The sequence below is a fragment of the Adiantum capillus-veneris genome, chromosome 19, assembly GCF_014529385.1.
Source record: "Adiantum capillus-veneris isolate H3 chromosome 19, ASM1452938v2, whole genome shotgun sequence".
Classification (NCBI taxonomy): domain Eukaryota; kingdom Viridiplantae; phylum Streptophyta; class Polypodiopsida; order Polypodiales; family Pteridaceae; genus Adiantum; species Adiantum capillus-veneris.
The window spans coordinates 99,053,614-99,125,702 of NC_140949.1; the positions used below are offsets into that span (position 1 = coordinate 99,053,614).

The 72,089-nt window shown below is 41.3% G+C and overlaps 1 protein-coding gene and 1 pseudogene across 1 annotated transcript; one reads left to right on the top strand and one right to left on the bottom strand.

The window, feature by feature from the left end:
- Positions 1–14,186: 14,186 nt before the first annotated feature.
- Positions 14,187–18,050, top strand: LOC147434540 (uncharacterized). Its single transcript, XM_086489971.1, has 4 exons — positions 14,187–14,879; positions 16,055–16,423; positions 16,633–16,799; positions 16,977–18,050. The coding sequence occupies exons 1-4, from the start codon at positions 14,721–14,723 to the stop codon at positions 17,620–17,622; spliced, it is 1,341 nt and encodes a 446-aa protein (XP_086346097.1). The 5' UTR covers positions 14,187–14,720; the 3' UTR covers positions 17,623–18,050.
- Positions 18,051–20,372: 2,322 nt separating this feature from the next.
- Positions 20,373–35,681, bottom strand: LOC147434541 (uncharacterized; annotated as a pseudogene).
- Between the last annotated feature and the right edge of the window lie 36,408 nt (positions 35,682–72,089).

A 72,089-nucleotide genomic window follows, 5' to 3' on the forward strand; every position in this document is an offset into this window, starting at 1 on the left:
CTCACGTAGTGAGTTAGTAACGCATAGTCTATTGTCATAGAGAAGATAACCATCTTGTAAAGTAAATGGTTCTTCTTTCTTCCCTAATGCAAGGGCTGAAATCACATCTCTAAAATCAAGATCAATAGCGTACTCCTCTATCATTGAAGATAGATCATTGTGAGTTGCTATGGAAACCGCATTCACTCTCGGCCGTCTTGAGAGTGCATCAGCTACTTGATTATGCTTGCCAGCAATGTGAGCAATATGAAAATGAAATCGCGAAAGGAAATTTTCCCACCTCATTTGTTTGTCGGAGAGCTTGGTCTGCGTCATGAAGTACTTAAGAGTTTGGTGATCTGTTCCGCAGAATGAAAGGAGTCCCCAATAAATAGTGCTTCCATGAGTCTAAGGCATGCAGAACTGCAAGGAGTTCCTTTTCATATATGCCTAGAGCTTGCTCAACAGGGTCGAGCCTTCGACTCTCATAGCCTATGGCGTGCCCTTCTTGGAGCAAAACAGCTCCAAGGCAATCACCACAAGCATCACATTGGACCTCAAATGGTTTTGAGAGATCCGGTAGTGTAAGCATAGGTTGAGAGATAAGATTTTCTTTAAGCTTTTCGAAAGCATTGTTCTCCTTAGCAGACCATGTATACCTAATGCTTTTCTTTGTTAGGTCATGTAATGGTCCCGCAATTTGTGAGAACTTTTCTATGAAGCGTCTATAGTATGCACACATACCTATAAAGCTTCTTAGTTCATGAAGATTCCTTGGTTTAGGCCATCCTTTTATTACCTCTAACTTTGATGGATCCATTTGGATGCCATCTTGAGAGATAATGTGACCTAAAGACTGAATCTCTTGCAAGAAAAATTCACTTTTCTTTCGATTAACATAATGTTTATTCTCTCTCAAAACTTGAAATATTACCTGGAGGTGTTGCTTGTGTTCGTCTAATGAATTAGAGTAGATGATAATATCATCAAAGAACACTCCAGTGAAGGTTTGATGAGGCCTGAACAGCTTCTCCATCAAGCGGTTGAATGTGGCTGGTGCATTGGTCAAGCCAAAAGGCATGACAATGTATTTGTAAAGACCAAAGGTGGTGCGAAATGCGGTCTTTACAATGTCTTTACAATATCACGTTCTGCAAATGGACAGATAGAGCACCTGCAAGCACTTCCAAGCACTTTTAAACACCTACAAATGCCTGCAAGTACTAAAAAGTTCCTAACGTTTATGCACTTGCAAGCACTTTGAACCACCTATAGGCACATTAAAGCACTTTGAAGCACTTTCAACCACTTGCAAAGTCCTGCAAGTGCTTGAAGGTGCTTCAAAGTGGTTAAAATTGCTTCAAAATGCTTTCAAAGTGCTTAAAAGTTTATTATGCAATCACTTCTAAGCACTTTTAACCACTTTTAAGACCCTACAAGCATTTGCAAGAGTTTGCAGGTGGTTGAAAGTGCTTCAAAGTGCTAAATAGAGCTTCCAAGTGGTAGCAAGTACCTTTCAAAGTGCTGCAAGTGGACAGATAGAGCACTTGCAGGCACTTGCAAGTGTCTATAAGTACTTGAATGTTCCAGAAAGTGCTCCAAGGTGCTTGCAAGTGCCTGCTGCTAGGGCCTGCATGTCCCTTATCATGGTTGGTTGTACAATAATCTTCCTTTGTTTTTCATTTTGTACAAAAAATAGTTCGGAAAATGGACATGGAGCTTGGTGAGTTTAGAAGTCATGCCTCCTTCATGAAGGGGTCCAACAAGTTCATGAAAAGAGAGGGCAAGGCCCTTCTAGTGGTCACTCCACCTTCCAAGTCTAAATTTAGTGTGGATATTGTTTTATTGTGTGGCCCGTGGTCAAGAATTGTCGGGCAAATATGCGGCCGATGTCTTTCAATTGCCGTGTGCCCACATATACCATCTGTTTTGCTTTTCAATGGCCAGCGTGACTAATCCCAAGTGTGTTGTACCAGACTGTAAATGGGAGATACCCCATATAGCAAGATGCTGGGCACTTGGGAATTCTTATGAGGAGCTTCAAGGTAGGTTGGTCATTTTATATTGGACAAGTTCTTTGGCCTTGACGCCATGCTCCTGAAGTACAAGAACTTTGAGGGTGGGAAAACTATTGAGGATGGTGACAGAGACATTCTAAAGGAGACAACTCATCCACAAGAAACCAAGGTAATGTCAGTTTTTTATATCTATCTCCTCCCATGTCTGAATCATGGTCACCATGTATGTTGCCCAGGTATTGATGCCTGTAAGAAGGACAGTGTAGCTGAGGCAGAGGATCCTGAAATGGAATCAACCTTGCAATTTGTAGCGTTGGAGATGTAGAAGAAGGGAAAGAAGAAGGTGGATGACGAGCTGTCCCAAGACCCCAAGAAGAGTATTGGCATACTCCCCCCAAAAACCAGAGCATGCAAGAAGCTTTAGCTTCTTGCAACTTTGTATCTTTTTTGTTCATGCTATCTTTTTTACATTGTAGCTTTGTATCTTTTTTCCCGGAAATATAAACATAAGTATTCTCTCTTAGTTTCTGTCCATTTGTGCTTTGTAGCTAAGATTTGTGTGGTTGGCTCAAAACCCCTACCGCCCACTGATGAGGTAGAACACATTGATCGCCAGCTTCCTTGCTACGAACCAATGTCTCGCTTCCAATCCATAGAGATTTGGCAATAATTGTAGACTTCAACAATATGCTTGCTTGTGTTCATGATAAATGCAAAGCACCAGGAAGGATGAACTTGCACAATTGGACTGGGATCTGGCACATGGAAAAGTACGGGCACATTAAAAAGTCCCTGCACCGAGACTGCCACCTCCAACAACCAAGTATAAGCGGCTACCTCGGCAAGAATGGCCAGAGCAGTCTTCTACCTAACTGACTTTACTCCTTGGAAAAGCTAACTCCCTGTAAAGCTAATTGTTCTTGTATTTAAACCTGAATTTACTATGAAGAATTTTGCAAGTCAACTATTTTTGTTGCTGTCAACTGGATTGGGTGTTATCTATTGGTTAATTGGTCAAGTGGTTCAAAGTGTTGTCCAAGTGGTACAAAGTGCTTAAAAGTGCTGGTCAGGTGGTCCAAAGTGGTCCAAAGAGCTGGTCAAGTGGTTCAAGTGGTGGTCAAGTAGTACAAAGTGCTATCCAAGTGGTTCAGGGGGTTGGTCAAGTGGTTCAAAGTGCTGGTCAAGTGGTTTAGAGTGCTTGTCAAGTGGTATAAAGTGTTGGCCAAGTGGTTCAAGGGGGTGGTCAAGTGGTTCAAGGGGCTTGTCAAGTGATATAAAGTACTTAAAAGTGTTGGTCAGGTGGTCCTAAGTGGTCCAAACAGCTTGTCAAGTGGTTCACGGGGCTAGTAAATGGTGGTCAAGTGGAACAAAGTGCTATCCAAGTGGTTCAGGGGTTTGGTCAAGTGGTTAAAAGTGTTGGTCAAGTGGTATAAAGTGCTGGCCAAGTGGTTCAAGGGGTGGTCAAATGGTTCATAGTGCTTGTTAAGTAGTATAAAGTGCTTAAAAGTGTTGGTCAGGTGGTCCAAAGTGTTGGTCAGGTGGTCCTAAGTGGTGCAAAGAGCTGGCCAAGTGGTTCAGGGGGGTGGTAAAGTGCTCTGAAGTATTTTTTAAGTGTTTCAGGGGACTAGTAAAGTGGTTCAGGGGACTAGTAAAGTGTTGGTCAACTAGTCAAGTTCTCAGAAGTGCTTTCAAGTGTTTTAAAAGACGTATTTATCACTCTACTATGAAAAGTGCTAGCTATTCAGCAGGGGGTGATTAACTATAATTTTAGAGGGAAGTAGTCAGGTGATCCCCCCCCAGCTTTGATGTAATCCTTTCTGACTCTCTTCAATATAGTTCACTGCTTCCTTTTTATTTTATTTTTAAAAAAGTGCTAGCTACTATTAAAAGTGTTGGCCAAGTCCTCAAGTCAAATTTATAGAGATAAATCTCACAAGTTCTCCTCTCGGGGCATGCTATTATAGATTTTTTCGAATATGTCATTTGACATATCATATACATTATGCTCACCTTCCCTTGGGGACATGGAAAACCTAATGCATCGCACCAGATGGGAGTAGATTAGAGCAGTGGGCTTGTTGTCCAAAAGGACATAAGTATCATCTTGACCATTTACCTTGTCGTAGAATAGGCCCTCAACCACATACGAATATTTCTTAATGATGTTGTGCCATTGATCCTTTTCCTCTATTTTGGCTAGGCACTTTGTGTTGGTGCATTTTAGGATGTAGAAGTCTGCACCTACCTCCTCTGCAATCACTGCAAATTTCTGGCCAACCATCAAGGCATCACTCAGGTCATCGTGGTGGCCATCATACATGGGGGTGTATTCATCCTCATCCTCGCTCGACGCTTCTCCATTGGTTTCATCCGTAAATATGGGTTGTATTTGCGAGTATACCCACCCTTGTACATGATCTTTGTTGGCACATCTCCTCCATTGACCTTTGATGCACGCACCACAAAAGCAAGAGAGCAGTCTGTACCTTAGTCCGTGCATATCCATGTGACTGTAGCCATTGACACAGTGCCAAGATCAAGACCTTGTCATGCGCTTGCAATCCCCTGCTATAAATCTATCGACATCACCGAGCTTGACCTCCCAGAAATCACGATTGACTTTCTTGCCTGTCTGTGGGCTTTGATTTCTAAGAGTTGCATTGAGGAATGCAACAACGCTTGAAGCATTATGAATCACCCACCCGTTAAATTTCAACTACTCGTGTGTGAGTGAGGGATCTTTTGACCACTACACCAGCCCCCTCATGTTTACCCTTTCCATGGCTTGAAGCAAAGAAATTGTGCATCATTTTGATACATGTCATATTGAAGAATCGTGCAACAAAATAGAATGGCCGCCCTACTTTGAATTGTGACACATCACCATCCGACCACACCCAATGTCGCTTGGCACTATAGCCATGTCTTTTCAGCCATTCATTGTGCAAAAGAAAATAGTGTTGCACAAACAAAGTGTCATGTGTTGTAGTGAGAGATGTAGAAGTGAGTCATCTTTTGTATAGCACCAAGCGCATCACGTAAGTATGAAATGTGAACAAAGATTGTGACTTGAGATGAATACCAATGCATTGACTGGATCTCATTCTACACCTTGAAGGAGTAATTCTCTGCAAAATCCACTATAGACACCACTACATTGTGAAGAAAATTGGCCAAACACTCCTTGAACTATTGAGCTTGCCACCTGTACAAGTAGTTGTGTTTGATGAACTTCCCTAGTTTTCCTTGGGGCACAAAAATAAAAATCATCGGACTGAGCTGCTGAACCATGAGGTCTTTTTGACATTTAGCTAGACCTTCTTCATCCTTTTCCTGTGTAGAAACCTTGTCAAAAATCTTGACAGTCATTCTAGAGATACCATCACTCTCTTCGACGGGACACAACAAGAGCCTTTTAATCCCGCAATCAGTGCATGTTTCCAAAAGACATTTGCTATGATGAAAAGCACTATCAATTGGCTTTGGACACAATACAGACTCCCATAGTTCTGTCAAGGATGAGAAAGTGGCTTTTGATGTTGTGCTTTGTGCTATTCCACCACTCGGACTGCACACAAGACACCTACAAAAGCATGATGTTCCATGTAGCCCCTATCTTCCATGGCGCATCTAATTTAAGCCTTCCTTCAAGTAAACAAGCCGAACATGGTATTCACAACAACAGGTGTTGCAACTTGCGTACGAAGTATGGCTTTAGACCCTCAAATCATTTAAGAGACATCCTAATGTTAGGATGAGCCTCCTGGAACCACGTGTACAAATCCCTCTGCCACACAAAAGAAATTTAAAAATACTATAAAGTACTGAAATCTAATTGCAACACTTACCTACTACCACCTCGCGCTGTATTTTCACAAAAGTAGGTATGACTTCACCTTTTGTCCACAAAACAAGTAGGTATGTCATTTCTCCACCTTTTCAACCAAAGTGAGCCTGTGGGGTTGGTTGAGCAGTGAGAGTTGGTGGGGAGTTGGTGTCTATTTCTGGAAATTCACAGTTGCTACTTCAATTTTTTGTATTGTTGAACTTTTGTCCACTAGTGAAGCACTTCAGTGCACTTGGAGAACACCCTGAAGAACTTTGGGGCACTTTGGGACACTTTGGTGTCCTTTTAAGAACTCTGCAGCACTGTAAAGAATTTTGGGGCACTTGAAAGCACTTTGTGGCACTTTCAAGCACTACAGGGAACTTTCAAGCAACCTGTCATGCACTTTGGTGCCCTTTGAAGCACTCTGCATCACTGTAAAGCACTTTGGGGCACTTGAAAGCACTTTGAAGAACTTCAGTGCACTTTGAGAGAACTCTGAGGCACTTTGTGGCACTTTATAGCACTCTGAAGCACTCTACCAGCACTTTGGTACACTGTGAACTACTTTGGTGCACTTTAGAAGCACTCTAAACTACTTGGTGGCACTTTAAAAGAACTTCCAAGCACTTTGTGGAACTTCAAAGCACTATGAGGCACTTTCAAGCACTATGCAGCACTCTGTGGCACTTTCAAACACTATGAAGTACTTTATGGAAGCTTCAAGCACTATGAAGCACTTTGGGGCACTTCGGTGCACTAAATATAACTGTGTGGCACTTTGAAGCACGTTGAAGCACTGTAAAGCACTTTTTGACGCTTTCAAGCCCTCTGAAGCACTGTACAACACTTTAAAGCACTTTTGGGCACTTGAAAGCACTCTGAAGTGCACTTTAAGGGCTTTTTGAAAGCACTTCAGTGCTATTTAAGAGCACTTTGAAGCACTTTGTGGCACTCTGCAACACTCCAAAGCACTTTAGAGTTTAGAAAGCACTTGAAGCACTCTAAAGTACATTGTGGCACTTTCAAGCACCATGAGGCACTTTAGTGCACTTTGGAAGCGCTCTGAAATACTTTGAAGCACTTTTTGGTGCTTTCAAGCACACTGAGATGCACTTTTTTGGCGCTTTCAAGGATTTGCAGGATAAGTGATGTACTTTGAGACACTTATAAAGCACTTCAAAGCTTTTGCAAACACCCAAAATTACTAAGTAAAGCATTGTGACACACTTTGAAGATGTTTCGGTTGGTATACTTGAGGTAAATCGAGGAGATGCACCGGATGCACCACATGTGCCCTCTTGCCGATTCTCTTTCGAACGACATCTTCTTGTTTGGGGAGATGCGGGTTTCCATGGACTAGAATTGAAACACGATTTCTCCGATTTTGATTGTTAATTAATTAAGGTACTGGTCCTATGTTGTTGATGTTGACACATGTCTAAGGGAAGTGACCCCTCCTCCATATCAGTTTCCAGCCGAAAACTGGCTCCCGTGACATTTCTTCGATGAACTCCTAATGCCTTTGCAACATCATTATTGCTCATGTTACATTGTCAGCCCCATTGACTCCATTGAGGCATGCCATGACAATAGCCCGTTTCGAAAATAGCTCATTGTTTGAACGATGAGTCTTCACCTCAAACAATGTATGACAAATGTTAGAGAAAATGAGCCTCCCAATTGTCTTCGATGTGGGTTGCAACACTGAGAACGTTGGATGACTGCGAAGTTGTTGTAGTATGCTCCATTGAAGACCCTTGGCAAGCCCGTTTGTTTGATTATGCCAACACTTACCAACTACCCTACATATTTTCTTTGCCCCCTGCTCATCAATGTCACCATCCTCTCACATTCGTGCCATCCTTTTTTGCATGTTTCTTTGTTCCCTCTTCTTTGCAGCCCAGTAGTTTCGTAGACTCGACAGAAGATCCCTTGGGATATGCTATGTAGCAGATAATGGAGGAAGGTAAAGGGGGTTTGTACTGCCATTATAAGTATTATGTGATTCCATGTTGAACGTGCAAGGATGCTAATGACACAACAATGAAGGAAGTCAAAACAGTGTCATAGTACTCATAGAGAGAGAGAGAGAGAGAGAGAGAGAGAGAGAGAGAGAGAGAGAGAGAGAGAGGCGGAGGGACCCATTGAGATAGCGCTGCAAAGAGCCCAGAGGAGTGGCGGCAAGAGGGAATTTAAACGCGCAGGCAGTTTGTTACTTTAAGTTTTAATATTAAAGTGAAATGGAATTTTCAGCCCGTAGGCACATAGACTTGTATGGCACTCAATGTGTAAACAATCTTAGTCTTCCACAAGGGGACCTATGAATTCCTCATAGCAAATTGTGATGTTTTTACTTATGACGAGGGTGGATGCCCTCGTGAGGAGTTGGAAACCAGCCTTATTGTATGGATAGCAAGGTGGAGTCATGAGAAAACACAAAAAAATTTGAACCAATTCTTACAATAATTGCCACATTGTGACTTACCTCAACATCATGAGCTTCTGTGAGGGAGGCACCGCATACCTAGCTAGGTACGATTGGGGGCAGGGGACCGTTGGCCCAGTGGGGGGGCCGGTGGTCCTGTTCCCCCAATTGTAGCTCGCTAGGTATGCGGTGCCTCTTGAGCAGAAGCTCATGATGTTATGCATTGTGTGAAAAACATTGAAAAGACTCAGTTTTCCTACATGGGAAAATTTCTAGATCTTCTTGTGAAAGGAGGTGTGACCGTGTGAACCTCCAATAACAAGAATGGGGCCGAATGCAGATGAGCATTGAGGGATCCACCTGTGGCAGCCAGTAATGACAAAAGGAGGTGACGTGGGCGGCCGGTAGGCTGTAGGTGGACAAAAAGCTGAAGGCTCGGCCTCGTTTCCATCATAGGAGTCAAGGAGGGAATGGAAAATACTAATAAATATAACGTAGAAAATGGAAAAAGTCGTTATCTTTTAGAAATTTGAAAAGAGCCGGGGCCCCACTGTACGTACGTGCAGATGGATCCGACGAGTCCGGCAACTACCGTACTGCAGCCGTGGTCCGGCACATATTCTAAATCGAGTTCAAGTCAAGCTCCCAGGCTCCAGCTTCCACTCAAAATTCTCTCTCTCATTTTTGGAATATCCTGATTAGCTCCACATCCTTCAGTCTAAATCTAACTTTCAAAAAATAGTTGTCTTAATGATATTTGACTTAGGCAAAAAGTTGACAAATTCCACCGCAGAGTCAAAAGCATTGACATGTCGTCCTTCTATTTTCCTTGTTTTTTTTTGGGTCTCTCCAAGTCTGAACTTGTGTTGGAAAAAAAACCGGGTCCAATGTATTTCAACGGGCTGAAATTATAAAATCTCGGTTAGATCTTGAGCTTGCCTTTGAGAAAATCGGGAAATTTACACAACTTTTAGTGTAATTGCCGGCAAAAAAGCTTCAAATTTTGACCTAAAAACTAGGAGAATTTCAAGTTTGCCCCTATTTTCATCGGTTAGGGGAAAATGTATTTTTCTAGCCCTTGTCCGACTCTGAAGTCTCCATTTTCTGAATTATTTTCTCGATTTTCCTTTGTATGATTTCCTTTACTATATATCCGGTACAGAAATAAAATTTAATTTTACCCCAATGCCTAAGTTCCCTTTGACAGAGAGCTTCTCTATAGATTTTTGACGAGTGAATTCTAGTGAATTTTCTCTCCCACGAAGGCATGGATGCAGGCTACCAAGGCTACGCAGAGGTGCTTCTCCAATTGCAATAGGAAGGTAAAACAAATCCGCAAAGACATCAAGCTTCAGAGATCAAGCTCATCACTAAACTCCGTCAAAGCCCTAGCTATAGCTAAAAGCCATGATCTCAATAGGAAAAAAACCTTCTAAAAAAAATGTTTCAAAAATTTAGACATCCATCAAGGCTCTCAAAAAGGGAGAAGTATGGTCTTCTTTCACACTTACATTGTACAACGATATGCTAGCCCCTAAAACCTTGCTCCTTTGGAACGAGTCGTTGCTTTAATATGAGGCACTACCACGGTTCATCAACACAAGAGTAATCAAATTAATTCACAAAAAAGGTGATCGAGACATCATCAACAACTAGAGGCCCATTGCTCTCCTCTACGAGACGCCTATAAGATTATGGCTGAAGTCATAGCTCTTAGGCTACAATATCACCAAGTATTTCTCTTCTAGGCTAAACATTCGTAGAATACAAACATGAGTTGCCTTATCTGGTTGAATTCCCCTTTGTTGCATTTTTTCAAAGAACTTGATAGAAGAAAGTCCATTTCCATACTAAACATGCCTTGCAATCATTGCATTTCAGGACAATATGTTGAACCAGCATGTACAAAACTAAAAACCTTACAAAACTAAAAACCTTCTGTGCTTCAATCAAGTACTTTGGAAAACATGCCGATAAGGCTCTTTACCATGACAACGCTTGAATCAAAACTATTCCTAACAATCATATCATAAATTTGCATGCCATCTTTTAATGAATGATTCCTGCTACATGCCTTAATTACACACAAAAGACCACTTTATCTGGTTTTATCAAAGGAAGATTCATCCTAGATGCCATAATCCCTCTTTGGCACGGCATCGGACATGCAAAAGATACCAATTAGGACTTTCTCTTTGTCAAAGCTCATTTCGACAAGGCCTATGATCGAGTTGAATGTGATTTCATCATCCAATCCCTGAGAGATATGGGCCTCAGCCAAAGAATGATATGAGCCATCCTAACTCTCCTTAGAAATGCTAACTTCCAAATATGTGTAAATGGAGAGCTTTCTACAACAATCAACCTTGTCTGCTCTATTAGGCAAGGATGCCCACTAGCTCCACTTCTATTTGCAATATTCACTGTAGGTCTCACTAGCTTGGTTCAAGGCAGAATTTGCCAATGTAAAATTAAAGAAATCAATTACTCTATCGGATAAAGAGTAGTTATCCTTCCAACTTTTTATTGATGATACCATAGGTCTCCAACACAACAATGACCAATCCATATCGAAATTCTAGAGGTGTCTAGAGATTTTCTACACGGCATCATGATCAGTCATCAATCACACTAAAAAAAGTATCTACTCGTCCACAAAGTTATACTCCACAGAGCTTAAGTCACATGGATGCCAAATTATTGAGGAAGGGGTAGCCTTCCAGCTGTTGGGTCCCTATGGGCTTCTATATCAGTCAAAAGAAAAGATGGGATTGGGTCCTTAATAGATTCTTGTCCAATCTCAAAAGATGCATGGAATGGATCTTTGTCCAATATACCAAGTTGAATTCTAAACACCATATTAATGAATTTGAAAATATCCCAATCCCCACTTTTAACAAGAGCTTAAGATTTGATCACATAGTCAAATCTTAACCAAGATTTTAAGAGCATGGCTTGGAAGATCTTTTTAAGTACTACCTTGTGGAAGGCTCTGGTCTTAAGAAACAATTTGAGATGTCCATATGGCCAAATCTTCAAGACATTGGTGATTCCCAAATTGGCTCTAAAGTCTCAAGCTCAATAATGTGGTGTTGCTAGTGATTGCCTCCTTACTCTTCTATCTTCTATGTTTCTTGCTAGTGGCCCCCAAAATTTAGCTCTGCAAAAAATCCTTAAGATCTGCAGAAACATCCTTTGGAAAAAAGAGATCCCTCAAAAAAAGGTATAGCTAAGGTCAGTTGGAAATTCTGCATTCAACCTAAAGACAAAGGAGGCTTCGACATCATTGATATCTTCACAGCTACAGATAAGCTGATGGCTAAATGGATTATGAAGTCCCTTTTCAACCCTCACAACGATTGGGCATAGTTAATCCATCGACAAATTGATCGCTTCTCTTTGAAGCAATCTGCATCATGGTGCCACCTCCCTACCTTAACCATTTTTTCTTAAGCCTTTCGAATCAAAAGCAAGGCTTTCGAATTGGTCAAAGGCATGTGGGAAGCATGGAATAGGCACAAACCACATCTCATCCTCGATATCCATAGGAAGGTAAATAAGGATAATATTAAATTTGACTGCCCATGCTGGTAAGCTCTAAACATTCCTCCCCTTGCCCCTGTGAGTTTCAAAAAGCTCACAAATTGTATAAAAAGGGCTTGATCCTGGCAGGAATTATGGGATAAAGACAAAGGCAGCTGCCATTCTTATTTGGCATCTCAAATTATAATGAAGCTTCCTTCCGAAGCCAACGCTCCTCACAATTTGCGAAAGGGCATAGATGGAAGATAGGATGCGGGGGCCCTCTGGAGTTGGGGAAATTATTACAGTGGTCAGGCTAGCACCCTCTTCATAAAATCCCTTGCCTTCACCAACCTACTTTGACACCTATACACACCAAACTCAACAAACGGTGGGCCATCTTCAAAGATGCTCGCTAATGGAGCTTGAACTTCTACAAACTTTGGGTTTAACCCCTCAATCCAAAAAAATCAGCATTGTTATGGCTAATCCTTCATAAAAGCGTGTGGACCTCCAATTAGGCTCATAAACGCGGACTCGGTAGCGGGATTTGTCCCACATGCATATCAGAGCTAGAGGATAACGTCCACTTGTTCATTACCTGCAAAGAAAACAAAAAGGATTTTTTTATACTAACTGATTTCTACAGCCTTAAATGCTCTTACTTGTCCTTGCAACATATGTTATTAGGAGATTTCATGAGCTATTATTTGAAATGCCATTCAAGCACAATATCTTTGGCATATTTGGATTAAAAGATCTAGTAAAATTATTTTCCACTGAGAGCCAATTGGTAATGATTGGATTGCTAATGCTATTTCGTAGGCCTATGAAACAAAAAGCTAGACGTGTAGCCAGATTCTTGTGTGTCTGCGCCACCTCGAATGGTATGTACTATGTAGCAGTAGAAGAAAAGAAGTGTGAGGAAACAACAACTAAGTATGTGGAAGCTTTTCTCAAGCCAATCCACGAATGGGAAGGAGAATTGGCAGACACAACGAAGGCTCTTTTTATTGGTACCTCTATCATCATAAGAACACATGAACAAAGTCTCTGCTGTGTATGCTCACCCTTGTTAATAAAGCACACGGGGTAAACTCGAGGGATCAACGGTCCAAGTTACTCCCACCGTTGATCTGAGCTAGGTGGGGTAAAAAATTTAGGTGCCCTTCGTCCCGCTCTCTGCTCAAGCCCACGACCTCCTCCCACACACTCCCGCACCTTATCCAACCCGCCTATCACACATCCGTGCATGGATTACGAGCACGCGCATATAAAACCCTCCCCCCTCTGGTTGCGTGGATCTAAAGCCCCACCACCCTGTTGAAAAGGTTCCGCGTCGTGGATCCCACGAATAACACCTCGTGTTATTTATAAACGAGGGTATGCTATTCTCAGCACTAAAGGGCACGGGGCATTAAATGAAGCCCCAGAGGTGGGATCTACGGCTGAGAAGCTCGGGCACAAAAGCAGAGGCGCGCAGGGCTGTAGGATGCACCAGAAGTAAACTAGGACGCGCAGGGTTGTAGGATGCACTAGAAGTAAACTAGGACGCCGAAAAGTAAACTTGGACATGGGCACACCTGTCCACGTTGACTTATCATGCGTTTGTTGCCCACCATGGTCAACATATGCGCATGGGGGGTTGGATAAGCCATGCGCCATGCCCGACGCCCACCCGGGTTCGAATCGTGCGAGCAGCACCCCACGCCCCATTTTTTTGAGCCCTCAAATCTCCTTGAGATTCATGCGCGCACCCTCAGCCGTAGATCCCATGTCTTTGCTCCCGTGCCCTTTAGTGCTGTCCTAATGCTACCTCTTTGAAAGTACAAAAGCCTACTAGTAAAGGTCCCTATGACTCTTGTCTTTTGATCCTCCTTTCACTGACCTCCGTACTCTTACGAAAAATCTAAAGTTGACACATTTCTACCATAACTCGCATATTAATTCCCAAAACAAAAAATTATGATTTTTCTTAATTCCAAAGTCTCTTTTTTTCTAAAAGGAATTTGGGAATTTTTATACTAATAGCAACATTTGTTTTTTGACAAGTATCTATTTTATGGAGATTTCATTTGCCAGAAACTCAGGTGGAGCTTCCAATATTTGCCAGAAGACAGAAGGGGGAAGAGAGAGAGAGAGTCCTACCATTTTCTTTATTGCATTTTGATGGAAATGAGAAAAACCAATTTCTAGATCTCGAAATAAATGTGCATTGCTTTTGTCGTTTTTAAAAAGGAGTCGTTGAAAAATGCAGAGGTGAACTTGGCAAGTGGGCCATTAAAAAAATGAGATTATTATTTGAAAATTAAAAATGCTATATTCTCTCTCCCTCACACACACACACAACCCACACACAAAACACACACACATTGCCACTTTGCCACAAAGTCCATCTTTAACTAGATAATCCTCCTGCTAATAATTGTATAGCTACCTTGTGCACGCATTAATTATGGCCCGTACAGGGCCTCTAATAATAATCATGTCAACTAGCTTTGCTTTACCCACAGTCTACAGATGCAGGTTTCTCATCTAATAAGATTCCCTGTGAATTTATACAGGCCTAAGACCAAACAGATTAAACTATTGCTCATGTTATAATCTTCATCTGCATTGAATCCATGCCTCTCCTCTTTGTTTCTTCAATATAATTATAGAGCCTCCTCTCTCATTATGTATTTCCCTACCTGTAATTATTCCAATAGATTAATAGAGAGATTAGATACACAGTACATGCATTTATTCTTTAATTTTAATCAATATTCTGTGTATAAATGGTGTCCCCTTCACCTCGACCTCAATAAGTCAGCTTTGTCATCTGCCTCCACATCCTGATTGTTGGCAATATTCTCTTTCTTGTCACCTTCTCTGCTCTCTTCTGTGGGCTACTTGCTCACTTGATTTTGCTCCCTACAATATCCAAGCCGGCCCTCGCAACACCACCATGAAGGAGGCAGCATCTCCGGCCGATCCACGCGCTTTCTTGCAGGCCCTGGGCGCCAGGCCCGACCCCTCGGCTGTCCAAACCGCCCAGCTTATGCTCTTGCACCTCGAATCGGACCTCTCCTCAAAGTTGGCATCCCTCTCTAACTCTCCAGACCAGGTAATCCAATATTCACCATATTGCTATCAACTGGCTTTCTTTTCTAGGCCTCTCTTTGTTCACCTTGCATTTGGTCATTTTAATCCTTCCCATTTGATTTTCATTCAGAGTTTCTACAGGTTTATACCATTCTCTCTGTAGATATCTGACAGATTAGCTAATTATTCAAGAGCTTCATGTATTGATGATATTTCGTATACTTCATGACTTCGTGCCTCGTCCGTCTGAACCCAGATACAGGCGCCCATGTCCATTATACAAGCATATTGCAGCTGTATATTGCGTGAACATGCAGAAGCACATGTAATTTGTGCAATCGTGGAAAGACATGAGGGCTAATTTCAAAGACATTTGGGCAGAGTATTGCTGTGAAATAATATAATGAAGATTATGGCTGAACTTTGCCTATTACAATCTGCAATATCTTGTATCACAAGAAGTTTTAGACAGCTTCCCTTTTGGGAAGGAGGTCCTCTTTCCCCGTTTTTTCCCATAGTGTTCAATAGCTTCCCACAATTATTTTCACATTGAGGATTACGACAACATCATGAGGTTCTGCGGGTGAGGACCGCACACCTAGATAGGTGCGGTTGGGGGCAGGGGGCTGCCGGCCCAGGGCCCTACCGGGCCCGGCAACCCCCTGCCCCCAACCGCACCTATCTAGGTGTGCGGTCCTCACCCGCAGAACCTCATGATGTTGTCGTAATCCTCAATGTGAAAATAATTGTGGGAAGCTATTGAAAGCTTCCTGTGTATGAAAAATGATCAAGAATAACGATTACAGGTATGCGGATATCGCCGCATGTGCCTTCTCTTGATAACAATATATTGCTGCCAATAAAGCGCACACTTAATACACCATGTTGCTGTCATATGAAGGTCCAGCATCTTCCCATGAATTCTTAGCCAAGCTTAGATACTTATATGCATGCTAATAAAATAAGGTGCAGGGTTGTACACAAGAAGTTTTGGACAAATTCTCACAATAATTCCCACATTGTGACTTACCTCAACATCAGGAGCATCAGGAGCTTCTGTGAGGGAGGCTCCTGATGTTATGCATTGTATGAAAAACACTGCAAAAGACTCCGTTTTCCTACATGAGAAAATTTCTAAATCTTCTTGTGGTACTAGCCAACATATGCTGAATCTGAGCAGGTCTATGGATGTTGCAGGCTGAAGAGGTGGCCAAGTTACGGGAAGAGGCTGAAAAGGCAAAGCTACCATACAAATCAATAGTGTCTCTCTTTGAGCTACATCAGATCTATGAGGGGTTAACACGGAATGTCGACGAGAGGACACGGAAAACACTTGAGGAGCTCAACTCCTTCACAGAGAGAAGAGACATATTCAATAGAGAGCAAGAGCCGGATGCTCGTATGCTGATCGGTACCATCGACTTAAGCATGCTCGAAGCATGGGCTGCCAAGGATAGTCCTGCCAAAATGGATCTCAGTGGCCGCCTCATTCAAACGTTGCCCACCTCTTTCGGCGATGAGTTTGTAAACCTTGTGTCATTGGACCTATCAAGGAATCAGCTTAAGGTTAGATTCCATTGCATGCATATTTAAAATTGTAGGTTTAGCAAACAAATACCTGTCTAGAAAGTCTATGATTCAGAGATAAATATCTATAATCTTGGGTAATTAGCAAAAAATTGGTGCTTTATATGCTCAAAGAAAAGGGTTTGGACAGCTAATTTGCATTTATGGCCTCCTTCTCACTTACCTTTTCTAACTGGTATTTTCTGTAGAACTTGCCTGGCTCTATTGGAGAGTTGGAGAATCTCGAAGTTCTTGACTTGCAGTCGAACCAGTTATCGATGTTACCGGATGCGATTGGATTATTAATGAACTTGAAAGTACTGAATGTGTCGGGGAATATGCTGGTGGCTCTTCCAGAGAGTCTAGGCGGTTGCAGGTAAGCTCCGAATCGGGGCCGTATACGACTACTGCAATAAAGCATTCAATACTGGTAGCATTAACTGCATTCCTCAGTCGATAATCCCATACATCTATCCTTTGATCCCAAATATGGAGTTAAATATGGGCTCATTAATGCATTATATCAATTTATATCCTAATGTGTGATTGGCAGGAAATTGGTAGAATTAAATGCTGGTTTCAATCAATTGGCACATATTTCCCCGCGATTCGGCTACGACTTTAGCTACTTGGAAAACTTGTGCTTACACTCAAACAAGCTCACATTTCTTCCTCCATCAGTTGGCAAGCTAAAGCGCCTGAAGGTCCTCGATCTCCACTTCAACAACATCAAGTCTCTGCCATCCTCATTGGGCAACTTGCTCTCATTGGAGAAGCTAAATCTAAGCAACAACTTCAGCGATTTCGGAGGCATGCTGCCTGAATCGATTGGGGACTTGATTTTCTTGACTGAGCTAGACTTGAGCTTCAATCAAATAAGAGTACTACCGGACTCGGTCGGAGCTCTAGAGAATTTGAAGGTTCTCAAGGTTGAAAATAACCCGCTGGTCGTCCCTCCTCTTGATGTAGTTGAGCATAGCATGGAGGCTCTGCTTGAGTACATGTCAGTGAGATGGAAAACATCAGAAACATATAGTGAAGACGAGGTGTGCGCGTCTCCGAGAGCGATGAGTCTCAAGGGCGGGATGCGCTCTCCATTCGCAGGCATATCTTTAGCTCATTGGGTCAGTGGCAGATCATGTAGTGGAAGAAATTCTGTGTCACTACGGTTATATCATAAGCAGTTAAAGCCAGTATAAGCAATATTGAATTACAAGCGATCGAGGACGCCAGCAGCATGATTAGAAATCCTTGATTCACAATTTTTTTTCTTCTACTCACTGCATACATATTCAATCAAGTGTTTTTTTTTCTAGTAATTAAGCAATGCTGCATTTGAAGGCTATTATGATGATGATCAATTAATTGCAGTGGATTGATCATCTCTGATTTGTAATTAGGCAAAGATGTGCTCGCCCGCGATCTGCGATCCGTGGATAGCAGCACACATTTGACATTTATCTGATTTGTATAAATGTTGCTATAGTTTTGTATCCAATAACATATAAATCAAGTGATGATCAGTTGTTGCTTTTGTGAGTTTTGCTGAAAGCAAAAGGCATGTCACAAGTAACATGCTTCCTTGAAAGCAAAAGGCATGTCACAAGTAACATGCTTCCTGTTTGGATGTAATTTTCCCTTTCTATTGAAATGAGGTCCATCTAATATATTTTCTCTTTCTAATATTAGGTCTCCCCAATCTCAGAAAAATAAATATTCTTTCAAAACATACTAAGTGCATAAGTGAAGGATGAGTTTAGAGACACATGAAGGTGGAAAGTAGAAAGACCTTTTGTGCCCATATAAAAAGGTATTTTTCTTCTCATTCATTTTTTCTTTAGTGTTTTCTTCTCTTTAGCGTTTTCTGATATATTCACGCATAATTTACAAAAAAAAGAAAAGAAACATGCTTCCCTCCAACTTTAATTTAAAAAATAAGTAGACACCTTTATCTTGTGGCTTGTTATTCAGATATTAATGAATTTTGAGAACTTCGATCGATCTTGTTCTTTTGGCCAATCGCACAACTCCAGTGCGACGTGACAAAGAACATGCATGAGCGCAACGGGTCGCTTGGCTGCATTCGAACCGATGACCTTTGGTCACCAAGGATGAATGCTCACACAACCAAGCTAGCTCCTTTGGATTGTTCTAGTGAAAATGTTGCATACTACACATAAAGCCAATGCAGGTTCAAAGCTTTTCTTGATGTGATACGTCATTGATCATCTGGCTATAGAGTACATGTGCATACACTTATCAAAAGCACCATATATCATGTGCATTCAAGCGACTATTAACAATACCTCTATTTACATGTGCTACATTTACAATATGGGTGTTTTTTAAATTCTGTCATCCCCATTTAATTAAACGCATACAAGAAGTATACTTTTTTTGGAGTATATGGGCGCATCTGCACGCCAAGCTGGAGAGGAGGGTAAAGCATGCGTCAATTGCTTTGGACATTTTCATCTGCAAAAGATCTATTACAACCTGCCATGGTGTTGTGTAGCTCCCAAACGAGGACTCCTTGGGCTAACTCTGCCAAAACCGGCAGAGTTGGTATTGCCAAAGCTTCGTTGGGCAAGTGGTGACAAAATAGCGGATCAGTGCAACTTTACCCATGCTCTCCCTGCTATGCGAATGCACCCTATAATCTTGATTTCTAGTTGACCTACGTGATATGGTAGATGTTGTGAAAGGTGATAGTCCCTTCGGAGGGTTACACATAAATATGTTCATATAGCAAGTGAGTTCAATGTAAAGGGGTTTTTTAATTTACCCTTATTTAAAATACAAAAAGGGTATGAAGCAAAGGAGGTCTACACAGACTGATCGAATAGAAAAAGGATGTGTTTATTCATGGAAAATTTACATGTAAGGGGGTTTTAAATAGATCTTGAACACATATGATATGGGCTTTTTTTAAAAGACCTTGAGCGCATGTGATATGGAGGATTTACATATATAGTTGCCCCCCCCCCCCCCCCCCCCCCCCCCCCCCCTCCTTCTCTTGTGCCCTTCATTCTCTCCACGTGCTTAAGATATTCCCTGAATAAGTATTGCTCTTAGTGAATAAGTATTGCTCTTAGTGAGAGTAATGATTCATCAATGATTAAACCATATATCAAGCCGATTAAGAATCAATGTGTACTGTTGACATAGCCACTAGCATAAGTTATCACATGTGTATCTTGTCAAATAATGATGGAGTTAAATCCAAGAGGCATGCAGTGGAGTGAATCAAAGTGTTAAGTGTTAACAACTGATGCTCAATGTGTATTTGTCATAATGTATACCCTTGTTTTCCAGTTTGAAAGCATTAATGATTATTATGGTATTTAGAGCATATGCACTTCCTTGCAAATGGAGCAACTAATTCATCTTTCCCACTAGAAAGAGATATCGAAGACTAATCATACATGTACACTATAAGAGAAAAAAGCTAGAACCACCAACATTGCCGCGGATTAACGAACGTAAATGGAGAGAGAAAACTTTGTGTATGCGGTAATAAAAGCGGCAATTGCTGCGACAATGGTTTGCCAGCAATAAATGCAGTAATTCTTGTGGATATATATCTACTATGAGTATTACCGTGTTTATTGTTGTGCTTATTGTCACGTTTATTACCGCTACACGACTTCTAAAAAATAAAGGTATTCATTTGGGTCACTCAATTTTGGGTGGCCCAAATGAGCACCTTTATTTTTGACCTGCATAAAACATATGAAACATAAATTGCATTTTAAAAAGGGTACATGAAAATCAAAACTAACTTTGAAATTGCAAGTTACACCTTACCTTGATATTTGAAAGTACAAAAGAGTAATAATTAAAAAAAATCACAAATAAAATAAAATTTTTAAATGAGTTTTATATACATATGATCATAGAAATTTTTGTGCCACATTTACATTTGAAAAAGAGGACTACAAAAAATTATCTATCTGTCTAAGTCCTCGTCCTCCTCCTCATCCTCGTCTTCATCCACAGGTACACACATTTGATCGCCCTGACTCTATAATAACCAAACCAAATTAAACAAATTAATAACTCAAAATAATTAATACAATATCATTTGTCCACACTTATCACCTGAAAGATCCAACTGCTGAGTCGAATTACTCGCGAGAAATGTGTATGGTTCTCTAATAACCATCGCCAAGTATCGAATTCTGTGTGCCACTCTCAATACTTGACCATCTCTCTGGTTGAGCGACTCATAGTGATATTTTCCTAAGTTAACAATAACAAAAAAAATTCATAAACTGAAATATTTCCGAACTGGTTGAGGGTCCAATTTTAAGAAAAACTTATATATTTGTGCTTCCAAATTGCTTTGCCTCTTGAACCATAGTGTGTGGAAGTTTGTCTGGCCCGAGCATCGTACTGTTGACTGTAGGAGGAGCCCGTTGTAGCTTGTTTGTCCTTTTTCTGCATTGCCCACTCCCAACTCCACATCTGTCATGTGTTAGGATAAGGCAAACTTGAGATACCATGTGGGAAAGCCCTTGGTAGCTTGTTCGCCTTTTTTCTGCATTGCCTACTCCCAACTCCACATCTGTCATGTGTTAGGATAAGCCCAACATGAGACACCATGTGGAAATGCCCTCTAGTCACCTAGAAAAGGGAAAATGATGACTCTACTCTCATGGGAAATTCCTCTAGTCACCTAGAAAAGGTAAAATGACGACTCTACTCTCTACTCTCCCCATATCTCTCTTTCCCTCCCTCTCTACTCTTCTCTCTCTCTCTCTCCCTCTCTCTCTCTCTCTCTCTCTCTCTCTCTCTACTCTATCCATCTCTCTCCATTAGGAAGGGAATGGGATATAGAAGGGCCTCTTTATTTGGCAGTTTAAGGAAATGCTTAAAGATTAAGCCAAGTTTGACCAAGCCTAAAAGAGTGGGCAAAAAGGCCTATGGTGAGATTTTTAAAAATACCATTTGTATATTTTGTATTTTGATAAATGGCTATTCTAACACAAAAGAGAGGTGGGTAACTGGATTTTAAAAATGTCTTTTTCCCATCTCTCTCCTCTCTCTCTAACATATAAAACACTCTCTCTCACTTGATCTCATTAAAAGAAGCACTTTTTAGCTTATCCCTGCCATAAAGCAGATTTTACATATTCTCTCACTGCATTCTCTCTCTAAAACGTGAGCCAACTCTTTCTCTTTTCCCCCCCTTTTCTCTCTTGTCACTTCCACCTCCCAATCATCAAGAGGACATTCTATGTTGCCTACATCTGACATAAAGTGCAAATCTCTCTCTCTCTCTCTCTCTCTCTCTCTCTCTCTCATGCTTCTCCCACTCCAGCTTCAGGTGAAAGCAATGGAGAACTCCATTACCTCTATGTGCAGCTGCATTTCCCTCTCTAAAGCTCTCATGATGAACATTTTGAATACAAAGGAGATTGAGCTACACTCCCTCTCTTTCTTCCCTCCACAACATAATCCTTTTCTACTATCTCTGAATACCTTCCACTTTTTAGCTCCATAGCCAGCTTTCCCTGCTTGCAACTGTCACCATTACACTCTCTCTCTCTCTCTCTCTCTCTCTCTCTCTCTCTCTCTCTCTCTCTCTCTCTATTTTGCTTGATTAGCTAACAAACATGTCATTCAATCTCCCTCAAGACATTACTAATAGGCCAAAAAGATATCAATTAAACGCTGATTTGGAGCAGGAGTACGCTACTATGCAGATTGGCACATCAAATTCGAATGCTACAGATCAGCTACGAAGCATTGGGTGCAAGGCAATCAACTTATGGGTTGATGGCCAGATTTACCCAGGTGATCCAATGACTAATGCACCACTACCCTTTCGTAATGTCACTGAGCTTCTGCGTTTTATTGGAGATGGAAGAGACAGACTGTTTGGCTATTGTTGAAGATTGTATTCAACTTTTGTCAATTAAAACAAAGCAAGTAAACATCTCTTGGCTGCCTATTCATCACTGCAAGAGAAGTTTGCGAAAGATCTACAACAAGTTAGAGAGGAAGCCAACAAGAAGATGAAGCAACTGAATGATGAGATGATGGATCTCAATGAAAAAGTACAAAAAAAAAGAGCAGGAGCGTTAACGAGACAATTATGTTCAACTACAACACGCTTCACGGAATATGCGTCGGTGAATTGATCATCTCACGCACATTTCCCTCAGCTACCACATTCGTAAGCGCAAGAGACAAGCAATGTCCTTGCTATCCTCAAGTGGTGGAGCTTGAAAGAAACGTGTCGTCAAACTCGGTAATAAGAATATTGATGCAAGATTTTGATTTCCTACATGTTCTGTCATAATAACTAATATCTAACTTTTCTACATGATTTTCTCATGTTAAACTGATCATTAATATGGGGAAGTGCCACGGGAGAAAAAGCTAGAATATTGATTAAGCTGGCAGACCGGTCACAGTAGGGATCCAAAGGAGGAAAAATAGGGATCCAAAGGGGGGGCCAACTGCAAAAGAGCTATGTGCAACAATGGGCTACAAAGACCTTAGGGTTCAGCCCATTAAGACCTTAGGGTTCAGCCCATTAAGACTTCCAAAATGATAAGGTTCCAAAATTCAAAGGTTGTGTCCGAAGGTCAAAGATTAGGAAATTTGGATGCTTTGTGTGTGTGTACAAAAGTCTTCACAAGTCCCTACATAGGAGGGGGTGAGCCCAAGAAGTAGGGGATGAGAGAGAAACACCCACACACACTCACAAGATTCCTTTGTACACAAGGGAAAGAAGGACACATGCCAGCTCCCTAGGCCAGATGCCCACAAGGTGTACTCAAATCCTATTGGATGGCCTTGGAGGTGGACCAATGAGAATTAGGCTAGAGTAAATCTAGTTTAATTAATTTAAAAACACTTAATAAGATAACCAATAGGAATTAAGCTCTCTAGAAGACTATTGGACAGTCTCCCAAGGGGTCCAATGAGCATTCAACAGCCCAATGGCTTGCCTGATTCCTATTGGCCAGGAGGCAAAGGGGTCCAATGAGAGTTTAGTTGAATTAATTAATTACCTAAAGCTCTCACAAAAGGGGAAAGGGGGATACATGTTATATGCTCTTGAAATCCTATTGGCTAAGCCTGGGGAGGTCCAATGAGATGCTAGCAAGAGCAAATAGCAAGAGGAGTCAACCAAGAGAGAGAGGGGGCTGATTTTTCAAGGGGAATTATCAACACACACTCACACAAGCTCATGTGTAGAGTAAGAAGACTCTCTCTCTCTCTCTCTCTCTCTCTCTCTCTCTCTCTCTCTCTCTCTCTCTCTCTCTCTCTCTCTCTTCTCAAGCTTTAATGGGAAGCTGATCACCTACTCCAAGCTTGTGAGAAGGGAGGCCGACACCAACAACTCTTGGCTTTGTGATGCAAATCCAACCAAGAGCCAAGCCATGATCATGTCCTCTACCATGCTAATTACTAAGCTAAGATATTCTAATATGAGTGATTATGTGAGGAGATGTACATCTTTATCGTAAGACTACTCCTTCTTCCTCTCAATCTACTCTCATACCCCGCTAGCTCTCACCATCTTCGAAGGTGTGTGAGGTCTTGGGTTTGAGACCGTGAGGGAATTGATGTTGTGTTTTGCTTAGTGATTGAAGTTTCCATCTTCATTGCACTAGCTAGTATTGAAGGAACACAAAGAATTGTGTTGTAAAATGTCTCTCTTGATGGGAGAAACCATAATACAAAGACTTTTGGAGGGGGGACCGGCTCCATGCAAATCCGGTCCTCAACTATTGTCAATTGCTTAATTTCTCTCTCTTTTGAAGTATTGTTCATGCTATCTAACTAGGTGTTATAGTTTTTGTAACTCGCTCCACCCAAGCACTCATGTTATTCTCATTAGAAATATTTTCTAATGAAATGCTCACTATGTTCATGCTATTTTCCGCTACACACAAGTTACTAGGCCATTAAATGCTACATTGGTATGAGAGCACAAGGTTTCTCTTTTCTTGCTCAAGAAGGGAGGTCCTCAAGCTAGCTATAAATGGTTGATCTTATTAATTGCATGTGAGTAAGTAGAACAGGGATTTTTCAGCCTTGCAGTGCACTTGTCTTTGTGCAGTTAACGGGACATCACCGTTGAGAGCTATAATCTTAATAGTGGAGTCCTACGGGGATTGCCTATGGCTTAATCACTATTGAGCTATTAGAAGCTTGACAGGAGCCGGTGTTGTTTTGGTGTTGAACGATCCTCTCTTCTATTCCTTGCAATTAATGGTATTCGGGCCACGGGTACAGTAGCTTGAGTGCTTTTTATAAGGGGGTAAAGAGGAGTAGCAACTAGGGCTTGAAGTGCCAAAGTACACCTAAAAAGTTTACACCTAAAAGTTGTTAGAATGGCTGACAATAGTAAAGAGAGTGAAATTAATATTGATAACTTTGATTTTGCTAATGAGCAGGCTACTAATGATGCCCTGATGCTTGTTAACTATCTTGGTTTTAGGCTTCAACAAGCCATGGGCAATCCATCCCTCCAAAGTGAAGTGCAACGGCAGCTTCGTGCTCATGGGATTCTCCAAGCTCTCCACCATGATGAGAGAGCACCTAGGAAGCCTCCTTGCGAGACTTCCAAAAGAGGCCTCTCTCCGATTCGGGAAGAAGAAGAGGATCCATATGAAGGATTCATAAATTTTCTCCTTGATGACACATCTCCTTCTCAAAGGAGAATTCAAGAGCCCCCACCGAAGGAACGAGAAAGAAGAGAGTCTCCTGCCACCTCGATGGAGATGGCTCCACGAAGACGGCGGGCTAAATGCTCTCCATCACCTCCAAAACAGAGAAGACCATCGCATGCTTCTCCACACCATAATTCAAAGAGGGATGACAAAAAGCAAGAGAAGAAAAATGCGAAAAGAGGACACCCTCTTCTCCATCTTCTTCATCCTCTTCCTCTTATGAAAGTGATGGTGAAGACAAAGAAGATCAAGGCAAGAAAAATGAGAGAAAGAGGTCACCCTTTTCTCCATCATCCTCAAATTCTTCACCTTCTGAAGAAAGTGATGGTGCAACCTTTGAGCCATAAAAAAGAAGTGTCCATAGGAAATCCTATGCCGTGTGGAAGAGGTCATCCAAGCTCAAGAAGTTCAAAGAGGGAGGGAAGAGAATTTATTTCTTTACCTACGATGGCACCTTTGGTGCTACTAACAAAGTCTTGGCCTTTATCCATCAGTTCAATGCGGCGTTTGGAGATGAGGGCTTCACGGAGTCCTCTAAGCTACGCAATGTAGCTATGGACTTTCAAAAGTCCACCAGACAATGGTGGTCTAGCCTACAGGCCAACGGTGAAGCTCCACGAACATTGAAAGCAATAAGAGATTCCATTATGAAGCAGTTTTTGGCCACCGATGCCAAAGACAAAGTACTCACCGAATGGCGAAGCTTGAAGCTCTCTCCCTACGAATCCATTCACAAATATGTAGACAAGTTTTGGGACTTACAACTCAAAATCAATGTCTTCAAGAATTTGGATTTTGGAGAGCAAAAGCAACAATTTTGTGCGGGCTTAACTGAAGAAATGGCGGAGTATGTCAACTCCCAAAGGCCACGCACCATATCAGCGGTTATACACCATACTATGGTGGCTTCTTGAATCAATTTCCAAACGGGGGCTAAAAGAAATTCTAAGCCCACGGAAAACAAGGGTTCCAATTAGCCTAAGAGGAAGGACAATGTCCAAAAGTCTCCTAAGGTAAACTCCAACAAAGCTAAACTTGAAGGAAGTTTACAAAGGCAAAAATAAACTCTCTCCTGAAGAGCTTGAGTGCTATCGCAAGGATACCGCTGTTTCAAGTGCAGCGAGCAAGGGCATGCATACCGCGCTTGTCCCCAAAAGAACACCCGCCATGAACCTCCTAGAGCTACCTTGGTTGAAATCCAAGAGGAGGAAACTCACCACAAAGGATCTCCTCTATGCCATGCTTGGGGAAAGGTAAGAGAACATGATGCTTTTATTCTCTTTGACTTCGATTCTCCTCATAATTTCATATCCATAGAGTTGGCCACCAAGCTAGGAATACAAGCTTACGAGATGGGAGATGTCCTATCCAGGCAGACGGTTCTTTCAAGGGCCAAGAAGCTTCAACCACTCCCTTAATCGAGAAACTGAGGCTCCATGTCCAAAGCTATGTGGACAAAGAGAACTTCTTTATCTCTCCTATCAAGCATGAGAATGTAATCCTAGGGGCACCATGGTTTGATAGCATGGCCACCAATGTTAAATTCCCTGAAAGGAGGATCTCGTTTAGATTTAAGGAAAAAGATACGCCAAGCAAGCAGCAATAAAGGCTACACAAGAAAAAATGGAGAGCGGGGGGGGGAAGGGGGGAGTGGTGAAGCATTCTCAAAAACCAACATGTCAATTCCATCATACGTGTACACCAATTCCATCTTGTTCAATCTTTCACTAGATGATATAAAATGAGATTGATTTACAATTCAAAGGGCATGCTATTGTATATTGCCTCATGGTTTTCATTGGAAAGTTCTAACACTTCTCGTATGCCATCGAGCACTACAGGATTCATAGGGAACTTTATTGCCCTTATCAAGTGGGAATATATGAAAACTACTGGCTTGTTATCCCACAACTCATACAAGTTTGCTTGTAGGGATTTATACCAATGGCCCGTGACCATATAAGTATGCTTCTCTATCTTGTTGCCCCATGCATCAATTTTCTCATTAGTTGTTAGGCCCTTAGCTACTACACACTTCAAAATGTAGAAGTCAACAGCCTCCTCATTATTCTCTTCAAAAGTGACAGCAAAATTGTCTCCGAGTGTGAGAGCATCGCTTAAGGAGTCATAATGACCTGCATAAGTGGCACCATGGAACTCCTCATCGTCTGAGTCTCCATATGACTGGGAATCATTAGCAAGTGGCTCTAAAGTGTGATATTGCCATGTCTCCACATGTGATATGTTCATACACTTTCTCCAATGTCCAAGCCTGCAAGGAAAACGAAAGCATGACAACAATTTTGATCGCAATGCACAAGTGTTGTTCTCAGAATACCCATTCACACAATGCATTGCTCTTGAGCCCTTCAATGGTTTGCAGCTGGAATTGATGAACATCGCCTAGCTTGACCTCCCAGAACACCCTAATGACCTCCCTCTTTTGCTTGTCACTTTTCATACATAGCAGTTGCTAATGACAACCCCAGCTCATCATGTTCCCCCTTTCCATGTCCTGAGCAAAAAAAAATCCAATTCATTTCCATGCCAATAAGGCTCCAATATCTAGCAACAAAGAAATGGCCGCTTTGCTTTAAATTGTGAAGCTGCGCCATCTGACCAAACCCAATGTTTTTTAAAGCTTGACCCTTGATCCCTCAACCATTGAGCATGTAAGAGAAAATCATGCTACACAAATAAGGTGTCATGTTGTTTATCATCTGAGACAAAAAAGTGCATGGTCTTCTTTATTGCACCTGATGCAATGCGGAAATAAGTAATCAGGAAAAAGATAGTGACCTGCTTAGTGTACCAATGCATTGACTGGATCTCATTTTTCTCCTTGAAGGAGTAGTTCTCTGCAAAGTCAACGACAGAGACAACCACATCATCTGGAAACAAAGAAATGCATTCCTTGAACTGTTGTGCTTGCCACCTAAATATAAAATTGTGAGTGACATATTTCTTCAAGTGGTCTCGGTACACTCGCAAAAGTTCTCTAGGCAGCATTTTCTTGTGGACAATGTCTTTCACAGTGCTCTTTATAGCTTCATTGTTTAATCCAGTAGCACCCACTATATTTTCAAAAAACTTCACAGATACTTGCTTACTTTGCTCAGCTTCTTCTCTTGGACAAATCTGAATATTACCTACACCGCATGCATTGCATGTTCCCATTAAGCATTGGTAGCTATGGAAACTATGTTCTGCAAGTATAGGGCAGAGTATAGACTCCAACAGTGAAGTGGTACTCATACTTGCATTTTTGTATGGAAGACATCCATGGTTGACAACTTCATCATGATGAAGGCATATAGGGAAGCTGCACATGCAACCATGAAGATCAAAACTTCGAGTCCGCATGCGATTTACTGCCTCTTTAAGGAAAATCATTTGTACATGCACAATACAACAACAGGTGTAGCGATCCCTCAATTTTCGGACAAAGAACGGTTTCATAGACTCAAAGCAACGTTGCGAAATCTGAATATCTGCATACTTTGTCGAAATAAAGCTCCACCTGCAATATACATGTGTCAAAATCTAATATCTAATATCTAACCAACCCAAATGATTTTCTCATATTAAATTGATCACTTAATGTGGGAGAATAAACGGGAACAAGTGTTAAGATATAGACATGTGCTTATAGATCTATCTCAACACAGGGCCAATGGTAAAGGGGCCCAAATGAGAGATGGTCTATCAAAGAGCAAGGCTAACAAATGGAGTATAAGACCTTAGGGTTAGCTTCATTGAAGACCTCCAATAATGTGTGTAAAAGGCCTTTGACCTTAGGTAAAGCTAGGGCTGAGAGCTTGAGGTGCGGGAACCCGACCGAGTTCAAGGTGCTTGTCCTGATTGTCATGCTTAATGACTAAGGTGCTTAAGGTGCTTAATTATTGAGATGCTTGAGGTGCTTGACATGCTTGAGATGCTAGGGTTGCACTTGAGGTGAGAACCCAGCCCAAGCTTAAAGTGCTTATGAGCCAAGCTTGTGGTGGGAACTGGGCCTATGCATCAGGGGCTTGAGGTGTCAAAAAGTCAAAGATTCAATCCCTACAAGGAGGGGGCGAGCCCTACATGAGGGGGGATGAGAGAGAACACCCACACACTCACACAAGGCATTCATGGTACAAAGAAAGCAAAAGGGACACTTATCAAGTTCCTCCTCATGTTGCCCTCATGGTGTGCCTGAAGCCTATTGGTTGGCCACCCAAGGGGTCCAATAATAATTTAGGAGATTTAACTAATTGATTTAGCATTTATCTAGCCCTCTCTCTCAAATGGGAAAGGGGGACACTTGTCTCAAGGCTACCCTTGCTGCTTGTAATGCCTCCTGCTTGTGATTGGCTAGTCCTGGAGGGGTCCAATGAGCTTCAAGCATGCCCTAGACACATGTAAGCACCATACCAAATTCACCTACCCAAATTCACCAACTCCATTTATCCTACGAACCGACCACCAGAGTCTCAAGTATTTCATGACGCAAACCAAGCTTTCCGACAAACAAATGAGGTGGGAAAATTTTCTTTCGCAATTTAATTTCCATATTTCTCACATAGCTGGAAAGCACAATCAAGTGATAGCTCATTGGACCCCTCGTGCTTGTGCTTGGCTAGGCCTGGAGGGATCCAATGAGCTTCAAGCATGCCCTAGACACATGGAAGCACTACCTATTGGGGACGAACCGACCACCAAAGTCATTGCCAACATAGCCATTGCCTATCCCAAATTCACCATGGGAGAGTATATCCATGGATTTCATCTTTGGATTACCCAAGTCTATCCATGGGAATACAGGAATATGGAAAATAGTTGACAGGTTTAGCAAGCAAGCACATTTTATTCCTTTCAAAAAGACTATTAAGGCACATCAAATGGCAACTCTCTTCATATCTTAGATTTTCAAGCACCATGGATTACCCACATCCATCGTGTTAGATAGAGATCCTAGAATGACCAGTAATTTCTGGAAAGGTCTCTTTGAAAATCTAGGAACAAGATTGAATTTCTCTTCGGCCTATCACCCACAAACGGATGGCCAAAGTTAGATAGCCAATCTTATGATACTCAATCTACTCAAGAATTATGTTACCGAAGTAGATCAACCCTCACAATGGAAAAAGTACTTACCTCTTGTAGAGTATGCCTACAATAATACTGTACATACTTCTACGGGAAAAGCACCTTTTGAGATCATTGAGGGAAGACCTAAAAGTCCCTTGCTACTCAACGTCCATGGGAAGATCTTTGCCGCCGATGAGTATAGCCGTGACCTACAAGAATCTTTTCAAAAGATTAAGGAGGCTTATATCCATCTCTCAACAAAGGCAAAAAGCTGCTGCTGATAAGCACAAAAGAGCCTTAATGTTCAAAGAAAATGATTGGGTCTTACTCAAGTTTCCTAAGGCTCGATTAAGGCAAATGTCGGGCAAAAATCCTACGGGCCATCAAAAGTATTATGCTAAAGTAGCAAAAAGATACTATGGTCCTTTCCAAATCTTGAAGCCCATCAATGAGACGGCTTATCAACTCAAGTTGCCCAACCATTGGCTCATACACAATGCCTTTCATGTAAGCCTACTTAAGCCCTACAAATGAGAGCCACCAACTGAACCAATTATTGAAGACCCTCCCGAAGTTGAAGACCAAGAAGAGGTGCTACAACCCGAAGCTGTTCTTTGGCATGAAGACAAGGTACTACGACATGGTACGATTATCCGACGGTATCTTAATATGTTAAAAAATTATCCTTTTGAAGATGCTAGATGGATGCAAGGAATACAGCTTAAGGATAGTATGAACCTTGTCAATGCTTACAATGCTACATTAGAGTAAGCAAATGTACAAATTTCTTTTAAATGACTCATGTTTTTGTCTTATAAGACTAGTTCTCTTTTTAATTGTGCATAAAGTTAACTAGTATGCATGCTTAGAATCATGTTAGTGATGACGAAGTCTCTCAAACACCAAGTAGAATTTGTCACTCTACTTTGGGAGAATGAAATGGACTAAAGACCAGACATGATTGCGGCAGTTGTGTCTCCCAAGCACCAAATGGATTAGTCATCCATCTTGGAAAGATGTCGTGGGGTAAAAAGGGATCCTCTACCCGCTAAGTAAAATTGACTAATGACTAAGGCTTTATCTCTTCTACCTCATAGTCGAGGACGACTATGATTTCAAGAGAGAGATAATGTCATAAAATCTAATATCTAATATCTAACCAACCCAAATGATTTTCTCATATTAAATTGATCACTTAATGTGGGAGAATAAACGGGAACAAGTGTTAAGATATAGACATGTGCTTATAGATCTATCTCAACATGGGGCCAATGGTAAAGGGGCCCAAATGAGAGATGTTCTATCAAAGAGCAAGGCTAAAAAATGGAGCATAAGACCTTAGGGTTATCTTCATTGAAGACCTCCAATAATGTGTGTAAAACGCCTTTGACCTTAGGTAAGCTAGGGTTGACCTTGAGGCGCGGGAACCCGACCCAGTTCGAGGTGCTTGTCCTGCTTGATGACTAAGGTGCTTGAGGTGCTTGATGATTGAGGTGCTTGAGATGCTAGGGTTGCACTTGAGGTGAGAACCCAACCCAAGCTTAAAGTGCTTATGAGCCAAGCTTGTGGTGGGAACTGGGCCTATGCATCAGGGGCTTGAGGTGTCAAAAAGTCAAAGATTCAATCCCTACAAGGAGGGGGCGAGCCCTACATGAGGGGGGATGAGAGCGAACACCCACACACTCACACAAGGCATGCATGGTACAAAGAATGAAAAAGGGACACTTGTCAAGTTCCTCCTCATGTTGCCCTCATGGTGTGCTTGAAGCCTATTGGTTGGCCACCCAAGGGGTCCAATAATAATTTAGGAGATTTAATTAATTGATTTAGCATTTATCTAGCCCTGTCTCTCAAAGGGCAAAGGGGGACACTTGTCTCAAGGCTACCCTTGCTGCTTGTAATGCCTCCTGCTTGTGATTGGCTAGGCCTGGAGGGATCCAATGAGATTCAAGCATGAGCAAGCAAGCTAGGGGGTTGCTTAGGAGGTATACTCACCCACACACACTCACAAACACTCTCATTGTGTGCTATGCAAAGTGCAAGAGCTCCCTCTCCTTCTCCAAGCAAGTAGAGGTTGAGAGACTACACCAACACTCTTGGATATGGAGTGCAAATCCAACCAAGAGCCATGCTTCAATTCTTAATCTTGCCATCTACTTCTTCTTCATTACTATGCTATTATGTATTCTAGCAACAAGAGTTACGATAAGTAAGGAACTAATTCTTTCTCCTACGAAATGTTTCTTCTTCCTCTTCCCTACCCCCATTCCCTTCTAGCTCTCTCCACCTTCGAAGGTGTTTGAGGTCTTGGGACCGAGGCTTGGGATAGTTAAAGCTTTCTTCAAGTTTATGTTATGTTTGTGATGCATGAAGCTTTCCATATTCATTGCATCACCTAGGTCACAAGGAACACAAAGATTGTATTGTAACAAGTCTCTCTTAATGGGAGAAATCATAATACAAATGCCTATTGGAGGGGGGACCGGCTCCACATAAATCCGGTCCTCAACTGTTGTCATGTTCTCTAAATTCTCTCTCTTGCAAAAATATTGATCATGCCAAGTTAACTAATTGCTATGATTATGTTGCTATCTTCAATTATGTTCACCCGCTATGCTCACAAAGTCATTTCTCAAAAGTACTCTGATTAATTTCCGCTATTCTCAAATTAAATAGGCCAATTCCATTACAACATGTATACAAATGTTAAAAATAAACTTAGTATTCAAAACTAGTTAAATTGTTTCAAAACATTAAAAAGTGATTCTATATAACTAAAAACTGGTGTGCACCACTAAAAGCTAGTAATGATACATTCAGTAGTATCATTTTACCTGTGAAAATAATGCACCACAAAGACAAATTAGTGTAGAAACTAGTAACCATACAAAAAGGTAGAATATTAAAAGGTTGTGCGAGGACAACTTAATAGTGGTGAGAAACCGCATTCAGCGTAACTAAAAAGTGGTTTGGCACGACTTAAAAGTGAGTTCAAACCACTTGACGGTGATGAACCGCCAATAAAAAATGGTGTGCACTGCTTGAATATGGTGGGAAAGGATTAAAAAGTGGTGTGTAAGGACATGAAAGTTCTGGGGAAGTTGAGAACTAGCACTTAAAAAGTAGCTAGGAGGGACAAAATACTAGGCGACAGACCAGCATTAGCACCAGATAGTAGTCCAACACAACTTGAAAGTGGAGGAGATCTTGTGAAAAGGGTTTGATGACCACTTTAGAGTGGTGAGCGACTAGTTCAAAGTGGCCAGTCTCACCAATTAAAATCTAGCACTTAAAAAGTAGCTGGGAGGGACAAAATACTAGGTGACAGACCAACATCAAAACTAGATAGTGGTCCAAACTCAACTTGGAAGTGGAGGAGCTCTTGTGAAAAGTGCTTGATGACCACTTGAGAGTGGTGAGCAACTACCTCAAAGTGGACAGTCACCACTTGAACGCGGATTCAGGTCACTTGAATACGGTTTCTGGCCACTTGAAAGCAGGAACTTGCTGCTTGATTGCAGTGACAAGGTTTTAGCTACCACTTGAAAGTGGTGTCTCGCCACTTGGGAGTGGTGCCTCATCACTTGCATGGAGTGATGACTAACGTAGTGACTTAGCACATGAAAGTGGTGTCTCACCACTTGACGACCACTTGAAATTAGTGAGCAACTACTTCAAAGTGGGCAGTCACCACTTGAATGCCGATTCTGGTCACTTGAATGCGGTGTCTGGCCACTTGAAAGCCGGAGCTTGCTGCTTGATTGCAGTGACAAGGTTTAAGCTACCACTTGAAAGTGGTATCTCACCACTTGATGACCACTTGAGAATGGTGAGCAACTAGTTCAAAGTGGGCAGTCACCACTTGAACACAGATTATGGTCATTGGAATGCGGTGTTTGGCCACTTGAAAGTGGTGTCTCACCACTTGCATGGAGTGATGACTAACATAGTGACTTTTCACATCAAAGTGGTGTCTCACCACTTGATGACCACTTGAGAGTGGTGAGAAACTAGTTCAAAGTGGGCAGTCACCACTTTAACGTGTTTTCTAGTCACTTGAATGCGGTGTCTGGCCACTTGAAAGCGGGAACTTTTTGCTTGATTGCAGTGACAAGGTTTTAGTAACTACTTGAAAGTGGTGTCACACCACTTGGGAGTGGTGCCTCACCACTTGCATGGAGTGATGGACTGACGTAGTGACTTAGCACATGAAAGTGGCTTCTCACCACTTGAATGCGGTCAGACACCACGTGAAAGTGGTTTCTATACGTGTAAGTGTTGTGTGCACCGCTTCATTGTGGTGTGACAGTACTTGTAAGTGTTTACTAACAAATGTGTTCAAACTCCACTAATATGGTCTTGGTTACCATCATAAGGTGGTGGTGGGCACCATTCGTGCAGCAACAGTAAAAAGTCTGTGGCACTACTATAATTGTTGCACCATGACTAAAAGCTGCTACATTACTTGGAAAAAGTGAGCTGTACCACCAAAAATGTTTGCACTTGTAACACCCCTACGAGTTTGTAAAACACGTGTGTTAGCATTGGGTAAACAAGACTTTTTAGTGGGTGAACACCACTTTGTAGGGTCTACAGTGAAGCGTTGGTGCATTTCTAGTAAAAACTGTTTCTTAAACATTAAAACCTGCTGAAAAACATTGAAAACTGGTTCAAACACACTAAAAAGTGGTGTGGAAACACAAGTAAAAGTGCTTCAAAAACATTTAGAACTATTGATCAAATTTTAGAAGTGGTTCAGATACAATTAGAGACCAGTATAGTAATGTTTCACCACTTTTTAATGTTGCAGCACCACTAGAAAGTGGTAAAACACCAAAACAAGTTGTAGCACTAATAAAAAGAAGTATAGAAACATAATGTTGTGGCAGTAATGAGTTGTAGCACCAATAAAAAGTGGTATAGAAACATAATGTTGTAGCAGGAATATGAGTTGTAGCACCAATAAAAAGTGCTAAAAAAATATATCAATTACTTGAGGCTCCTCAAGAAGGTGGATTGGATACTTTACATATGAACATCTAGCTAGTCTCTTACTGCAAACATCTTTCTTATTGGGGGGCACCCTTGTCTCATCCGTCCAAAATTGAAAGACTATGTCTTTAACAGTTTGAGTGACGTGAGTTCTCCGTGCATCATCTCTATGACAAGCAGATGTAGGGAACGAACCATCGGATTCACTTGACACTATTAGGTGATGTTTGGATGAATATAAGTTTCTTTCGTGGATCCCCATAATCTTGGTAGCTTGTGGTATGCTCATGTCAGTGTTTTGCTCCTTGCTTCCACCATTCACCACATGTTGATTTCTTCACAAAAAACTCGTCTGAAGATCTTGGGACCTTCACATGATTCAAAGTGTTGCGGGTGTTTCTCAGCATAATTGCTTCCAACTCTTTGGATTTACTATGTATAGTAAGGAAGCAAGGATGTTGAAGAAGTTCATCAAAGATTTCCTTCCTACCACTTGCATCCATTCCCACGGTTAATGTATCAAAGTGTTGTACCATAGATTGACATATCCTTCGTTTCTTTCTTTCATCCATCTGCCCCGTATGGCTTTCCGTCACAAAGTTGACCGTTGCCGTACGTTGCTTTCATTTCTGAGCAGCCCAATATTCCCTCATTAATTTTCTGCGATGAAATTGAGCTTCTCTACTCAATGACGATGAGCTGATAGAGTTCTTCACTGTGCTCCATTGTTGCAATACTTTCAAAGGATTGCTCTACAAGAAATACAATACAAATAATACCTACACGCTATACTTTTAATTAATACATGGCACTTCTTGCACTAATTATCAAGATACTAACAAATCATAATAAGTGTTTACATACCTCAAGAATAATCAAGTAGAAGAGGAACCTATAGCTGAGATAGAGTTCGTGAGAGAGAGAGAGAGAGATGAGCGCGAGCTCAGACACAAGAGGAGCCATGCTTAGAGAGAGAAAGAGAGAGAGAGAGGGGTGGGGGTTGAGCGATACAGAAAGCTCAGCAAGAGCTCTGTGAGAGAGAGATAGAGAGGAGCTAGATAGAGCTCCAAGAGAGATCTCAGAGACAAAGAAAACTCAAAGGAGAGAGAAAGCTCAGACAAGTTGTAGCAGGAAAGAAGAGGCGGACAATAATCCAACGTTCAATAGTAAATTACATTTAGTCTCATTAATTGTGGTACATTAGGAGACTTAGTTGACGTACCTTAGGAGAGTGATATTCTTTTTGAGATTTGAAGCACTTTTAAAACACCCACTTTTAAGCGCAAAAAGCAATGTCCTTAACATTACTTTCTAGGCCACCTATACATGCTTTCACCCAAGTACAATGTGTATTGTGCCTTAGTACATAAGATAAGAGAATAAATAAAGGGGGCATACAGTATGTTGGCTCTCCCCCTTCAACCTGTGTGTGGCTATGGTGGTGTGTGTGTGAGTGTGTGCGTGCGTATTCTTCTTCTGTTGTTCTCCCAGCTCCTCCCCATCATGGAGCGGCGGGGGGGGAACTCGAGGGGAGGGGGGGCTGTCGAGGGTGAAGCTGAGGTGGAGGTTGGGGCAGGGACCTCATCCTGCTGAAGAGGACCAAATCGGCTCCTTGTGGGAACCCACTACTACTGGCGCTTAAGGATCACTGTGAGTGCCAGGATGTCACTGTGGCCCCTACCATCGTCGACCATGAAGCTGCTGCCATCCCTCCTACATTGGAGCCCCAGGCTCGGAGGGTGGCTCTGCCTATGTGCTCTATGTCTCTGCCTGCTGCTGCTGCTAGCTAGCCTTCAAGGATGGGGCTGGGCTTGTGGAGTAGGTCGGGGCCTCCTCCGTGGAAAACACTTTGCAAGATGGCCCATCTGTCAACAAATGAAGCACTGATTTGGGAGGCCTGAATACTCCAAGCTCTGTCTAGACCAACCCCCACTCATTCGAGGAAGTAGGATGAACTTTGAGAGAGTGTGGGTGTCCCTAACTAGAATGCAAATTGAGGGAATTCTGGCCACCTTGGCAGCTATTAAGGCTGCCATGCAAGGTGTCTCTAGGACAGTCCCAATCGCTGAGCCTATCCTGGACAAAAGTGGGAGGTACTCCCTCCTCAAACCTGGAAAGCAGACAAAAATGGGAAGGTTTGCATCCTCTACCAAAACATCTAAAGTAGGGTCAAAACCATGTCTCCATTGTTGAAAGTGGGCTCGAACTGCTCAGATGGTTAGGAGGCTCATGGCGATGACCTTGGACGCCATCTCGGAGGTCTCAAACTCAATCTGATACTAGCCTCGTTTGAGGAACTGAACGCCCAAGATCTTACCCACCTCTGTGAGAAGGCAGGCCTGGAGAAGATCATGCAGCTCTCCTCTGCTAGGTATGGTGCTGAGAATCTTGCAGATGACGGACGTCGTCTCTACAGGCGTTCCACCTCTATAGTTAGGCTAGCTTGCTCTGTCATGAGAGAGCAAGTCGAATGGTGGGCTCAGCGGGGTCGGGCAAGGGGGCTTCATTGGAGTAGGCTCTGTGGTGGGGCTTGAGCCTCCACCTGTGTCTTCTGCTGTGAAGAAGAAGCAAAGGAGCGTCGATGAATGCAAGGGATCCTGCTGGACCAAACATGTCGATGGTATTGGAGAAGTCCGACAAGTAGGAAGGGAGAGGGAGAGGGCTAGAGGCAAAGTGCAGTTGCGGGCGAGTGAATGGGAAGGCAATCGGGGGCTAGACAAAAATACGAGATGGACGGACAGCGGAGGGGGGGGGGGGGGGGGGGGGGGTATGGGCGAGGATGGTTGGGAAGCGGGCGGGGTGGGACTGGGAAGCATGTGGGGGAGCGAAAGGAGAAGTTGTGGGCTAGGAAGCGGGAGAGGCAGCGGATGGGTAGGGAGGACTGCACAAGGAGCGGCTACGTAGGGGGGCGGGCAAGGGGCGGACAGGGTGGGTTGCATAGTGGAGGTGAGGGCGAGGGTGTTGCGCACGGGCAGGGGGCAGGCAGGGATGGCAAAAAGGGGGTGCGGGCAGCAACAGCGAGAGCCTTTAGCTGTTAGCGAAATCATTAGCCCGTCGAAAAAAGTTGTGGAGAAAGGTGTTATCTAGATCTTTGCTATATTCATGGTCCTCTCCTAAAAAAAAGGTCTAAGATCCTTCATCCAAGACAAAGTAACATGTCAAACGAAAACCATACACAAAACTTAAATCCAAAAGGACCTTTTGTGAGTATTTACATCTCTTGTAGAATTTGCAAAGTAATTTGCTGCTATTTGTACCATAAAGCTCTTAACCACCTCAATCAACTTTGTAAACTTGGCATTTAGCAATACAAAACTATCCTCAATCATTTGAGTATGAGTTGCAAGATCCAATCACCTGAGTATGGTTATGATGATGATAGCCAAAAGACATGGCAAGTTGAGCTTGCATAGAATGGAGCAGCCCTATCGAGTGATGAGGTAGTTACAAGTTATCATCAGCAAAGGGGGGCGACCTTGTTTTGTAGCACCTGCTTATGATTTAGTAGTCAAAACTCCCTTTTTTTTCTCCCCTCTTTTAGTGGCCTAAAAGGTAGATAAGGCAAAAGCGTGGATGCAACTTGGTTTTGGTTCAAATCTGGCTCTCATTTCCCTGAACAAGGGCCGTTTTCCCACTATTTCTCTCCCTTTGTCATAGATTTTTGGACACTTCATAGCGTTCTCATGATCAATAGTGTGAGGTCCCTGCCCCTTGTCGAGAGGAGCGGAGTACCTTTGATAGGTCTTCAATCTTGAGAAGGAAAAACCAACGGACATTGCCTTAGTTACTACGTAGCCAAGGGCATGAACCATTAGTGAAGGATTGGTCCTATCTCGCTATGGCTGAGCGTGACCACCATAATCCTATCTAAAAACTATCTATAATCCATTATACCTAAAAGTATAAATCTTAGAGTGACCAACATGTGCGCTTTTTTTCCCATGTTTCAGAAGCACAGCCACCAAGGTTTGTCTCTTTTAAGATTTATGACTTAAAAAAAAATTCTAGCGTTGGAAAGTTACCCGACTCATCGGGTCCACCCGTCCATAGAATGATACCGTCGGGGTATCATTCTCCCACTTTCCACACCACACTCACCCTTCTTTTGTTATCTAACTACTACCACACTGTTTAAACATACATGTTCCTTTACTTTATTTATGATACTGGTTCGTTAAAACAGCCCTTGAAACAGTATTACAAACAATAGTCAAACAAGAAGTCGTCCAATTTTAAACCAACAACCCTTGGATTAGGTTCACTTAAGAATCTCTACTGGCGCTATTATGTCCGATCGGTATATACATTATTTATAAAAACCCTTGTCCTCATGAGCATCCCATACCGCTCGACAAGTACTCGTTGTGCTAATCTGGACGTACTCCCGTCCCACAGCAACAATGGTGCCAATCTGGGTGTCATCCTCACGCCACGGCAAAACAAAACTGCAGTATCCAGCTGGGCTAATCTTGGTGTACTCCCACCACAGCATCAGCAGTGTCATCCTGGGCGTCATCTCACACCTCGTCAACTGCCACATAATGCCAGCGCTAATAAGTAGAGAGACTTGAGAGAAACCATACCGAAGGTTTTGGACAAACATTCTTTCCTATAGCAACTAGTTTAACGAGACAATCTTTCCTACTTGTCAAACATATGCCGAGTTTCTTGGGGTTAAGCCTCGTGGTTTCGGTCTGTGTTTTCTTTTCATAAGGTAAATATTATATTTCTATGGTCTCGCATATGCAATGATGCATAACTTGAAACTGCAATACTAACATATACCATAGCTCCGATTGGTCTGATTGGTGGAGACATAGCATGTTCCGCAGGAGTTCCCCCGTTACTTGTACCGGCTTCATGATCATTAGCGCCTTGTGTTCGAGCACGCTTTGGAGACATTTTTTTGTACTACACTTATGTTATACACTTAAAACATTAAATTGGTCAATTTCCTTAGTAATCTCCTTGTTTCCAAAGAGAGTCTGTAATTTGAATCCTCACCAACTGGATTCACACTTAGTGTTGTTGTTCTACATCTAATTTCTATACATCAAATATTTGCTAATCGTAATTAATCAAAAATTAAGTGTGTAAACTGTGAGTGAAAGTTTAGGAATGCATTACTTTTATGCTTCACATTTCTAATCCAATTCTAACTTCAATTTCTATACTTCAACTAAATCAATTTTTAGTATTATTCAAAATTCTACTTAATCTAATTGACAATAAAATTGGTGAATGAGAATTTCATAATGTATAATAAGAATATGATGAGTTCTCTTATATATTAACTTTCAATTAACTATACATAAGCTAATAGTGAAGATGTACTAACTAGAGAGAGTAGGTATACTTAGAGAGATTAGAGTAAGAGAAAACACACACACACATCTTTTCTAAAGTTAATTGAATCTTACTAATCTATTAGAGAAATTAGAGTAAGAGATAGCACGCACACACACACATATCCTTCTTAAAGCTAATTGAATCTTACTAATCTATTAAAGAAATTAGAGTAAGAGATAGCAGACATACACACATATCCTTCTTAAAACTAATTGAATGTTACTATCTATTAGAGAGATTAGAGTAAAAGATAGCACACACATACACACATATCCTTCTTAAAACTAATTGAATCTTACTAATCTATTAGAGAGATTAGAGTGAGAGATAGCACACACACACATAGCTAATTGAATCTTACTAATATATTAGAGAGATTAGAGTAAGAGATAGCACACACACACATATCCTTATTAAAACAGCTAATTGAATCTTACTAATCTAGTAGAGAGATTAGAGTAAGAGATAGCACACACACACACACATAGCTAATTGAATCTTACTAATCTATTAGAGAGATTAGAGTAAGAGATAGCACACATACATCATTCCTAGAGTTACTTGAATGCTTAATTAATACGCACCTTATTAGTCCACTAGAGTTTTTTGCTCTCTTAGTGGTTTGTGGACGCCTTCTCTCTAAGAGAAGTGGCAGCACTTCGTGAGCACTATAGAGGCAATCTCTATGTCTAAAGTGTGAGCATGGATGCTCTATTTATAGCAGAAAAGAAAACGTCCAACTTTTTTTCCCCAATTTTTTTTTAAATTTTGTTTTTTTTTAAATAATTTTTTTTTCTCCAAAATATCATACCCGCGTTTTTGGTACCCTTGTGGTACCCATGAGCTTGACCACTTTGTCATTATCATCAAAAGATAAGGCCACACAACCCCCCCTCATTAAGATTAGTCAAGACTAGCCTCTCCTTTTCATGTGACAGTGTGTCCCACTTTGTCCCCTCGTATGTGAGTCCAGGTGAGTCCATGTGCCTTCATTTGTCATCCCTGTGTATTATTTTGTCTTTATAATTATTTTATTTATTTCCTTAATGATAATTTACTTTACATTTTTAAGTTAAACTTTACAGTCTTATATTAACTTTACAGTAGTAAAAGAAAATTCTACAATCAGTAAATAAGTCTTGCAAACAATAAGTTAGTTATTGATTCATATAGCTAAACATGTCAGAATTTTGCAGCGTAAATTTTAAGTTGTAGGTTTTCTCAACCTACGATTCATAATTTGAACTCGAATATCTTAAATAATGAGTGATGGTTAAAAAAAATTCAAATGCGTAATAGAACTTGTGTGAAATTCAAAAGTAGAGACCGTACAAACTCCCCAACTTAGAATTTGAGATGCCCTCATCTCAAGAACAGTGAAGGGTAATCCTTAAGAAGGGATGTCTCATCTTCCCAAGTAGCATCTTCTATAGGGAAATCCTTCCATAAGATAAGATGTTCTTTGATGGATCTATTCCTAAGCTTTCTCCCCGAGTTTCTAGGATAGTATCAGGTTGGAGTTGTAGAGCATCTTGAGCAGGTAAAATGATTTGCTCATCATCAAGGACATGGTCAGGGTTGTATACATAAGGTTTTAACAGACTTACATGAAATACATCATGCACTTTGAGATGAGAAGGGTGTTTTAGTCTATAAGCTTGATCACTTACAACCTTGGTTATTTCGTAAGGTCCACAATATCGGTAGCTAAGCTTCTTATACCTTCCGAGAGACAGATTACTATTTTTGGTCTTTACTCGTAAGAAAACTTTGTCACCTTCTTTGAAAATCTGATCAGATCTTTTTAAGTCGGCGTACTTCTTTTGTCGATCTTGAGCCGTTTGAATATCCCTTCGAATAGCTTTGGTTTGAGCTTCCATTTCTTCAAGCATTTTCTTTGAGGCTTCTACCCGTATAGTGGGGTCAGAAAAGTTAAGAGGTGATAAACATTCTTGACCATAAAGAGCATTAAAAGGTGTCATTCCAATACTTCTATGAGTAGAGGAATTGTATGCATACTCTACCAAGGGTAGGTATTGAATCCACTTGCGAAGTTCTCTATTGCAGTAGGCTCTGAGGATGTCTTCAATTACTTGATTAACTCTTTCAGTTTTGCCATCAGTTTGAGGATGATAAGCAGTACTAAAACATAACTGGGTTCCAATAGCTTGAAACAATGATACCCAAAACTTTGAAGTAAACTTGGCATCACGATCGCTGACAATCCTCTTGGGTAAACCATGAATTCTGAAAACCTCCTTCACAAACAGACGAGCAATATCTAAAGCTGTAAAGGTTGTCTTGACTGGGATTAAGTGAGCCACTTTAGTAAGCAAGTCGACTATGAACATGATTGAATCATAGCCATCTTGAACAGAAGGAAACCCGGTGATAAAGTCCATGCTAATACATTCCCATTTCATTTGGGGAATATCTAAAGGATGTAATTTACCTGGCATCTTAAGTCTCTCTGCCTTAATCCTTTGACAAGACAAATACTGCTTGACATAGCGAAGGACATCATCCTTCATACCTTGCCAATAGTAACTTCTGCGAATTGCATTGATGGTTTTGGCATAACCTGGATGTCTTGAAGTTGGGCCATCATGTGCTTCATATAGGATAGCATTCCTTAGGGTAGAATCCTTAGGTATGCATAGTTGATTCCTATAGTAAATTTTCCCATCTTCTAAGGAGTAATGTAGAGGTTTAGGCTGATTTGCATCTCTGACAACAGCATCCGAGACCTTGTCTAAAATAGGGTTGTTAGCCATGGAAATTGCCCCCAGAAAAGCTTTACGGCTTAGGGCATCTGCCACAACATTATCCTTACGTGGTCTAAATTTAATATCAAAATCATATTCGTGCATGAGCTCTATCCATCTCCTCTGTCTCATGTTAAGGTTAGGTTGGGTAGAAATCCACTTAAGGCTCTTGTGATCTGTTACCAATTGGAAGTTGCGTCCCAATAGATAATGTCTCCATAGCTTGAGAGCATGAATAACTACTAGCAATTCTAAATCATGTGTAGCATAATTCACTTCATGAATCCTAAGCTTCCGAGAAGTATAAGCTACAGGCCTTCCTTCTTGAGTAAGGACTCCTCGTAATGCAAGGTTACTAGCATCTGTGATCACCTCGAATTCTTGGGTGAAGTCTAGATGTTTTAAGAGAGGTTCTGAAGCAAGATACTCCTTAAGCTGTTTGAAGCAAGATTCATGTTTTTCTTCCCAAAATATCGTAGCTCCTTTCTTTAGCAAGTCGGTTTAGTGGTGCAGCTTTAAGAGCATAGTCCTTTACAAAGATCCTATACCACCCTGTGATACCTAAGAACCCTCTCACTTCGGTTTGTGAAGTGGGTTGAGGCCATTCCACAATATCTTTGACTTTGTCAGGGTCAACAAAGACTCCTTCAGGTGAATTGATAAACCCTAAGTAACAGACCTTAGGGGTAAAGAAGGTACATTTTCTTTTCTTTGCATACAACTTATTTCAGCGTAAAAGCTCTAACACTTTCCTAACATGTCCTTCATGCTCTTCTTCTGATTTGGAATAAATTAAGATATCGTCAAAGAATACTAGGACAAAATTGTCCAAGAATTCTCTAAAGATATAGTGCATCAGACGATTGAAAGTTGCAGGAGCATTTGTAAGTCCGAAAGCCATCACTGTAAATTCGTAATGACCATAACGAGTGTTGAAAGCTGTTTTGGAGATATCAGCCTCCTGGATTCAAATTTGATGATAGCCAGATCGAAGATCAATCTTAGTGAATATTTTGGCTCCATGTAATCTATCCAGCATCTCATCAATACGAGGAATTAGATATTTATTCTTGATGGTAACCTGATTTAAGCCCCTATAATCTATGCAAAGTCGAAGAGAGCCATCCTTTTTCTTTTGGAAGAGAACATGTGCACCCCATGGAGATGTACTAGGTCAAATAAACCCTTGCTCAATCAACTGCTTGAGCTGCTCCTTGAGTTCTATAGCTTCTGGAAGTGACATCTTGTACGACGCTCTTGAGACTGGTTCACTACCTGGAAAAATTTTGATTTCATGGTCTACCTCCCTAGGTGGTGGTAGTTTAGAAAGTTCAGCGGGGAAAACATCCGAAAATTCTTCTAGCCACATTGGTTCAAGGTTGGAAGAAGATTTTTCTACTTTGTTTAGCTTGACTACAAAATTTTTTTGACCCTTTCTTAACCCTTTCAAAAGACGATTAGCTTTGACCAAGTAAGCTTTTGGTCGTCCATTCTGGCCTTGAATAGTGACTTCTTGACCTTGGTTGTCCACAAAAGTAACACTTCCTTGGGCACAATGGATATTGGCATTATGACTGGATAACCAATCCATTCCAAGAATTCCGTCATAGATTCCTATGGGTAAGGTTCAAAAAGTAGCAGAAGTAGAGTATTCTCCCAACTTGAAATCTATTTTTCCCACAGTGTACTGACATAACACCTCCTTCCCATTGGCTAATTCAACTCTCATCTTTCTTGCAGGGTGTTGATTAAGTCCTAACCTCCTTAAACATTTAAGTGACAAGAAAGAATGAGTACTACCACAATCAATAAGAAGCTCAAATTTTTCACCTTGGTGATTTGCAGGTGTTTGAATGACAGCATATTGTTGTCTTGCTCTTGGGTTATCAATTGCAGCATGTAGAGTTGCTCTTTCCTCTTGTTCTTCTCCCAATGTTGGTTCTCCTATGATAGCATTGACTCTGGCAGCCATTCCATGCCCTCGACCTCTTCCTCCATGATTTATTATTTGGCCTCGTCCTCTAGCTCGATTAGGTGTATTTGTTGCGGAGACTCGCCTAGGACATACATTCCTGAAATGTCCTAGCTCGTTGCTTTCATATCATCTAAGATCTGCATTTTGAGCTCCATTTGCTGAAGCTTCAACTATTGGATGAGTTTGGTGAACTGGGTGAACTTGCCTTTGGTTCCACATCATAGGCCGTCCTCTCCTTCCAGCATTCCTTGTATTTCCATATCGTACCCTTTGAGAGTTTGACATCTCTTTAGCTAAGGGTTTAGCTCTTAAAAGAGCATCTTCCAAATTTACATGCCTCATGGCTTCTAGACGTGTATTTAAAGGAGCATTTAGCCCTTGGCAGAAACGGGCTACTTGTTGATCTGCGGTCATTGGCAGAGCATAGCGCCTAAGAGTTACAAATTTGGAGTAGTATTCTTCCAATATAAGATGAAACTGACGTAAGTTGAAGCATTCATTCATCTTAAGGGATTCGTGTGCATTGGAAGATAACACCCTTTGACAGCATACTTAATGTCTTCCCAAGTTTGAGTGTTTTGAGCTACTTGATTATCTTTGCAGTGTTGTTTCCACCAAAGCTTGGCATCCCCCGTGAGACGAAACATAGCCAACATTGCTTGGTTATTGGGAGTAGTACCAGAAGCAGCAAAATAATCCTCCATCTCTTCGAGCCACACTTCTGTATCGCGCTCAACTAGGGCTCCTTCCCCTTTGAAAGAGGGAAGTTTAGCTTGCTTGAGAAGTAGCTTTTTCTCTTGAAGAGATGTGTACACCGCACTCTGTGCAATATACATTAAGTGAAACTTTATTGGATACTCTAACTTTAATCCACTTTAAGGCAAGACTTGATCAGACAATAATACAAACAAAAGATAATATTAATTCAAACTTTATTTATATACACATTATTTGCTACCAAGGTTGGTAGTCTTTAGGTACAAGGATTGTAATGTCTCTATATTTTGAGTTTAGTGACTACAAAAGGATAGACTAAAGGATCAAAATAATAAGTTTCCTTTGACCCTTGAAAGCTACGAGATACACATATGGGTCGAATCCTACCACCATGGATAACTTTTGTAACTTGGTTATAGACCCATTGAGTCTGAGATATCTTTTCTCCTCCCAAGGTAATGGTAGCATCCGTATTCTTAGTACCAATGAAAAGATAAACTTCGATGACTTTTAACTCCTCTGCCCATCGAAGTTTCTTGAGATTGGTATCCATGCACCATATCTTGTCAGCATCGATGGTATAGATTCCTCCAGATGGACTCCAGTTGATGCCCCATCCCCTATGCACCCTTGGGATAGGTGGTGCAAACACCTTATCCAAAATCATCATCACCCTTTTTCAAAACTGATAATTTGGTGATTGGCATGCATTTTCAAACATGATGGTGAACACCTGGAATTTCTGGTAGGCTGAATGAACATTTTCATGTACCAGGAAAGTTCAGTCTTCAATACCATATAAAAACTCAAAACAATTTTTCTAGGTTCTTCTATTATTTCAAACATTCGCATCCTTCAATATCCAAACATCAATCTAAAAATCTCCCCAAGCTTTAACCTAGGCTCTGATACCAGTGTGAGGTCCTTGCCACTTGTCGAGAGGAGCGGAGTACCTTTGATAGGTCTCAAATCCGGAGAAGGAAAAACTAACGGACGTTGTCTTAGCTACTACGTAGCCACGGGCATGAACCGTTAGTGAAGGATTGGTCCTATCTCGATATGGCGGAGCGTGACCACCATAACCCTATCTAAAAACTATCTATAATCAATTATACCTAAAAGTATAAATCTTAGAGTGACCAACCTATGCGCTTTTTTTCCCATGTTTCAGAAGCATAGCCGTCAAGGTTTGTCTATTTTAAGATTTACGACTAAAAAAAAAAAATTCTAGCGTTGGAAAGTTACCCGACTCATTGGGTCCACCCGTCCATAGAATGATACCGTCGGGGTATCATTCTCCCACTTTCCACACCACACTTACCCTTCTTTTGTTATCTAATTACTACCACACTGTTTAAACATACATGTTCCTTTACTTTATTTATGATACTGGTTTGTTAAAACAACACTTCAAACAATATTACAAACAATAGTCAAACAAGAAGTCATCCAATTTTAAACCAACAACCCTTGGATTAGGTTCACTCAAGAATCTCTACTGGCGCTATTATGTCCGATCGGTATATACATTATTTATGAAAACCCTTGTCCTCATGAGCGTCCCATACCACTCGACAAGTACTCGTTGTGCTAATCTGGACGTACTCCCGCCACAGAAACAACGGTGCCAATCTGGGCGTCATCCTCACGCCACGGCAAAACAAAACTGCAATATCGAGCTGGGCTAATCTAGGTGTACTCCCACCACAGCATCAGTGGTGCCATCCTGGGCGTCATCTCACGCCTCGACAACTGCCACATAATGCCAGCGCTAATAAGTAGAGAAACTTGAGAGAAACCATATCGAAGGTTTTGGACAAACATTCTTTCCTATAGCAACCAGTTTAACCAGACAATCTTTCCTACTTGTCAAACATATGCCGAGTTTCTTGGGGTTAAGCCCCGTGGTTTCGGTCCGTGTTTTCTTTTCATAAGGTAAATATTATATTTCTATGGTCTCGCATATGCAATGATGCATAACTTGAAACTGCAATACTAACCTGTACCATAGCTGCGATTGGTGGAGACATAGCATGTTCCGCAGGAGTTCCCCCGTTACTTGTACCAGCTTCATGATCATTAGCGCCTTGTGTTCGAGCACGCTTTGGATACATTTTTTTGTACTACACTTATGTTATACACTTAGAACATTAAATTTGTCAATTTCCCTAGTAATCTCCTTGTTTCCAAAGAGAGTCTGTATTTTGAATCCTCGCCAACTCGGATTCACACTTAGTGTTGTTGTTCTACATCTAATTTCTATACATCAAATATTTGCTAATCGTAATTAATCAAAAATTAAGTGTGTAAACTGTGAGTGAAAGTTTAGGAATGCATTACTTTTATGCTTCACATTTCTAATCCAATTCTAACTTCAATTTCTATACTTCAACTAAATCAATTTTTAGTATTATTCAAAATTCTACTTAATCTATTTGACAATAAAATTGGTGAATGAGAATTTCATAATGTATAATAAGAATATGATGAGTTCTCTTATGTATTAACTTTCAATTAACTATACATAAGTTAATAGTGAAGATGTACTAACTAGAGAGAGTAGGTATACTTAGAGAGATTAGAGTAAGAGAAAACACACACACATATCTTTTCTAAAGTTAATTGAATCTTACTAATCTATTAGAGAAATTAGAGTAAGAGATAGCACGCACACACACATATCCTTCTTAAAGCTAATTGAATCTTACTAATCTATTAAAGAAATTAGAGTAAGAGATAGCAGACATACACACATATCCTTTTTAAAACTAATTGAATGTTACTATCTATTAGAGAGATTAGAGTAAAAGATAGTACAACACACACATATCCTTCTTAAAACTAATTGAATCTTACTAATCTATTAGAGAGATTAGAGTGAGAGATAGCACACACACACATAGCTAATTGAATCTTACTAATATATTAGAGAGATTAGAGTAAGAGATAGCACACACACACACACACATATCCTTATTAAAACAGCTAATTGAATCTTACTAATCTAGTAGAGAGATTAGAGTAAGAGATAGCACACACACACACACAGCTAATTGAATCTTACTAATCTATTAGAGAGATTAGAGTAAGAGATAGCACACATACATGATTCCTAAAGTTAATTGAATGCTTAATTAATACGCACCTTATTAGTCCACTAGAGTTTTTTGCTCTCTTAGTGGTTTGTGGACGCCTTCTCTCTAAGAGAAGTGGCAGCACTTTGTGAGCACTATAGAGGCAATCTCTATGTCTAAAGTGTGAGCATGGATGCTCTATTTATAGCAGAAAAGAAAACGTCCAACTTTTTTTTCCCCAAAATATATATATATATATATATATATATTTTTAAATAAAATTTTTCTCCAAAAAATCATACCCGCGTTTTTGGTACCCTTGTGGTACCCATGAGCTTGACCACTTTGTCATTATCATCAAAAGATAATGCTACACAACCCCCCCTCATTAAGATTAGCCAAGACTAGACTCCCTTTTCATGTGAAAGTGTGTCCCACTTTGCTCCCTCTTATGTGAGTTTAGGTGAGTCCATGTGCCTTCATTTGTCATCCCTGTGTATTCTTTTGTCTTTATAATTATTTTATTTATTTTTTTAATGATAATTTACTTTACATTTTTAAGTTAAACTTTACAGTCTTATATTAACTTTACAGTAGTAAAAGAAAATTCTACAATCAGTAAATAAGTTTTGCAAACAATAAGTTAGTTATTGATTCATATAGCTAAACATGTCAAAATTTTGTAGCATAAATTTTAAATTCTAGGTTTTCTCAACCTACGATTCATAATTTGAACTCGAATATCTTAAATAATGAGTGATGGTTAAAAAAAATTCAAATGCGTAATAGAACTTGTGTGAAATTCGAAAGTAGAGACCTTACAAATATCCACTCTTTTAGATCTCTTTTCGTCACTTATCAAACTTACCCAACATTTGAAATATAGCAACATAAATATCATGCGACAAGGTTTTCAACTTCTCGTAAGCCATAGTTCCTGGAAGAAACTGAGCAATTATGCTCCTAGATTACTAAGTTCTAAGAATTTCTTGACTCGGTCACATAAAAAAGTGATGAATGTGTACATATAAAGTCCTTCCCTATAATTGTTTTTTAAAAGGGGCTCCTAATGGCTTTAAAATAATTAAAAGGTGCTCCTAATTCAAAGATTCCACTCAAAAACAAAAAAAACCATGCATTAATCTATAGCACGTAACGACAGGCATTGAGGAAGCATATAGATTTGCAATAATATTACCTAAGAAAGATGAAATCAACATTGTGTGTGTGTGTGTGTGTATTGTGTGTGTGTGTGAGAGAGAGAGAGAGAGAGAGGAAAACGGTAAAGAGAATTAAAAGAAAACGCTAAAGGAAAAATGAAAGAGCGGAGAAACACCTATTTATATAAACATAAAAGGTCTTTTGACTTTCCACTTTCATTTGTCTTTTGACTTTCCACCTTCATGTGTCTTTTCATTTCCTAAACCCACCCTTCACTTATACACTTAATATGTTTTGAAAGAATTTTTTTTTTCTGAGATTGGGAAGACCTAAAAGTCCTTCCCTGTCTTATGAGACTCATGAGAATTGTGAAAAAAAATCTCCGTCTTTTGAGAATCATGGAAAAACAATCTTCTTGGGAAGGACCGGGGGTTGGTCTTAAGAACAAAAAACTTTATATAGTGTCAATTAGTTCAAGTTTTTTTTTTTTGTGCTTGTGTTTATTAAGTGGTCGTAGTTATTAATGTCACAACTACTATAAAATTAACGGGCCACCATAAGTATCAATAATAGGATTTATGTAGCATCATAGCATGCGGTTTTCCCTTCTTTATAAAGTAGAAACAATTCAAAGATACAACACGAAGGAAAGGGCTTTTCCAATATTCTTGTATATTGACAAATGGTCAAATTTTAAGTAGCGCATTGGAATTAGAATTGTCAAACATTGTCGGGACACTAGAAGAGGTACTTCACATTAGCGACACTCGCAGTGCGACGCTCAAAAGTGAAAATCCACGGCGTTGCTATGAGCGTCACTATGAGCATCTCTATTTTCTTTGTTGCATAGTGACGTCTAAAACGACGCCCATAGCGATGGTAAAAAATAAACCGGGAGCGCCAGAAACTCAGATCTTAGTTTTGGCACTAAATTGAAAGAGGTAAACCCGCGCTCTCCCTCTCTCTCTGTTTCTTCCACACACACACACACAGACACACGAGGAGAGGAAGGAGAGCCAGGTATGCTCCTTCCCTCTCCTCTCTCTCATGTTCCCTTCCCCTCTTTCTTTCTCTCTCCCTCTCTCTCTCTCTCTATCACACACACACACACACACATTGTGTCTTTGAAAGAGAGAGAGAGAGAGAGAGAGAGAGAGAGAGAGAGTACACACATGCATTAAAAACACACACACACACACATGCATAAACAAAGAATGCATACACACACATTGAGAGAGAGAGAGAGAGAGAGAGAGAGAGAGGGATTGGAGCTGATCTCTTTAGATAGCTGATTCCAGTGTTAGAAGTTTACAGCTACGGGTGATGTGTTAGTTCAGGAAGTAGACTGGAAAAGGAAATAGAAACTAAACTGGAATACATCTACTGGAATGAGAAACAGACTGAAGTACTGAGAATGATGTTCAGACTCAGAGAGAATGAGTAGAAAGTATGCATGACTGGAGTATACTGGACTACTGTATTTAGATTTACAGATGAAAGATCATAGATGAAGATGTTGTAGCTCAAGAACAACTCGAGAACTAAGGATTATGAATCAAAAGCTAAGCAGAAGTACAGCTGACAAATGACCCGATTCAGCCCGATTACAATATAATGGGTCCTATTTATATGCCTTGGGAATTACTGTGGTAACTGTCGTGGTAATTACTGACTGATCCACTGTTCTTCTCAGCCTCCCTTAATTCAGTCTTTACCTCAATTAGTTCATCTTCTAACCCTACAACATCAAGCATTTGTCCCGTACAATTGACAATAGTATTGAGTACTAAACAACCATCATTAACTGTTGCTGGGTCAGAATCAGTTGGCTCATAGACTGAGGAGCATATAAGGTAATGCAGCATAATCATATTTCCGCAATAGGAGACATCTCTTGAGCGGATGAGTCTACATCTGTTGTAACGTGTCTTTCTTTGTCAAGTGTAGGGCTTCTTCACTGTATGGGATGGAGACTTGGCCAAGTGGATTTGGAGAAGTTGTGCCTTTGTCCTTATCAATCTAGTCGCTGACTGCTCAGGACTGGCCCTTTCTGACTGATCTTGTCCAGTATTGGTGTTTATTGAAATTTGACCTGCTGATTGGTTGATTCCACCAGTGGCCTGGTCAGTTTGTTGTTCAGTCTGGCTAACTGGAATCCTTTCGGTAGACAATGTTTTGACTTGAATTTCCAGCTGCTTTAGGAGAGCAGTGCTCTTAGTCAGTGTCTTCCTTGGCTTCTTTGAGCTGCCAGCTTCATCTTGTTTAGCCTTCCTTTTCAGTCCAGTGGGGGTTGACTGACTTTTTGGCTCTTCTTCATCCGATGAAAAGTCTATATTTTTGGATAGTGGAAACGGCTTCTGACTCCAAGCCATTCTCACCTGATCATGGGTGTCTGGAGTAGTTGCCTAGTACAGAAACTGCCAAACATACCAAGCGTGAATACACTTTGAGATTTCAACTTGGCAGTTTGCTGAAGCACATTGTGCGACAATATTTGGTAGAGGTTGATAGAAACTTTGGAATCCAGTCTTTTTGCTAAAAGCATAGCAAAAAGTTTCTCTGAAACATATGTCGGGTTATTCCTCAGGCTCACAGCTTCAGCCACAAATCCGTAGGCAGCAGGATCTTCCAATCCTGCGATTGGAATACCTTGCACACTGGCTTTCCTTTTCCTCTTAGAAGCATCATCCTCCTTCAGAGCTGCACTGATCTGCTCTGCAATTGCTACAGATGGCTTAGGCCCGTTTGGCATATGGAATGCAAAAGCAATACTTTCTAGTGTGACAGACACCTTCTGGCCATAAATCACAGCACTGTCATCTTCAGCATTAAAAGAGTCCAGGACTTGCCTTATGATGGCTTTGTTAAACTCAATCCTCGTGGCTTGCAAAACCACATGCAAGTCCCACAGTTGGAGTAGAGCCTTAGCTTGCTCAGTAAACACATAGCGCTGAATTTTGTTGTGCGGGATGAGTGGAAGAGTTGCCTTTGTAGCAGTAATAAGGGCTTGGGTTTTGTCGATAGTCTTTTGCATCTTTTCTAACAGCTTCCTCCTATCCATGCATTGTGAAGATGATGAAGCAGGTGAAGAAGAAGATGACTTACTTGATTCTTCGAAATCGTATCCAGGTGTGGCTGGCAAAGTCAGACGACAATCCATGGTCTCCTCAGAGGATGAGGTTTGCGGTTGTAGTGGCCACGATTCTATAGACTACTAGCACGCAGAAAATGGACATCGTTTGATACACTTACGGCCATAAATAGCTCGTAGATGCATCGGCGTGTGTGCTTTGTCTCGCGTGGAATGCTTGGCGTTGTCGCGTAGCTCTCCTCGAGCCTACAACAATGGTGCAGACGGATCTCCAATGTGTTGAGCAAGCCGGGTGTAGCGAGAGGATGAAGCTCACGCTCACTCTCTTTCTCTCTCACACACAGTAGACGGCAAAGCTAAAGTTTTGATTATGAAAAAAAGTCTTCTTACAAAATGACCTAGGTACATTATATACTAAGGCTACCTTAGGTTTAACCAAAAATGGGGTTGAAAGGGTCAAATGGCTTTGTATTTACAATCTGGAAGTGCCATTGCACCCCGGCTTCTGAAACTAGAATAACTACTCATTACAAATGACGTTTATAGCCATAATCCGCAGCATTTCATAACTCGCAAAAGATAAGACTTTGGTACGAAACTTGAGTTATGTTGTGTTGTTGACCCAGCGGTCAACATTCCCCCCTTCCGCATTCATGTCGTCCTCGACATGACCTAATTGTCGATGGCGATGTGGTCTTTGCTGTCGTTTTGTTGTTGGAAAGAAAGTATAGACTATGTCATTTTGTTGTTGGAAAGAAAGTATAGACTATAGCCTTTGCATGGTGCTACAATTCATTTGTCAATTGATTTGAGTAGCATTTCCTTATTGTTGATGTAGAAGGAATATGTACAAGAGCATGGTGATAGGTGTCTTTAGATTAGGGTCTAAAACCTGGATGACCAAAGGGAAAAAACCCGGTGGGAAAAAAATGCCTTTGGTATATGCTCTTATTGGAGTTGAGTAGTTGAACGTGAAGTAAATGTTCATGAAAGGTGAGTGCTTGGGTGAAACACAGAAAGAGTGCCTCATGCAAGTGCCAATTATGGGACACTCTGTATGCATATGAGAAGTTTGTCAACAAAAGCATGCAATGTGAAAGAAGGAGATGATGGGTGTTTCGAGGAATAAATGTAGCACATGTGACATCAAAAGATGTCTCAATAGCTTCCCCCTTTCCAAGAAGGGTTGTCGATGTTGAAGTTTCTCCACTCGTATCTCACTGTGCTCAGTGCGTGAGTGTCTTTGGGACCTTCTCCTTCACTTCACCGGACTTAAGTACTTAGACTTTGACTCTTTTGCTCACCTATACCAGCATGAGCGACACAACGTAAATATGCTCAACTCTTCCAGCTTGAGCAGTACCTAGAATAGGTAAGACGCTTAGACCACAGAGAATATTACTTGAAGCTTTGGGACTAAAACCTCACTCATTTTGTGGCGTAGCTACTCGACTCAGACTTGTATGACTTGTCGGTTGCCTGTTGACACTGCTTTGTGACAAGTTCTTCGGCTGTTGTAGTGGCTGCTGAGACATACTTCGTGAAGTTTCATCGTTTCCCTGTACTTTCTTCTCTTTGTAGTGCTCAAGCCTCTCGTCAATCTTTTCTTCATGTGGATTATGGATTTTTTTAATTTTTTCTTAATAATAAACAAAGAAAATCTTAAAACAACTCAACAAAAGAAAAATCATTCAAATAGAAATCTAAATGCTATGTGCACTATACACATGTCCCTAGGGGCTCATATATGGATTTTGTCCCCATACTCCTCTATAACACTACTATGAGGGCATATGCTCTAAATTCCGTCAAAAAATTATCACAATAAAACACAAAAATTCAATGCATCTCACAAAACATTGCCCTCTAATAGTCATAATGTTAGGTCCGCATTCAGAATGCCTCCCCCCTTCTTATATGGAGTCATCCTTTACAACAGGGTATCGCAAAGGGTATGTGTTGTGCTTGGGCAATTAAAAGTTGTGCCTATGCAGGCCTTGTAATGTAGCCCTATTATGCATACACAATCAATGCATGGAAAAGATTTATGTTGTGCAAGATGTGGGTATAAGCAATTTTCTTATTGGCATTTGTTGGCGAGGCTTTCTATTCTAAGCAATGTAATGGTCTTTGAAGCTCCTGTATCGTTGCTTGATTGAAGCGACTTGCTCTCTTCTAACTGTACTGTAATTGTAGGAAGAATTGTAAGAATTCAAGCGGCTATGCACTGATAGCAGTTTTGTTCTTCTTCTTTGGGACCCATTTCTTTGCGATTATTGGCTGTTTTGTTGCTAGCTCTCATTTGGGAACCCATACTTGCCCGTGCTTCGTTTGTGTTTGAAGAGACTTCTTTGGGATCCACCTTTTTGTTGTGTGAGTCGACAGTGGTCTTTGCTTCAGCCCTTGTACGCTTGGTTGGGGACGGGATTTACGCTTTGAAAGTTGATATTGTGGTTGTTTTGAAATCCAAATGAATTCCTGACTTTTTTGTGCTTGAATCAACTTCTTTGGAGCCCAAACCTGAGTTGTGAAAGCTTGCAATTTTGTGATATTCTTACCCGTTCGTGCACGCTTTCCTTGTTTTTGTTTTGGTGTTGGATCTTGTGATTTGTCATTAGAGATCTTTGTCTTCTTGATCCATATCTATTTTTGGCCGATCTGGCTTTTTGGTATCCAGATTTGTCGAGCTTTCTGGCTTTGGCTTGTTGTCCTGTTCTTTTGACCTATCATGGTTGTTGTTGCTGAAGGGGTTGGTGATAGTGATGGTCTGAGTTGATGATAGGGGATTTCGTAAGATTCATCACTATCGCTACTATCCTCAGCAAGGTTGACTTCTTGTACTTTCCCTTGATTTTTTGGCTGGTAGTGGAAAGTTACTGTCTGTTTGCTCGTGGGTGGTAGTTTCTTGGAGGACTTTTCTAGCCCATTGATTAGAGAATTGTTAGCTCGTTGCTCTGGTCGTATTCCTCCTAGCTGAGTCTTTGCATCCTTATTAGGAGCCATGTATGAGGATGCTTATGGTGGTTGTGTCTTCACCGAGGACTTTGGAATCCACTTTTGATGCACTTTATTCATGTAACGATGAAATTGATGAAGGAGTACGAGCGGAAGTGCGACGCGAGAGAGAGTGCGAGAAGAAGAGCACGACGATATGGTGAACTCGCTCTACTGTAATGTGTAGAGCATAGTGAGTTCTTATTAGGTTTTTACAAAAGAATATGTGTACATACCTGGCGGCCCGCCCACTTACCTGGGCGACCACATTGGGCTTTATACCCTAACAACCTCCCACTTAAAGTCCAATGTGGTACTTTAAGTGTGAGAGAAGCTACTATACAAGCTAATATACAAGAGATGTAGAGAAGTGATGTACTACCGTACACCTAATTGCTTGCGAAAATGCGCAAAGCTCTTTGAGGGAAGTCCTTTTGTAAGTAGATCAACAGGATTTTCTGTGGTGTGAACTTTGACAAGCTGATGTTGCTTATCCTCGAGCATTTCCCTGATGAAATGATACTTCACATCCACATGCTTTGTCTTTGAGTGATAAACTGGATTGCGAGCCAATTGTATAGCACTTTGACTATCACAATATAACACAGGCATCTCTTCTTTGATTCCCAAATCTGTTACTAGTCGATTAAGCCAAATTGATTCTTTGCATGCCTCTGATGCTGCAAAATATTCAGCCTTTGTAGTAGACCGAGTAACACAATCTTGTAATCTAGAATGCCATGATACTTCTCCACCAGCCAATGTAAAGAAATACCCTGACGTAGACCTTCGGTTGTCTAAGTCACCTGCATAATCTGAGTCTGTAAAACCCTTTACACTTAGCTCCTGAATCCCATAGCATATATGCATACTCTTTGTAGCTTTCAGGTATCTCAATATTCCTTTCACTGCCTCCCAATGTTTCTTGCCTGGGTTTGACATGTATCGACTTACTACTCCCACTGCAAATGCAATGTCTGGGCGAGTAGCAATCATTGCATACATCAAACTACCCACTGCAGACGCATATGAAATCTTATCCATTTCAGCCTGTTCTTCCTCAGACACAGGACAATCTTGTTTGCTAAGTTTCACATATGGTGGCAATGGAACACTCAGTGCCTTTCCCTTCTCCATATTGAAACGTTGAAAAACCTTGTCAATATACTCTGTTTGAGATAACCATATCAACTTCTTTGATCTGTCTCTCTCAATGCGCATACCAAGTATATGACTTGCCTCACCCATGTATTTCATGTCAAACGATTTTGCCATCTTTGACTTCAAAGCTGAAATTTCTTCCAAGTGCTTGCCAGCAATCAACATGTCATCTACATACAAAATAAGGATCAGCCAACTACCATCCTTAGCCTTCTTTGTATATAGACAGTGATCGAACTCACTACGTTTGTAGCCTTGAGAAAGCATAAACTTGTGGAATTTATGGTACCATGCCCTCGGTGATTGGTTTAAGCCATAAAGACTCTTTAACAACTGGCATACCCAATCTTCCTTGCCTTTCTCAACAAACCCTTCTGGCTGCTGCATGTAGATTTCCACATCTAAATCACCATGCTAGAACGCTGTCTTGACAGCCATTTGGTGCAACACCAAATCTAATATGGCAACCAATGCAAGAAAGCATCTCAATGTAGTCATCTTGACCACCGGAGAGAAGACTTCATCAAAGTCAATGCCTTGTTCTTGCTTAAAGCCCTTGGCTATTTACCTAGCTTCCATGTCTTGTTTTTATGCAGAGCTGTCATCTCTGACTTCATGGCCAATTGCCAATTCCCGGAGTCCTTCATTTGCACTGCTTCCTTGTAACATGAAGGCTCATTGCAATCAGTCAACATGACATAGTTCATAGATGGAACAAACCTATCAGGAGGTCGCGTGACACATCCAGATCTCTGCACAATAGGTGGCTCAGGCTCAGCCACAACCTGTGGTTCCACTCTATCCTGTCCTTGCTCCTCTTGAGCTCTGACATTTTGTCTTGCACGTGCAGGTCCATTTTCTTGGAAGACAACTCTTCTAATCTCCTCAACCCTCTCTGGTTTAGAATGATATTTAGATTCATTAAAGTGAACATCATTACTGCGGACAACCTTTCTGGATTCGGGATCCCAAAGTCTGTACCCCATCTCACCAGAATTACCATAGCATAGAAAGATGCACTTTCTACTCTTTGGCTCAAGTTTGTTCCTAAATTCCTTTGGAACGTGAGTATATGCCTCACAGCCAAAGACTTTGAGATGCTTGTATGAGGGCATTTTGCCTGACCATACCATCTCTGGCACTGAATCTTCTGCAAAACCTTGCTAGGAGATCTATTTACAAGATGAACAGCTGTTGATACAGCTTCAGCCCAAAACCCATTTGGCAGCTGTGCATTAGACAACATACTTCTGACCTTCTCTTGTATGGTCCTATTCATCCTCTCAGCAACACCATTTTGAGGAGGATTGTAAGGAGCAGTAAGTTCATGTTTTATACGTTTTGACTCACAAAAGTCCTGAAAGGCCTTTGAAACATACTCTCCACCATTGTCAGTGCGTAAGTATTTAAGCTTCTTGCCACTCTGATTCTCCACAAGTGTCACAAACGTTTTGAAAACACTAAACGCTTCATCCTTGTGCTTGAGAAAGTAAACCCATACTTTCCTCGAGTAATCATCTATAAATGTCATAAAGTAAGAAGCTCCCCCTAGAGATAGGTTAGGCATAGGTCCACACAAATCACTATGAACAAGTGCCAACTGTGTATCTCTTCTATTGCTTCTAAGCTTATGTGGCTGCTGTGTTTGCTTACCATACAGACAATGTTCACAGAATTCAAAATCATTAAATGAAAAGCCAGGCAAATAACCAGAACGAGACAAGATTTCCATTCCCTTCTTGGACATATGTCCTAACCGGCTATGCCACAAAGAAACGTTCGGCTGCTCGGTTACATTGATTACATTTTTAGAGACATTTGATACATAAATCATGTAAAGTCCTCCAGACTTTACTCCATGTGCTACTGTCATAGAACCCTTGGATATCTTCCACATGTTCTGTCCAAAAGTGGTGACGTAGCGAGCATCATCAAGTAAACCTGTGCTGATCAAGCTCTGTGTAATTGCGGGAACATGTCTCACATTCTTCAGCGTGAAAGAAGAGCCATTCTGAAACTTCAATTGAACATTTCCAACACCTAAGATCTCACATGTCTTCCCATTGCCTAGCCGAACATGATCTTTAGTGGTCACATAAGAAGTAAACCACTCCTTGTTTGGAGACACATGAAGTGATGCCCCTGAGTCTATAATCCAGTCACTCAGTGAATTTCCATCAGATGCTGTAAGAAGATCTGAGTCCATTGTATTCTTCAAGAAGTAGATGTCTCCTGACACTAGACTGTCATCCTCTGCAACAGTGTTTGTCACATTTATTTCTTGAATTTTCACTGAGGACTTGTTCTTCTCACCATGGTCTTCAGCTTTCTCTTTGCCTTTTTCTGCTTTCCATTCTCTGCAGTCTCTTTTCATGTGACCCTTCTGCACTACGGGACTTGCTACGAGACTGATTCCTCTTTCCACCTTTGTACTTTTCTTTGGTCCTTCCCCTGACAACTAAGGCTGTTCCTTTGCCTTTGTCATTGTATTTCTATTGGTTTCTTCAGTAAGCAGACTTCCTTCTACACCTGCTATGTTCAAACCATCTGGAGGTGCAGAATTACTCAAAGCTGTGCGAAAAGTGTCCCAACTTTCCGGCAATGTGATCAACAGGAACATAGCTCTAATAGGTTCATCAAACTTGACACCTTGAGCTGACAACTGACTATAGATTGTGTTGAATTCATTCAGATGATTAGACATAGGTGTCCCTTCTTTCATCTTCAAGTCAACAAGCTTCTTAAGCCAGTATACCTGTGAAGGTGCACTCTGCTTCTCATAAAGATCACTCAGCTTTAACCATGCTTGATAAGCCGACATCTCGTCTGCTATATTGAAGTAAACGCTTTCTGCCAAAGTCAGCATAATGGTAGAAAGTTCCAATTCATCCATTTCGCTCCATTCATCTTCGTCCATATCTTCTGGTTTTATCCCCTTGAGCTTTATAGGTTTTATCTGCTTCTTTTGTACCAGCTGGTGCCAAATCTGCTTCTTCCACAATGGGAAATTGGTTCCATCCAGCTTCTTGATATTGTAAAGAGCAGTGTCCTGTGATCCAGCCATAGCTACGCTTCACAGTGGTTTACTTTCCTGGGAAAAATTCGGCAAAGTTTCTCCTGTAAACTGACCTCTGAACCAATATCAACCTATCAAATGAACCAAGAAAGCTTCAGATTCTGCATAAATTTCGGCAGAGTCTCCTTTGTAAAATGGCTCTGGTGTACTCAAAAACAGACCAAAAAACAACTCAAAAAACACTATCTCTCTGACACTGTAAGCTGCGGGTAAACCTGTCCTGCACCTGTACTGTCTCTCGCTGTCCTGTCACTGTCCTGTAAGCATAGACTGTGACAATGCCTCAACGGCAGTAAAGCAAAGATGCAATCCCAACTGTCTAACTCACAGTCAATACATCCTAGCTGCCTATCTAAGGGTGCTCGAGGGATCACTCCAAGACTTGTATCACCGAAAGGATCTTAACATTAGAGAATCCCCCAGTACATAGAATTCCCACGAAGTCATACATCCACAAATTTCCCACTGTATGCTGTAACTGCTGCGGCGGTTGTTTGCTGCGTGACTCAGAGCCAGCAAACCCTCAATAGACATACATCATCTCTGACAATACATCCCATGTGGAAGTACCTGCAATGTCAGGATGAAATCTGGAATATCAAGCAGCAAACACAAGCTACCTGATGAACTAGTGGATGTCGCCTACAGTCTGTGTGTAGATGCGCCTGTGTCGTATGTGACACGCCTCCAAGAACTGTGAGCCGTCCTTCGATGTGTAGACAGCCACAAATCAACACTCTGAGAGTGTCGATATCCTCAGCACCTGTAGTCGTAGGCCAAAAACCCCAAATTTGCAGAGTCGGATTTGCACCCGTTGAGACCACGTAGTCGAAAATGGCCTGCGCAGACCTTTGTCGAAGCCGAACGGTGGCCGAGATGACCTCAGAATGAAATTCTGACAACACCAAGCCCTTTGGGCTTATCCATGAGATTTGGGGCCGTGTCTTCGCCTGTCGAATTTCACTCCAATCTGAGCTGGTGACTCTAGCCTCCTGCAGTGCTGTCCCGAGCCTCGATCTGAGCTCTGATACTAGTTGAAGGAGTACGAGCGGAAGTGCGACGCGAGAGAGAGAGTGCGAGAAGAAGAGCACGACGATATGGTGAACTCGCTCTACTGTAATGTGTAGAGCATAGTGAGTTCTTATTAGGTTTTTACAAAAGAATATGTGTACATACCTGGCGGCCCGCCCACTTACCTGGGCGACCACATTGGGCTTTATACCCCAACAATTGATTCCCGGGTCGTTGATCTTCTTGAAGCTCGAAGTGTTCTACAGAGTCATAGAACTCGTCGTCTTCTTCATCTTTTGATTCTCCACATTTCTTTGTTTGCTCCTTATGTGGAGAGCTTGTTGATGTCTGGTTCTCTTCGTTTTCCTGGATTACACTCACTGCAAAATAAGGAACGACATCATAGCCATTTTCATCACAAAACTTTGTTGTGGGAGCATCCTCCACGGCGCACACATCCAGAGTAGCCAAGATGTGTTCCCATCCAAAAGGCTCTAACTCTTCTTCAGGAAATGGTTCTGGAATATAGTCCATATCCTCTATAACCCGCTCTAGGATACATTCCTCATGTTTCAAGCTACCACATTGTGAAGCTCCACACATCCACATGTCTTTAGGCTTACCTATCCAAGCTGGAAGTTCTGATCCTGCTACTGTGGCGGAATCAAACCCCTCAACTGGTGTTCTCGTCACATCCCTATAGCTATGGTCCCTCAAGTTTATCTTTGTTATGGTTTCCATAAGTCTCATGTATATATGGTCATAACCCCAATCTTGGACCATTTTCAATTGTCGCATGAATGGTCTTCCCAGAATGATGTCATAGTTGTTCTTCTTGCCAAAGTCAACAACAGCAAAAGTGTGTTCATATTCAATGCCATAAGAAGTAACAAGTACTTTTTCTAGCAGTCCTAGGGGCTTTTGCTTGTGTCCGTCTGCAAGCTGCAGGGTCATTCATGTGGATATCAAGGCAGGTTTTCCCCATTTTTTCCAAACCTCTTTGGTTGCAATGGCCAAACCAGCTCCACTGTCAAGGATTGCCATGGTTTTTATAGTATTGAATTCCACAGGAAGGGTGGTGTTTCCATCTTCTCCCTCGTAATACTCGCCTACCTTGTTTAATGGAACTGGCCTAGTATTTAGTTGAGGCATTTCAAGCTCTTTGATGCCTTCCTCGATTTGAGTCATTGGGGTTTTTACACCAAATTTCTCTAGACATTCACCCACATTAGCCCACATGTTTGGTCTTATTCTGAGCAACTCGGCTAACATTATAATACAGGTGACTGGGGTACATAGAATATCTACTAGCCCCTTTGAATCGATGGCCTTGTTGGGAGACAGTCTCTGTGATGTGACTGCAACCACATCTGACTTGGTCTCGTACTCTCCCATGTAGGACGGTAGTGTTCTTAGTGAATGGGGTTGACTATCCATAGATTGTACAGATCCTTTGTCGCCCCAATACGATCGCACGTCTAGATTCATTTGAGATCCAGTCTCAAATTCCTCTATTGGTTGTAGAAACACTCCTCGTTCATCACTAGTCTTGTCTACTCGTCTTCTTAGGTCATCGGCTTCATTGGCCTCTCTGACTTGTTTCCACAATTCGTCAAGACCATCTATCTCTTTACAATCCTCAGGTATAGCTTGGTGAAATCCCTCAGAAGAGTTATCCGTGGTATTCAATACTATCCTTGGTTCTAATGCTGGGTCTTTGAGGTTTGGTCTGTACTTATGACTAGAATCTGGCTCTTTTAGTTCCTGGTTTGTTGGGATTACTTGTGTAGGCATGACACGGATCACATCCTCAGGTTTTGCAACTGGTGGTTCTAGTAAAGCTTGGGCTGTTTGAATCATTTTCTGGCACATTTCAAACCTTTGCTTTTCTAGTTCCGCATAGGGATATGTCATTGACCTGTGTTCTTGGGTTTGGTTGTTTTTGAGCCTCACATCATAGGCTTTCAAGAGGGAATCTAATTTCTCATTAACCTTGTTTGCCAACACAGATCCTCCTGAAATAGCACTTCTCAGTTTCTCATCCATGGATGGTTCTTCCTGAGGTTTAACCATCTGTGTAAGAGAAGGTGGCTCCTTTTCCTCATGTTGTTTTATCTTCTCCTCAGCTTCTGTAAGCTTCTTAGCTAGGGATTTTTGCTCTCGTTCCCTGCTTGCCTTCATCCTAGTCTTTCTAGCTTTCCAACTATTTCGTTTGCTCTTGGTTTTCTGACTAGGTGCGTCTGTCTTTGGTCCATCATCTGTCTTTGGACTCGTGTCACTTTTCGTGTTCTTTGTCTCTGGATTCTCATCATCTTTCTTTTGAGCTTGTGCTCTCATAACCACTTGAACTGGTACGACATTTTCATTTTCTGAGCTACTAGGTAGTTGAACAATCCCTTATACATTTGTCGTGATTTTCCTGATTTGGTTTGGGTTTTTCGGGCAATCGGGGATCAAGTGAGTGATGCCACACTCAAGACAATAGGCATTTACTTCAATGATCTCCGTATGAGGACATTGTTTGACCAAGTGGTTGTCACGAGTTTTGTGACAATCTGTCTCTGGTTGAGGAGATTCTTTTAGCATTTCCTCTGGGCTATAAGCAAGCTTTGACCTAAATAAGCCGCTATTTGCAATGAATCGCAATGTCCTTTCGTCCATTTCATACCTTCTTTATTTTGACTGAAACCTAGGAGGTGGAGGTTGTACTGGCCTCACCACTCCATGTGTTACCCTCACATTTTGTTGCTCCGAAGGGTAGTACTCACTTTGGTTGCGATACAACATTGTAGTTGGTACTGGCGTTGGTTTATTTGATGCTTCCATCATTGGCATGTATCTCATGTCTACCTGCATTCTAGCACCTGGCAGCGGAGGTTGTTGTCCTAAGACAAGCTGTGGCCTTAAAAATCCTATTGGTCCTGGCGCATTCCCCGTAATGTATCTAGGTGGAGTAGGTGCTTTGGAGCAGGTTGTACATACCTCTCCCTAGCATTTTCCATGCTATAATAGCACTCTTCCTCCGTATGGTTCATCCATTTTCTCTCAATTTCACACCACTTCGGCTCTTCTGAATCAGACCTTACAAGAGGAATCAACCTCTTGACCAAGTCTTTGATAAGCTTTTCTTGATCAATAGGTGCCGTTGGCTTGGCAATGGACTCACTTATCTGTGAAACATTGTGCTGAGAGAATGTGTCATCTCCTTGACTCTTTAAGTCCTTTTCTTTGTATGCCTCACAGTTATCCACTAGATAAAGAGCTTCTTTGATCAACTCGTTTATCGTCATCCTCCTTATCATATGCAGATCCTTCTGAAGGCCCGCATGTCTCATTCCCTGGATAAAGATCAACATCAGTCATGCTTGCGTAGGTAATTCCGCTCTCGGACAGAGCTTAACATATCTCTTGAGCCGTAATGATGCTTTGCGTACTGATTCATCCTCTTTCTGTTTGAATCTATGGATTTGTGAGACTGTGTTGTGAGCAATGTCTTTTGGCGAGAATTCTTCAATAAACTCCTCAAACAACTCATCTAGGGTCTCAAAATCCCATTTTTCCGCCGAGTCAAACCATGTAGCTGCATCATCTTCTAGAGTCAATCCAAATCCCGCAAACTGTGTCGCAAAATCTGAAACTTCCTCTGCTCTAATCACTCTTCTAAAAGCCGCTACGTGATCTCTCGGATCTTTATCTCCGGAGTATTTTCTGTTTACCCATTTCTCGACTTGGGATGTTCTAGCTCGTCGATTGTCTACAAGTCTAACCAGAGACTCTCCCAATCCTTCTCTCGTTATCGCTCTTGAAGGGAATCCTGGTGGCTCTCTTCTTGGAATTCCTATAGGAATTCTCGTGTTTGGTGGAGGCATTTGTGGTCCTTCATTGAACGAATATCCACCTCTTTCTAGTACAGTCTGTGAATTTGTGCTTTCTACAACTCTGTATTCTCGTCCATACTTGTCGACAACTATAGATCTCCATTGACAGTCGACTCCGTATGTGTAGACATGTAAGAGCTTGTAATCCGTTATCTCTTCTATGGATCTGAGCACCTATAAAGATTGACCTCATTGTCATCAATGTATCTATATAGTCCTTCACTCTCATGATCAATCATCCAAACTCTCTCAACAAGATGGGTCTTTATCAATTGCAAGTTTGGAAGATCCATTGTGGGAGGATATTCCTCTATCGTCGGGATCTCCAAGCTTGTGTAAGCTGCGTTTGAATCTAGGGTATCCATGATTTCTGGGCTTAAGAGCTTTTGCTTGGTTCAAGTAGACTTAGTCCACTATGTTCAAGTTCTTTGGTTAGTGAAAAGTTGAAACTATGTCCAAAACTGCAACTCACAAATTGTCGCTTTGAGGCACCCCTAACTTGCGGATGTATTTTGAGGCCTCAAACGACGTTTTTTTCAAAGTTGAACTAAATGGTTGCCGTGGGAAATACATTTAGTTCAAGTTTTGTTCTAAGATCTGTAGAGCCGCTCTCAGGCTACGTTTTGATATAAAAACTTTTCCGATCCGATACCGTTTGTGAAAGTTATGGCCAAAATAGTGAAATGCAGTTTAGACTGGTCAAAATGAGTCCAACTTCAATTTTAAAAGAAGATTTGGGATCTCTGTGACACTGTGAACACTTCTGTATGGTCCAAATTACAATTGGACCCTAAAACTGGCCTAGAGACATCCTACGCGTAGTATGTCTATATGCTCAGAATTTAACAAAATTTGGTCCAAAGACTCCCCTTAAGTCCAGCAACACAATGGTATGCTCAGAATTTCATTTGGACCTAAAAATGGCCTTGAGACATCCTACGCGTAGGATGTCTTTTTGCTCAGAATGACTTGAAATTTTCACCCCCGCTTCTCCTTGATGTGCTGATCACAGTGGTGTACTCATAGGTTGGTTTGGAGTCCTAAATCAAGCTCGAGACATCCTACGCGTAGGATGTCTAATTGCTCAGATTTTTGTCCAAACTTGATCCCAAGATTCTCCTAGTGCTCAGCTACACAATGGTATTCTTAGAACTGAATTTGGATGCCAATAGGTCAAGATTTAGGCTGCAAGAGCTTCTAGTGCACTCCAAGAGTAGAATGTCTGACAATTCTTGTCTTTGCTTGGTAAATAGGCCAAACAAGGTCCAAATTCACTTTTGAAAAAAAGTTCTCGAATCCTTGAGACACTTAGAACCTCCCTATATGGCCAAAGTAGAATTTTGACCACTTTATGACCCTGGAGACATCCTACGCGTAGGCCAAAAAGACATCCTACGCGTAGGATGTCTTTTTGGCCTGTTTGACCCCAGACTTGTCCCACAACTTCCCCTTGATGTCAGTAACCCAGTGGTATGCTTAGATTTTAATTTGTATGTCAAAAGACCCCAAAACTAGCTATCCTTGCCTTTTTCAGTCAAAAATGCTAAAGTCTGTTCAATCTTCCTTTCACTGACCCAAATGAGATGAAATTTATCACATGCACTCAATACAACATTTAGAACATGCCTTTGGAGTCATCCTATGATTTGGTCTCAAAATTAGGCCTTGGACACAATTTGGGTAGGATGTCTGGCAATTCTCGTCTTTTGGCTTAGATCTATCAAAATTTGGTCAAATTTCCACTTTCTAGGTGAAAATAGGGTAAAACCTACCTTCTGAACACACTGGTCAACTCAGAATTTCAAAATTTCCACCAGATCACCTTGTAGACATCCTACGCGTAGGATGTCTACTGTTGATTTTTTGAGACTGAAGTGTCCCTGATGCTTCCTTAATATGCTCTCAACAAGTGCAAGTATGCTTCACAATTACAAAAACATGCAAAAATCACTCAATTTAAGCCTTTTCTGAAATTTTACGTTTTCTGACTCCGCCTTTTGGCTTTTGGTCAACAAAAATAGGGAAAAACACCCAAGCCAATATGTTACTAGGGTAAAACCTACCCTCTGAACCCACTGGTGCAGTCATAATTTTCAAATTTGGTCTCCAGAACCCCCTTGAGACATGCTACGCGTAGGATGTCTATGTTTACAGAATTGCAGGTTTTCTTCACAGAACCCTTGCAAATGCTCTTTTATATGCACAGCATCAGTCAGTCATACAAAAATATCCACAAAAGCTTGTTTAATGCATTTTTACCCTCAAAGCACACTTTTCCGTGATTTCAAATGCAATCAAGCACTTTAGCAAATAATTCAGTGCTGAATAGCTCTAGATCAGAATCGGATCACTTACCTAAAGCTACTCCTACAAATCATATGGGGTTTTGCATCTATGAGTAGAAAAACGCTTCATTGCCACACACGGACTAGTAAACGCTTTTATCACCTCACAAATCACTCGACCACCAACAACTACTCTAATCCACAGATCCTAACTAAACCTATCTAGTCGCAGACCCTCGGCAAGACACACGCTTCCTGGCTATCCACTTGATCGTGGAATATCCTCTTCCGGATCCACGTAAGAAAAACGCTTTCTTTAGCCGAAACTAAATTAAGCAACCATCACACGAGTATTAGTAGGAAACCTACTTAGGTCCTTATGTCCCCGACAGCAGCGCCAATGTTGGACGGGAAGCGACTCACAGACCCATGAAGTGCATTCAAACACTACCTAGATCAACATAATGTCAATCGAGGACACAAATGACATGATAGACACAGGAAGGAAATCTCTTTAGCTTGTCAGGCTGAGACCATCCTACACATACAACACTCTGGAAGGCCAACTAAACCACAATCAAGAACCTCACTGCTCTCAACTACACCACCTAGCCACATACACACATACGGAAGGTAACTCACCTAATCATGCCAGATTCATACGAAACTTAAGGAACACCATCCCCTCACTAGGATATACCTGTCCCTGAGCTTCTACACTCTAAACCCGTATGCGGAAAACGCGTAGGATGACAGAGCAAAATTTTGAAAGTGCCCGAAACTGAAATTTATGAGTATCTATGCATAGATTATGTCGCCACGATTCTATAGACTACTAGCACACAGAAAACAGACATCGTTTGATACACTTACGGCCACAAATAGCTCGTAGATGCGTCGACGTGTGCGCTTCGTCTCGCGTGGAATGCTTGACGTTGTCGCATAGCTCTCCTCGAGCCTACAACAATGGTGCAGTCAGATCTCCAATGTGTTGAGCTAGCCGAGCGTAGCGAGAGGATGAAGCTCACGCTCACTCTCTTTCTCTCTCACACACAGTAGATGGCAGCGTGAAATTTTTGATTATGAAAAAAAGTCTTCTTACAAAATGACCTAGGTACCTTATATACTAAGGCTACCTTAGGTTTAACCAAAAATGGGGTTGAAAGGGTCAAATGGCTTTGTATTTACAATCTGGAAGTTCCATTGCACCCCGGCTTCTGAAACTAGAATAACTACTCATTACAAATGACGTTTATAGCCATAATCCGCAGCATTTCATAACTCGCAAAAGATAAGACTTTGGTACGAAACTTGAGTTATGTTGTGTTGTTGACCCAGCGGTCAACGCCAGTCCACTTTGAATAGTCCTGCCCAGGCTGTTTTGAGATTTGGCTTCTTAGGACCCAGTTTGGACTGATATAGGAGTATCAAATTCCCTTTCTGAAACTCCTAGACCTTAATCCTTCGGTCATGCCAATGTTTCCTTCTTTGCTGAACAATCTCCTATTCCAGCATAGCCCGTTGTCTCAATTCATCTAACTCGGTAAGCTCCTCCAGCCACTTCTTAAGATTGTGATTAAAATCTAACCCATATTCTACAGCCATTCTGAGACTTGGAATAACAAACTCCATAGGGACAACAACTTCAGTGCCATATACCATTCTGAATGGTGTTAATCCCGTAGTGACCTTATAAGTTGTATTGTATGCCCATAAAGTAGTCTGAATCTTCAAATCCCACTGGGTAGCTTTTTCTGCGCAATCTTAGTGAGAATAGTCTTAATGGTCTTGTTACTACTTTCAGCCTGTCCATTGCATCTAGGATAATAGGGTGTGGATTTCAGATGCTTAATTGAAAGCACATCCATGAGGATATCCATAGTATCATTGATGAAGTGTGTCCTTTGGCCCGACACAATCTCCACAAGAAAGCCATAGCGGCAAACAATATTCTCAAATAAAAATCTCGCAGTGGATTTGGTTGTGTTGTCAGGAAGAGCCCTATCTTCTACCCCCTTGGTTACATAGAAGGTAGCCATCACTATATACCTATTCTTCTTGGGAGTAACCTTCTTGAAAGGTCCCATAAAATCCAAACCCCATTTCATGAAAACACCCAGTGGTTGTACTGGTGTTAAGGGAGTCATGTCTGCAGCTGTGGGTCTACCCTTTCTTTCACATATTGTTGAGCCAGCAGAGGATCACACCCCCATTTTTGCTCACACCCATCATTTTGTAACCATTGATTGTAATAAATGTCTTTCCGACATTAATTTTGATTTGAGCCATTCATTAAGTAACGGGACTCAATTGAGTTTCCAGCCTGTAATCCCGACGTAATTTCACCTGCTGATGTAAATAATTAGAGATGTTCTCACCTCTAAGGCTGAGGTATATAAGCCAAAGTTTTGTAACCTAAGGAGATTCAATTATTAATCAAAGTGAGTTTTTGAGCGCCGTGACTGTGTCTGAGAGAGTGAGAGAGAGAGAGAGTCTTATCTCCTTGCTACGCGAGCTACGGAGCCGCCATTGGAGAAGCGACACCGCCATTGTGTTAGCAACGGCGAGAGCTACGCACAGATACCAAGAGTGCGCGCTATCGGCTTCTATGTGTGGTAAGTTCCTACGAGCTTCGGTGTGAGTTTTCTTCCAACTCGTGTGTCGGAATAGAGCGTGCAGCATATCTATAGAACCACAACGAGTAGAGCTACGCATTGGTACCATCGGGGTCAAGTTTCGATCACCTGTAATTTTCGGCCTGTCTTCATACGCGTTTACCGCACGGAGTGGTTATAGGTTGATTTTGCAGTTCAAGTCTTTAGGGTGTTGTTCTTACCTAGTGTATAGACTTCCCCTTGAGTTTGAGATCGATTCGATGATTCTAGATCCTGTTTCGTATAGCATTCGTTCGTAGTACGGATTTCAGTCACTTGCGTATTTTAGAACTTAGATTTGATTTCCTTGGTAGTGATTGTCATTAGAAGGTCGAGTAGCTGATTTGACACCCACCTAGTTGTTTCCATGCGCCTGCGGGTCAAGCTCCGTCCTCATCTGACAAATTCTGTTGTTGGTTGAGTTCTCGCTATTTAGCTTCCGCTAGCGGCGTAACCGCCTTAACATTTGGCGCCGCTGCCGGGGACGAGAGCCCTAAGTAGGTGACCTTAGACTAATCCTACGAGGTGAGTCGTATAAACTACTTTGTATACTTTAGTTAGAAAAGATCTAGGAGTGGTGGACTCCGAAGGTCTCGAGAGATACTAGGAAGTGGGGTATTCCTGGAGCTTCCGTGTTGACAGTATTTTTAGTTTAGATTAGATTAGATTGTTTTTGATGGTGTTTAAGTGGTTGTTGACATAAAAAGCATTTGCTACTCCTTGTGTGGTAGTAAATCTCTTTATATTTTCAATTGCAAAAAAAACCATTTTATGATTAGAAGTAGCCTAGGTAGGGCCTGATTTGATCCTGATCTAGAGCTATCAATTGGTGTTCTATTTGCTTGATGTGTTTGATTGCATGTTAGATCACTGAAAAAGTTGCTTTGGTAGTGAAATATGCAATAAACAAAGTTCAGAAAAATTTTCTGTGTAACTGATTGTTGCTGAGCACTTAAAAGAGCTATTGGGAGAGTTCTGTGCTGAAAAACTGGAAATCTGCAACTTTAGACATCATACGCGTATGATGTCTTAGGACCTAAACAGAGACTAAAATTGAAAATTTGACATTGCCAGAGTGTTTAGAAGGGGGGTTTTACCCTAAGATCAACTTAAAACAAGAACATTAACACTCAAAGAAACCCAAAAAGACCAAGTCAGAGAGCAGAAAAACGCAAAGAACAAGAAATTTTGATTCAGATCTTGCTTTTACATTCAAACCTGACAAAAACACTTGAAACTCAATTATAAACATTGGAGAAGTCTTAAAACCAAAAATAGTCAAAATCTGGGAAAAAAGACATCATACGCGTATAATGTCTTTTTGCACTTCCACTGCTTATTTTTGAAATCTGACCTGACAAGATTGTTACAAACACTGTAGAAAGCATAAATATCAAGTTTGAACCCAAATTGATGAAAAAGACATCATACGCGTATGATGTCTTTGACCTAATTTTGGACATATTTTGATACTTTGCCAACACAGATCCATTGTAATAGCTATCTAGAGGCTATATTTCAAGTTTCATCCCATTTGGATCACAATTGACCCAAAAAACAAGTCAAAAGCGGAAAATTACCAAGAAAAGCCTAAATTAGCCATAACTTGCTCAAACAGAGTTCAAACTGAATTTTGTGAGTGAACAGAGCATAAAGGGGCCACTGAGAGTGAGCAAAACCAAAATAGTCAAAATCTGTGAAAAAAAAAGACATCATACGC

Coding starts and splice junctions, on each gene's coding strand:
- LOC147434540 (XM_086489971.1), top strand. CDS start 14,721: ATGAAGGAGGCAGCATCTCCGGCCGATCCACGCGCTTTCTTGCAGGCC. Junction 14,880..16,054: donor TCTCTAACTCTCCAGACCAG/GTAATCCAATAT, acceptor TGGATGTTGCAG/GCTGAAGAGGTGGCCAAGTT. Junction 16,800..16,976: donor GAGAGTCTAGGCGGTTGCAG/GTAAGCTCCGAA, acceptor TGTGATTGGCAG/GAAATTGGTAGAATTAAATG.